At 38.1% G+C, this 72,089-nt stretch overlaps 3 protein-coding genes across 4 annotated transcripts in view; all 3 read right to left on the bottom strand.

Moving 5' to 3' along the window:
- DCTN4 (dynactin subunit 4) overlaps positions 1-12,705 on the bottom strand; it is a 13,881-nt gene extending 1,176 nt beyond the window's left edge. Inside the window, exons 1-10 of one of the 2 annotated variants that reach the window (XM_072400525.1) lie at positions 12,527-12,705; positions 9,302-9,372; positions 7,634-7,812; positions 7,322-7,365; positions 5,960-6,067; positions 4,349-4,369; positions 4,062-4,135; positions 1,175-1,287; positions 548-657; positions 387-460 (exon numbers count right to left, since the gene is read on the bottom strand). In XM_072400525.1, coding sequence (XP_072256626.1) covers positions 387-460; positions 548-657; positions 1,175-1,287; positions 4,062-4,135; positions 4,349-4,369; positions 5,960-6,067; positions 7,322-7,365; positions 7,634-7,812; positions 9,302-9,372; positions 12,527-12,661 — 929 coding nt within the window. In that variant the 5' untranslated portion in view covers positions 12,662-12,705. The remainder of the gene's footprint in view (positions 1-386; positions 461-547; positions 658-1,174; positions 1,288-4,061; positions 4,136-4,348; positions 4,370-5,959; positions 6,068-7,321; positions 7,366-7,633; positions 7,813-9,301; positions 9,373-12,526) is intronic. The other variant, XM_072400526.1, reaches the window with a different exon arrangement.
- Positions 12,706-33,089: 20,384 nt separating this feature from the next.
- Positions 33,090-48,802, bottom strand: SMIM3 (small integral membrane protein 3). The gene is made up of 2 exons (XM_072400524.1): positions 48,647-48,802; positions 33,090-33,835 (listed from the first exon to the last, which is right to left on the bottom strand). The coding sequence occupies exon 2, from the start codon at positions 33,806-33,808 to the stop codon at positions 33,632-33,634; it is 177 nt and encodes a 58-aa protein (XP_072256625.1). The 5' UTR covers positions 33,809-33,835; positions 48,647-48,802; the 3' UTR covers positions 33,090-33,631.
- Positions 48,803-60,745: 11,943 nt separating this feature from the next.
- Positions 60,746-72,089, bottom strand: part of LOC140323461 (protein NDNF-like) — an 18,731-nt gene continuing 7,387 nt past the window's right edge. The window contains exons 2-4 of the mRNA XM_072400523.1: positions 69,561-69,760; positions 65,434-65,534; positions 60,746-64,555 (exon numbers count right to left, since the gene is read on the bottom strand). Coding sequence (XP_072256624.1) covers positions 63,183-64,555; positions 65,434-65,534; positions 69,561-69,730 — 1,644 coding nt within the window. The 5' untranslated portion in view covers positions 69,731-69,760 and the 3' untranslated portion in view covers positions 60,746-63,182. The remainder of the gene's footprint in view (positions 64,556-65,433; positions 65,535-69,560; positions 69,761-72,089) is intronic.

Below are 72,089 nucleotides of genomic sequence, written 5' to 3'. Positions count from 1 at the left end.
CAACAGTTCAGGCTTTTCTCTAATAATAACTCGATAACAGAAGTGCTTTCATTGTCAACAACATGAAAAAAATGGCAATTTTTATAGGTCTCAAATACAAATATAATTGAAAATCAATATTAATTTACTTGTATATGTTACTAACAATATTGCAAAAACAAAAAAAAACCAAAACAAAAAAAAAAAAAAAAAAAACTTTCTTGCACAATAAGGCTAAACACAGACTAAAATGTCCTAATATATTTTAGCATTATTGCTAGCCTTTCATTAGTAACACTAAATATTCGTATTAATTCTTTATTATAACAAATTCTTCATCCTTTCTGCAAATATTTTTTACAAGTTACATTATAGACAGCCATGACACTTCAACATAAAATACTTACACTGCGACAAGCTGAATCTTAAATTTAATAGATGTGGGATTAAACTCTGGTTTGCTCAGATTATGTTCACATTTCTGGAATACACAAAAAGAACATTTATATTACTCCCTTCATATAAACAATTTACTATTTTCCATGTTAGACGTCAGGGCCTGACATACCCTGCATCGTAGAGATCGCTTGATGAGAAGATGTTTGTGACGAGGGTGAAGCTGAGAAGCACAGATGGGCTGGAAGTCAGGCTGCAGAAGACGCTGGTCCAGGGTAGTAACTGCCACAAGAAGAAGAGTATGAAGTGATCGAAACAGGTACATTATTTTAATAAATGAAGTTAGGACAGATGTTTGTCTCAACATATTATTAGGCAGCGTGGTGTATCTAATGAATAAAATTCGCACTGTGAGAATCACAAACGAAGTCTAGATATTTATTCACTTCTAGAGCAAGATGTGATTTGATATGCAAAAAGAAACAAATGCAGAGTTTGTCTTGATCATTAAAGAGCTACAACCAAAAGACTTCTGCAAGTAACGTGGATTGACCCCCTTACCCCAATTAAGCCCCTATCCTGCACACCAGCGAGCACTGAAGTCCCATTCATATGTAGGGGTTGTCTGTACGTCGGATGTCCTTAACTCCAAACTCTCTGTATAATAGTTAGCATACAGGGAGATTTTTTGCAGCTATCCCTGCAGACAGCACTCTTACTTTCCCAAAGTATCCACCATCTATGTTCAGTACAATAAACTAATATATCAAACTTGCCACTATCTAGCAGAAGTCTTTACCTTCAGTTAGATTGATAGGTCTGGTGTAATAGTCTTCAGGGAGAGGCTCCACTTCATCCACTGCTTGTGCTGGCTCAATCTTTATCTCCTTCTGATCTTCCCCTTCTTTCAGGCTGGAGGAGGAAGAAATGTCATCAACAATCACCCAATAATTTCCACTTGCAATGCAAGGTGAAAACCTGAGCCCCAACTAAAACCAAAAGTGCACAAGATGATTTGGAACAACGATCAGGTTGGTAAGTTAATACAAAGAGTATAGAAGCAAAATGGTAGAAAAAAAAAAGAGTGGTTAGAGGTTAGTGGTTATTAGACAAATGTGCTTGCATACTGCATTACAGCTCATTTTCTCTTATACCTGAATTCAGCTGGTGGGAGGGTCAATCATGTGTGACCATAAGAAAACCATAGTAGGACAAAAAGTAAAGCCAGATAACATTTTCTATCATCCTTACATTACAGTGGTAAAATACAGGTAGGCGTGGTAAGCAATTGACTGGTCACAAACCAGACACTAAGGTTTATGCCTGTCTGAGACATAGACATAGTTTATGCCTGCCTGAATAGGGCAATGAGGTCAGAGAGCTGCACAGATACAGCTGAACGATTTGTCAAGTTCCAATTCCAAAGTTAACATTTATATTTACTCTAATCAACACTGAGAATTTACTTGTTCAATTTTGTGTTGACTTGGACTTTCATCCCGGTGTTCACTACACCATGCGGCCACATCAAATTACTACAAGCGTCACAAATATGTTACACGTGTTTTAAACACTGCACTTGTATGGTAAAAATTTTAAATTAGCCTATTGGAAGAAAATTTTGAATCCGTTTGCAAAAAAATGTTTTTTTTTTCTTTATCATTTAAATTTTTCGTATTTTTCGGACCATAAGACGCACTGGACCATAAGACGCACCAGTTTTTAGAGAAGGGAAATGAAGAAAAAAAAGATTCTGAAACAAATAGTGTCCTAAAATATTTTATGTGCATTAAAAACCAACATCAGAGTCATAAACACATGTAATAAACCCTGTAAAGTAAACAGCAGCATTTAGAACCATTATTAACAAATAAAGTCAGCAAAAGACAAAATTACTGTAAAACACAATAACGAGAGACTTCAGTAATAAAATAGAATAAAGTTGAAGATTTACGGTAAAGATTCTGCTCGTTTTATGAGAACCCCAAGAACTCCTCATCGCTAGAGTCAGAATCTAGAAAGCTCAGTTCCTCACAGTGCAGTGACGTCATCACGTGTCCCACGCCGCTCACTGATTGGATGACGAGGGACAGCTTTGGGTCCCAGAAAATCTTTGAAGCTTCTTCTGTGAACTCCGTAGGACGCCATCAAGGTGGACCAAACAGCAAGCCTCGTCCATGTCGGGGCATCCGGCACTGGACCAGGACCCCTTTGGATCATGGAATCTGTAAGTATTAGGGCGCTTTCATTGCCCAAACCCCCTCTCTGCTTACCTACCTATAAACGACAGGTAAACAAACAGGGGTTAATGCCCCTTTAATTCTGCTTTTATAACAAAAGACATTAACCTCCTGGGCGTTACACTGAGGTCTAGATTTCTGTACCAAAAGCATTACACTGTTTTTCATGAATTTTTTTTTTTTTACATTTTAGACCTGTAAGTTACAGAAATATGTCCGAACAAGGGTCTAGTAGATATCATGAATATAAAAAATGTTTGAAACACACAATCATGTAAAAAAAAAAAAAATGTACTTTTAATAAAATCCTATCCTATTTTTTTTTGCATAGAAATTTTTGTTTGTATTGTTGGCTTGTAATTCTTAGGATTAACTCCCGGGTATGATAATTATATTTATTTATTAAAATCATAAATTATAATATAATACATAAATATAAAACAATAGTGAAATAATAGACAACAATGTAATCTAAAAAATAAAATTAAAAATGTACGGTACTTTTATTTTTATGTTGTGTGGTGTTTTTGTACTGTAAAAACCATTTAGAAGCAGATTACATTGTAATCTGCTTTTAAATTTCCCTCCCTAACACCCCCCAATACATCACCAATCACATCACTGGAAGATGACTCATTCTCCGGGTGATGTGAGGGGGGGGATTTCCCTGCTCACACAGACAAGAGACACAGGCACACGCTGGAAGCTGCTGCTGCTCGTATCTCCGGAGAGATGCACAGCACAATGTAGGATTTCTGCATTGTGCTATACATCTCACTACAGATGCCAGCAAGCGGAGCTGCGGACACTGGGTGAGTATTTCCTTTCAGTTGTAATCGGATTGTCATACAATGTATGACAATCGGATTGCAATATAACATTTGTTTACATTGTGTTTGTGTTGTGTATGCTTTCACTGTGTTTGTGTTGTGTACCGTATATGTGATTTTACTATGTGTGCTGTACCTCACTGAAGATCCTGGTGAAGAGTGATCTTCAGTGAGGTTCAGCACGCTATTCAGGGAACACTCCCAGCATGATTGGCTGACAAAGTCATGTTGGGAGAATGCTCCCAGCATGACTTTGTCAGCCAATCATGCTGAGAGTGGGAGGACGCCGGGAGCAAGATACAGGAGACACAGTCACTCGCTGCCGCGCTGAACAGGCCGCGCTGAACAGGGGACAGGAGAAAAGGCGGAGGGGGGGCTATACAGGGGGGACGGGACAGCAGCTGGGGAGGATACATTTGGACCATAAGACGCAGGGACTTTTCCCCCCCCACTTCTGGGGGGAAAAAAGTGCGTCTTATGGTCCGAAAAATAGGGTAACTGCCTAGAGATGCCAATCAGCTTTGAGGAATGGATGCAGCTTTACCAGTGATTAGGTAGAGCACATTACCTTTAGAAGCTATGCATGGTATAGCTATAACATCTGTTCTGTACTTACGTCAGCCCAGACAGGGGTGTGATGGGAACTCCTGGTCTTTGACGTTGGAGCCTGGTACCACGGCCATACTTGTCCTATAAGTAGAAGATACTATTAGTGGCACAGCATATGCACACGTGTCATGAATGTAGGTTAACCATACAAGGCAAGCAATGGCAGGATTAACAGTTCATTCTCTGAGGAGGCAGAATTTATCACTGTTAGGTAAAAGTTGTATAAAGTTTTATGTTGGTCATTGCTTTGGTGCAGATAGTGAGTTCTGTGACATGAAAAGGCCTGGAACTTACCGCTACATGAATAGTGTGTTGCTGTATAGTAGTCCCAACATTAACCCGAATGCAATTAGGGCAAAAACAAAAGAGCGATAGTCAGAGAGAAGAAATATAACACATTGCTGAAGACATTTTGGTTCATCAAGATATTGAGCACTTTTAAAGGAAAACCATCTATGCTGATTAGGTGCATGGTTCTCATTACACCTATTAGAATTGACTGCAACATATTATCAACTTTTATAAAGCACCAACGTATAACGCAGAACTGTACAATAAATCAAGGCTGTAAATAACAAAAGTGCACAGACAAAGCAAAGTTCAACTGGGCTTACAATCTAAGAGGTAAAGGAGCGGGTGGGCTAAATCAATGATGGGAAACGGAGCAAGTTAAATCGCTAAGAGAACAACTTGAAAGAAGTCAATATGTCTGCTGCAAACCTCAGAAATTGTTCTACAGCATCCGCAGCTACAGCGGTCAGAGGGTTTGTTGCAAAGCTCATTACTGCTTGTAAATATTGTGTAATATCCTACTTTTCCCTGGCCACAGCTTTATTTCAAGAACAGGTAGCCAGCAGAAGCCCAACTGTTTATTTCCACACTTTTTGTATTGATATGACTAATACAAAAACTACAGGAAAGAATCATCATCATCATATATGTCTATTGCAGACAATTTGTTTTTTAATATTAAACTTTTTTCATGCTGAGGTAGAGGAATAAGAAGACAATCTTTAAATTTATGAACAAGTCAGAAGAAATGTGCACTGTCTGCCAGATTCTTCTTGAACTAGTCAAGACAACAAACCAGAAGACAGATACCAATCTGCACATCTTTGTCCCAATAGTTTAGTGTAGCTATATAATGCTTTATACTAGAAAAGATTACAAAAAGCATACAGGGTAACAACTGATAATGAGACCAACAGTAATCAGACCTGCTTGTTACAGATAAAATGCAAAATATCTAACCTTACGCTGGTCATAAAGAGTTTAAGGGCTCTTGTACGTATTTCAAAATGATTTTGTTACAGACTTAACGCTCCCTCATAAAGCAAATTACAAAAACATGTATAAAAAAAAAAAAAAAAAAAAAAAACACATTAAATTGCTTAACAAGTTTTAAAGCAGAACTCCAGACACAGTGTAAACAAAAGTTACTTTTAACTTTGTACTAATGTTTAGATCACTTCCCAGTTCTTTTGGTATGAAAAGCTTTAGTTTTTAATTTGGATAGCAGAGCTCCTGCTATATTTCTGACCCAATCCACACTGGTGCACAAAATATCACTTTCATGCCCCCCAGTATATTCTTTAGAAATGCCAAGGGGAAATTAAACATGGAAAAGACACTGCAGCAGCAGATCCTCACATCTCATTTCAAAAGTGTGCTGGAAGTAAAGTAAAAGATATACCATTAGGCTAAAATACAACTACGCATATTGAAAAACGGGAAAGTAAATCCAGTCATCAAATGCACATTACGATAGACAACCTATGCTTACCCAGCATTACCTGCGCATGGAGTTCTGGTTTAGAAAAAAAATAAATAAATGCGTCAAAGAAAAAAAAATAGCTCTGAACATGGTTGCACATTAAAAGCAAACCAAATCTAAAAAGAACTTACAGAAAATGCCAGAGGCATGTAATTTCTACGTCGCACCAGCTTCTTGCGGTCACGTTCAATCTTCTCTTTTTGCGCCAGTTGCTGGTAATACTCCAAAAGTTTATTGATCTTTAAAGACAACCAGAAAGTAAAAATACAATTAGAGACTTAGAGCATAGGAAAATTTATTTTAAACATGGAGCCCGTTAATTAGAATGTATAGGAGCCAGCAGTGAAGACTTGTTTTTATCATGTTTCAGAGTAATCAGCTTTGTTTTACGCAATGTCATGATTAAACAGATCTGAAAAAAACATCTGTATTTCAGATGTAACAAACAAGCATGAGGGAGACATCACTGAAGCTTGTCAGTACTGATGGGAGCATTGGCAGTTTCCCATAAAGTGAACTTGTGTTGTGCCTATGCAGTACAAAAGTAGCATGTCCATATGTTGGGAATCATGTAGCTCCTTTCCCTTGCCAGTGACTGTGCCTATCATTGGTTACTCCCAGCATGGGCACAGAATAGGTTACCTTTTAAAGGTCAGTCTCAACCAGTTGCAAAACCTAATAGCAACAGATTTATTATTTTGTTTTAAACATAGTGGCAGAAAAGGTTAATTCTGTCTGCTACTTAAGAGGAGTATGCATGCAAGAGTTCACTTAACCCCTGGGCTTCTGGTACACCCGAAACACACCAATCTGCACATGCTTTAAAAAAAGGTGCAGGTGCAGCAGGTTTACCAAAATAAACCTCTTTCTCATGGTCAAATTCATCTATCCTTTCCATGCCATTCCTTGCAGCCACCAAAATCAGCATGTTCAGGCATGGGGGAGCAAGTGACTACATTCCTTTTATGTTACAGCAACAGGCACATACACTACCAGTTACTGCCAGCATCAGGAGAGCAATGGACAGGTTAGTAAAAAACAACAGTGTGTTAAGGAAGGCTGTTTAATGCAGCCTGACCCTGCTGAGGAGGGGGGGGGGGGGGAGGCGAATCAGCCAGAGCCGCGGACCATGTCTCCCGTACCAATGGCAGCCTTTGGGGCGGTAAAGACTGCGATTCGTACACACTCTCCTATCACAGGCTCAGAACTGCGATAGAAGAGTGGTGGGTTCTGGCATCATGTGATGACATCACCCTTGGGGAGGGGAGTTTCTTCACCTCTGAGTTACACACCGATCCCCGCGCATGTTTAGTGATCTGTAGGGCCTAGGTTGGCTACCACTGCTCTAATGAACCAGCAGCTTTAGCCTACATAGGATTTACTTTAACAATGAGCTCAAAATAACCCAAAAATAAGCAGAGTGGAAATGGCACAAGTTAAAAAATTTTTCATACAAAAAGTGAAATTTGCCAATTGAGGCAAATTTTACTTACCCTTTGGGTGTATGGGTTCTCAGGTTCCTGCCATCCACCACTAGCTGCAAAACAGAAATAAAGCACTTGCATCATCTATGTTTCCGAGTGGGATTTAAAACAAAAATACAGTTTTATTATTAAAAATATTTATTCAACTGTAAATCACAGTACTCAATCTTGTGGATTGGAGACTGCATTAAAATAAACTATTCCCAAGCATGTAATTCACCTGGTAACATTACAATCTATATTAGATAACGTAATATGTGTATCAGGACAATAGTGATGCCATATTAGAGGGAAAAAAGCAGTACATATTCTAACACTTACCCACAGATTTATCTGCCATGCCAACATCTCTAGAGGTCCACCGACAAAATCCACAAGCCAGGTAATAGGCCTTTTTCATGGTGGTTTTGGCTGGGTCATCAGGAAGGGGAGCTGGAATGCTAGTGGCCCGGGTGGAAAGAGTGTGCATGCAGCAGGGGCAGTCAAAACAGTTTGCACACCTGCAGAACGACAAACCAGAGCAATTACAAAGTAGTCAGACTTATTATCTGAATTTCAGACTTATTATCAGAATAATATTATTATTAGAAACCTTTTGTTCACCTTTCCAAAAAGTTTATACTGTAAAAAACATGTTAGAGAACAGAACACAATAACTGTACAAAGTACAAAATAGTACATTGAGCTACATACTTTGCACATTATAGTGTTGAGACACTGGAGTTACATCATCCTGATATGGCCCATCAATTTAGCAGAAGACTCTACACATAGAACAATATCTTTTTGCCAGGTAAGTCTGTCATATTGTGCAAATATGCTGAACACAGCTTTATACTGGGTATCGATACCCACAGCTAAGGCTAGGTATACATGTGCAATTTTGCTGGGCTGATATCGGACGAAAAACTTGTGTGTGTACAACGCTCACCGTTCACTGTCTGAACGACCGCCCTGGAGGATCCACAAACGATGGACAACGAACAATCGTAATGGAAGTGAAGGGGGAGAGAGCACAGCGGGGTGCCGCTCCATCGTTCTTCCCCTCCTCACTCCATTGAGCAGAACGGTGCTGTATGTACAGTGCTCGTTCATGCATTGTGCAGTGTTAATCATTGGAAAGGATTGTGAAAGATCCTTTCCTACGACAACGATTGCATATGCGTAGATAGCCTAAGGAACAGACAATATTAGTGTGCTTCTTTAATGGAATATAATCAGATTACACAATGATCAGAAACAGTCATTCTATAGTTCTTGTGCAGATGCCCCTAACTCACACACAAACTAAGTCAGCCTTCTCTTTTATAGAGTTTATTATATTCACCCATGAAATACAACCCACTTGATCCTAAGTGCTCAAGAACAGGAGAACCCCTTTACCTGGCAATGAGATGCTTTCAGTGCACACAGTGTAATGTCTATAACAGGGGATTTACTTTGTAATGCATCTCTTTTTTCTGGGGCAGAAGAATGCTACAACACAGAAGATACAGCTGCACTAACAGGTTTACCGGGACGCAAAAACTAGAAGAACCATTGTGGCTCATTTTTCCCCAGTGTTTGGTTCATATATCTATGCTTCGTACCTAGGTTCACTGGAGGAACTTGGAAGTCTTATCCATGCTACTCCTATGTTATTTTGTAATCACAAATATTCTAAGCTAGCTAAAAACAGTTCTGTTTTTTTGGGGGCTTGCTAAAAATTGTGTTGCTAATTTGGGGGCAATGTGAGCAGCTAATTCCTGCATAATTTTCATGCTGCTGCCAAAACAAAAAAAAACAACACACACACACAAATTGACAGTGGATCTATGTCCAAAAAGTCAATAAATAAAACAGCATTGTGTTCTATAAGCTTGGTGAGTAATATGCAGCAGCCTAGGTGTGGCCAATACACCCAAAGCTGGGCTTTACATTTTTTTTTTTTTGTTTAATTGGTGGACATATAAGCAAGCACCCACAGCATAGCAAAAGTAGATCACAAACCTGTTCTTCTTAAGCTTGGCTTCAGCTGACGGCATATTCTCCAAACAGCTGGGACAGTAGTGCGAGTCTACCTGTAGAATATGAAAAAAAATCAAATGTATAAATAGTTCACCTTATTAGATAAAATACCTATATGGAACAACCTGTAACGTTAATGCTTAAAACAAAAAAATCTTTGGTATTCATCAAAAAAAAGCATTATATGTATGTTTAAATGCAATTTGTATTATTATCAATTGCATTTTTGAATGTATAGCTGCACTGGGAGTGAGCAGGACTTTAATTCTCAGAAATGGATGACCACTCCAGTAAAAGTATTAGAACTGTATATTTGGTTGTTTGCTTGCAGATTAGCTTTGTGTTGTAAACAAAAAGATATTTTTGATACTGGATGTGCTGCTGTCCTCGGTCACATGCTAGACGGAATGTGCACACAAAGTACGCCATAGTCTGCAGAATACGTCTGTATGGTCTCCTTAGGCTGCAAGAAAAACACATGCTGACCATTTCTGAGATCTGAGCAGCCTCATCTCACATATACAGCACCTTATGTTTATCACTTTGTTAGAGGGAAACAAAAAATCCACCCCACACTACAGGGTGTGAAAGCCTAATTAGTTGTGTGCTTGTCTTTAGTGTGAACATTTGGATTTTCCTGTAGAGGCAGAAGTGATGTAAACTGTTCACAGGCGCTTTGAGAAAAAAAAGTTCCATAACGCAAGCATATAGGAAATACACTCTGAGGATAACTATATACACCACATATACTTATCATTAGTGCCTTCATACTAATGTACAGTTAGGTCCAGAAATATTTGGACAGTGACAACGTTTTAATTTTGGTTCTGTACATTACCACAATTAAGTTTAAATAAAAAAAAAACAACTCAGATGCAGTTGAACTGCAGACTTTCAGCTTTATTTCAGTGGGTTGAACAAAAAGATTGCATAAAAATGTAAGGAACTAAAGCCTTTTTTTTTCACAATCACCTAATTTGAGGGGTTTAAAAGTAATTGGACAATTGACTCAAAGCGTATTTCATAGGCTGGTGTGGGCAATTCCTTCGTTACGTTGTGCTTGTATGTTGAAGATTTTGCTGTGAACAGACAACATGCGGTCATAGGAGTTTTCCCATTCAGGTGAAACAAGCCATCCTTATGCTGCAAAAACAGAAAAAACCCATCCGAGAACTTGCTACAATATTAGGAGTGCCAAAATCTACAGTTTGGTCCTTCATGAGAAAGAAACGAAGCACTGGTGAACTCAGCAATGCCAAAAGAACTGGACATCCACGGAAGACAACAGTGGTGGATGATCGCAGAATCATTTCCATGGAGATTAGAAACCCCTTCACAACAGCCAACCAAGTGAGGCAGTGTGATGGCTTGGGCGTGCATGGCTGCCATGGCACTGGGACACTAGTGTTTATCCATGATGTGACACAGGACAGAAGCAGCCGAATGAATTTTGAGCTGTTCAGAGACATACTGTGTGCTCACATCCAGCTAAATGCAGTCACATTGATTGGGAGGCGTTTCATAATACAGATAGACAATGACCCAAAACATACAGCCAAAGCAACCCAGGAGTTTATTAAAGCAAACAATTAAAATATTCACTTGATCTGAACCCAATTGAGCAAAGCATTTCACTTGTTGAAGACTAACCTTCGGACAGAAAGGCCCACAAACAGCAACTGAAAGCGGCTGCAGTAAAGGCCTGGCAGAGCATAATAAGGTGGAAACCCGGCATCTGGTGATGTCCATGAGTTCAAGACTACAGGCTGTCATTGCCAGAAAAGGGTTTTCCACCAAGTATTAGAAATGAACATTTTATTTTCAGCTTTTTAATTTGTCCAATTACTTTTGAGCCCCTGAAATGAAGCGATTGTGTTAAAAAAGGCTTTAGTTCCTCACATTTTTTGCAATTCAGTGTTCAGCCCACTGAATTAAAGCTGAAAGTCTGCAGTTCAACTGCATCTGAGTTGTTTCATTTAAAAATAATTGCAGTAATGTATCTGCAAATACTTTGAGAAGCAATTTCACCCCCCAACTGTTCACAAACTCGCTCTGTCACCATTTTCCCCTTCAATGTTGTTTGTTTTTCTCAGCTTATGCTGGTGAGAGGTATAAAATCAATGTGTTCAGGAGGAAAGGTTTATAATGCAAAGCAGCGCAGAGGTGGTCAGGTGATCATGGCAGTGACCTGAGCTGCAAGTGAAAAGCACTAGAAAGCTGCAAAGCCCATGAATATGGCACCAGAGTTCTGCAGACATAGGAAACCTCTAGAAATCTGTTTTCAATCTTCAGGGCCTGTTTAATGATCTCGCACAGAGAGGAGTCACCTGACCCCAATGTTTTCATACTGATCATATTTTGGTTCCATCCCTACCAGCCCTTTGATATCACAAAGCCTCCATCAATGTATAACTTTTAGTTCCATCTGCTAGATCAACAATATTTACCAACAGCAATGTAGTGGAAGTGCAAGGAAAACAAGTAAATATATTGGCAGATACAAGATGGGGTTTACCAAGTTATATGAATAGGCAGATTATGTTAAGAACAATGCGTCTGATTTATTAAAGCTCTCTGAGGCTGGAGAGGAAGCTGGGTGATCCAGCAAACTTGGAATGGATCTGGTCCAGGATTGAAACCACTTCCTAGCAAATGACTTTGAAGAAATCCATTCCAGGATTGCTGGATCACGCAGGTTTACTGATGAATGTGTATCCCCTCCAGTCTTGGGGAGCTTTCATAAATCAGGCCTATTGTATAAAACACCAGGCTGCTGCACCAAAAGGAGGAACCTGGAAATGAGACATTGATATCCCTCAGAAATGGACTGAAGCTTTCATATGAAGTGTATCAGTATGCATCCACCATGACAACTAGGCCTCAGACCTCGGCCTCTGGTACAGACACACCCACACAACCCATGCCAAATTATTCCCAAGGCCGATGACAGTGACTGACAGGGAGCCTTCCAACCAACGCACAGAACGCTACTGTAATTAGCCAATCAGAGCCGAAGTAAAGAAAGACCATCCCCTTTCACGCTAAACGTCAACTTCACACGTAGCCTGTGTACGTAACTCACTGGCGAAAAATAACCAATTAGGCTGCAACTATGGGCGTTTCCTGCGCCGCTATTGGCTAGCTCCAGGAACCCCTGCTCACAGATGCCGGATCACAATGAAGGAAAAGGGCGGTTGTGTTATTTACCTCGTGAGAGACGCATTCCAAGGAGCGCAGCTCACTACAGTACCGACAGAAGTAGAGCTGAGACAGCGGCGCTCGAATTTCCTTCTCACCGTGCACCAAGTACAGCACTCTCTCCAGCTGTAGCAGCGACGCCATTTTGCCTAGGACCCCTCCCTCAAAGTCACATGACCAGGGTGGAGAGACGCTTGTGTTTAGTTACGTAATGAATAGGCGTCACGTGACTTGCTGTGTCTTTCGCCCTGCCCACCAGTTTTTAGAAGCTAACTTGTTCAAGTGAAAGTTTCAAATTTTTATTATTATCTCTGTCTCATATTTATCATGTTTTTATTCTCCCTCATTGTGACTCTAACTACAGGAGCAACGGGGCCAGTACATTGCATTCTCACATAGGGCACAACATAGTGTCATGTAGCAAAAAAAACAACATGAAGTGTATCGGCCACCAAAACTTTTTATGGAGGGGAGAATTCCCTTCACTTCCTGTTCTAAAGACTCAGCATGAGATGAGAGTAAATCTCTCCAAAATTAACGTAATTTTCAAATCTGGAAGAAAAGAATATTTTCTCACTTATTGCTCTGATGACAACCCAATAGGCTCTATTTATAAAACGGAATCAGACATTCCCTCAAACATTCCCTGGTGGGAATCTTCCAGGACCATATGTTTGCTTGGAAGTAATTGGTTCCCAATAGCGAATGTCATACAGCCAGGGGTTGTGGTCCCATCCTTCTCCTGGCCATATCATCCCAGGCTTCCAATAATGAATGACCAGTAGGAAAGGGAGGCAGGGACAGGATCACAACTAGCTAACTAACTAGCTATCTGTATGAGTTCTACCATAAGGCCTGCAAGTTCAGCTGCCTCTTCTTTAAGAGGAGGCCTTCATTTTTATCATCTGAGGACATTGGGGGTTAGAGATACATCCTAAAAAAGTTACAGTTTTGTAAAAGTTACAGTTAACGTTACTCCTCTCCATCTGCTGCCACTCCACCACAAATACCGCAATTCCCCAGCGCCAGAATAAAATGACATGTTCATATAGTCTGCTAGTTTCACTGAGAGAATTTACTGGAACATTTGTTACACTATATTTGCAATTGTATTCACTATATTTCAATTTTATTCATTTTCATTCACTATATTTCAATTTAATTTGATATGACATTAGTTGAAGGACCATTCTGGAGTCTAATTACAAAAAAAACTCCTTTGTGGGAATCAATTATTGCCATTAAGACACATGGACCTGGAACATTCCCACAAGGGAATGTTTGAGAGAATGTCTGATTCCCTGTTTTTTAAATAGAGTCCTGTGAGTTAACAGGTTGACATTTTTAATGTATCATATTTAATTATTTTGAACCCATAGTTAGCTATAATCAGCCAAAAATACCTTCTCTTCTTAGCAATACTTCTTTTAATTTTGTTTTTAATGCAAATTTGATTTATTTTATATTACTATTTCATTTTATGAAAGGCATTCTAAGTTCACAAACATATTAACAGCAGCACAACATATTTTTAATCTAAAACTAAAGTACATACATAATAGGTCAGGTTGAAAAAACACATAGGTCCATAAAGTCCAACCACTAGGGAAATAAACATATCCCAGATATAAAACCTTGGTACAATTTACTTTACCAGAGTAAAAAAATTCCTTCCTGATTCCATGAGGCAATCGGATGTTCCCTGGATCAACAGTCACAGTCTCTGTTATTTTTACTCTAAAGCCTTAATACCCAGTTATATTCTGTGCTTCTAGAAAAACATCCGGCTATTTCTTAAAGCAATCTATAATATTTGCTGAAACTACTTCCTGAGAGAGCCGATTCCATATTTTCACAGACCTTACAGTGAAGAATCCCTTCCTTATCCGGAGCTTAAACTTCTTTTCCTCCAGACGCAGGAGTGGCCTCTTGTTCTTTGTAATGATCTCAAAGTGAATAACGGGGAAGAGAGTTCTCTATATGGACCATTTATATATTTATACAGGGTGATCATATCCCCCCTTAATGGTCTCTTCTCAAGGGAGAATAGATTCAGTTCAGCTAATCTCTCCTCATAGCTGAGCTCCTCCATTCCTTTTATTAATTTAGTTTCCCTTCTCTGCTCTCTCTCCAATTCCACAATGTCCTTTTTGTGAACTTATGCCCGAAACTGGACTGTATATTCCAGATGTGGTCTGACCAATGTTTTGTACAGGGACAGGATTATGTCTCCATCTTCTTAATACAAGAAAGTACTTTGCTAGCTTTAGATAAAATAGAACATATATTTTTATTCTACATTTTTTGTCTATAGATTGCATGGAAAATAAAATCATTTTACAAGGCAATATTGGTGACAGACTCCCCCAATAAAAATGTATTACTTCATTACATATAGTAAGTTATCACCAATAAACCAGCCACATAATGGATATGTAAATCTGCCCTGGTCTAAAAAGGGTATGCAGGTTCAGGAGCTGAAATGGATAAAATACAATCCTTTTACAGGAAAACCATGTTGCCATCCTATTATTAATATGTTTATAGCTTTCACATGGAAGTATAACCATTTCTCTTCCATAGCCATTATGGTGGTTTAAAAAATCTCATAGCAAAAGCCTGAGAATTCCAGTTACATGCATCTGTGTTATATTAGGGTATATATATATATATATATATATATATATATATATATATATGTATATACTGCATTCTTCAGACATAGACTACTGAGCCCCAGATCGCTACACACTTACACCCTGTTTATAAATATCTCAGCCTCCTAATAAACAGGATGTGAGAGTACAGGATATTTCTGTCCATGGGGAAACAGGATACATATGGCAAAGATCTGTCATGGTGAACATTGAGGTTTTTGAAGACTTTTGGGGTTTGCACAATTCTTCCTTTTAGAAATATTAGCCATATGGCTCTGAATTTGTGTTTAATTAGACTATAGAAGCCAGTGTCATATACTATACTTACGTACATTTTGTGATGTAAATGAGCTACATCTTATATGCCAAATATATTGGAGGCTATTAATGGGCAAAAAACAAACCCATTTATTCCCCTCTAACCCATTCCACATGAGATGTTCATTACCTTGAGAAGCAAAAAGGGATTTCTTTTAGGCTGGAGATCAGCTGTCCCAGTTTTGCCCAAGCAGTTAAACGCTTTAAATTTGTGTCCTCCTCCCTTACTAATAAAATATTTACTGCTAGCTTTGTCAGAGGATGATTTTGCACTCCTGGTCCTGTTTCCCCAATGTAAGCTCTACATAATATCAACCAAAACAGCTAGAGTCAGCAAAAAGAATGAAGACAAGACTGGTTAGAAATGGCCAAGATATGCAGCTTCAATGGACCAGTTATTACAAATGGTACTGTTGGGGAGAAAACTTGCAGGACCACAAATCATCTTTTAATCTTTGTTAGATTATGCTTTTGATAAAACATTTCATTCTCCTCATTAGCTGGAGGCACCATATTTATTATTTTTTTAACTCCCTGGAGTTGGGCTTTATAGTAACTGTACTAAGGTATAAAATGCAGTGTGGTAGCAGGCTGCATAAGACATGTACATTTACCTTGCATGTGCCCTCCACCTCTTAATACACCAGAACTCATTAAAAGACCCAGTACTTCTGAATATGGGGGGGCTCATTGCATTGTACAATTGGCTGGCTAAAGTGCTGCAAAATATTATATGGGGTTGAATGGTTAGCTTTGTTTAGTAGCACAGAAAAGACAAGCATGGACGTCTTATGGTGCCATTGTAAACACTGCGCTGTACAACTCAACTCATCCCAGGGTCACTTCAAGGCAAACAACATCCAGTAGAAAAAAGCTCCATAAAATGAGCCATGCCTTTTTTTTTTGCTTAGTGTTACTGCAACATTTAGCAGCATGCAAGCCATGGTGCCATTTATTTTAAAAAGCAACTCAACTCACATTACCATGGTACAACAGGGAACATACAAAGCACAGATGGAAATAATATGGTCATTGTGGTGAGCTACAAAAGAAGGAGAAGAAAAAATGTTTCCGACATATGTAAAATAATTCATTTTTAAAGATTAGAATATCTTTGCTCTAAAGCTAAACATTTATAAAAGACTTCTGTTATTGTAGCTTTGTATAAATTATTTATTCACGCAATAGGTGTTCTGAATTTGACTTTGTATTTGTCCCTTGCAGTCCTTTCCATGCACAGTCCAAGTTGGTGAAGGAGAATCTGTACGAGGAGTCAGTCAGGTGTGATGCATTGTATAACCCATACTGATAGGAGGAGAGAGCAGAAATACAGAGAGGTGAGCTTATCAGTGCACTTCTACTCCTTTTAGTCACAGGGTAAGGGTGGAAAGGAAACCTGTAAGTGATACTTAACTGCAGTGGAGAAAAAACTTGGGTTTACTGCTTTGCTGTGTAATAGAGCTTTGCAACTGTGAAATTTAAATCCTTTGGCAGGTAAAAAAAATGCATGCATATACATATAATATATATATATATATATATATATATATATAGCTGTTAAGTTCAGTTTTAGGGAATATCCGGAATACATTCCGCATATTGTTGCATGTCGACCCTAAATTTCCCTTGTGTCCAGTAGGTGGCCACATTATACCTGATTATCGCACATTCAGTGTTCACCTATCCCAGGATATTGGTTTCGCATGCTGCATTCCTGTGTATATTCAGGTTCCTGAATACATTCTTATATTGTATCTGCTCTGTTATTCTTTATCAGTCAAACTAATGCATTTTGTTTTATAAACAGGATTCCAAAAAATGATGGACAGACTAAACTGTTTATGAATGCGCGGTGATATTTGTAGAATGCTCTTAAAGATTGTATACAGTGGTGTAACTTCAAATGATGGGGCCCCAATGAAACTTTGATGGGGCCTCCCCCATACCACCCCCTTAGACTGTGACTAAGGGGTCACATAAGAGTGTGACCAGAATAAGTCCCCTTCTTCCCTTATACAAACTCGTCAAGTCTTCAATGCAGTCACCTGCAGGTACTCACCTGTGTTCCATTCTCCAGACTTCTTGTATGTTATACAACCTCTTTCGACATGTCAGGAAGCCCAGGGAGAAGAATAAAGGTAAGTAACTGCTGGAGGCTGCATGGAGGTAAGTGTCAAGAGGAAGAGGAAATACTGTACAATATTGGGACTTGCAGAAGACAAACCTGCATAATAGACAACTACAAATAGGAGGGAGGAAAGGAGCATGTTCCAAAGAATTTACAATCTAAATTAGGGCAATATACTTTATGCCCCCACTGTACTACTCTGCACTGGAAAGGACCCAGAGGGCCAACAACTAGCAGGGGAGCACTAGAGGAGGATCCTGTTAAGGGAGAGTAAGAATTGTGACCCCCCCCCCCCCCCCGGCTGCAGGGGTTGCTCCTCTGGTAGTTATGCCAGTAATTATATTTATCCAGTTTGTATTAACAATTTTGTATTAGTAATATTTTACTTATGATGTTATTTATTAACTTGCATAGCAGATGAAATTCCCTTCCAGGTTACCATAACACCACTGAATACTGATAAATATACAAAAGTATGTTGTTGGAAGGACAGTTAGGATATAGGTCAGCCTTTTCCAATATTTTTACCCCTGAAAAATCCTTGAAATACTTTTCAAGTTTTGGGGAACCCCTGCTAAACTCATAGGATGATAATGGAAAAAATACAGCTTACATTAGTGGTCAGTGGAAAGAATGCCCTTCTTGACTGTGTCAAGTGGCATTGGCCACAATGAGGTCACCACTTAATGGAAAGCTAAAGTAGAACTAACTGAAAAATAAAAAAAAATCACACTTACCTTTAATTCTGCAAATCCCCCGATCGCGCTGGAGGTTTCTTCGATTGGGACTCGCGCCATCCTGGAATTCTCCTTTGTCCCGGAGCGGAGGAAGCGCTGGGCACCACCATCTTCAGCCTTCTTCTTCCTTCTTCTGGCTATCTCACCTGTTCTTGCACTGCACAGGTGCAACATCGGGAGACGTAGCCCTCTGCCTGCCTCCCATCATCCAATCCTGCATGGGTGCAGCGATAAAGACAGAATGGGGGGGCTTCACTTTAAAACAAAAAAGATTATTATTCTTACTTTATATGAAAGTGTTGTCTACTTTATATAAAGTAAAAAAAATTAGTTTAGGTCTGCTTTAATCAGTCAAAGCCTTCAAGCTTTGGAAGAAATGATTTATATAAATAGTGAGGTTGACTTATACTTACAATAAAAAAAGCATTGCACTTTACACCCTTACTTTTTAATGAACTTTACAAAAGCCTCAGTCAATCTGTTTTTCTAACAGGCTGTTAATAAATTCCTGTATGGTTGGCAGCCCTGGCCTTGGTGTGTGTGTTGGGGAGGGGGGGGTATATTTAACAGCATTGGTTTGTGATACATTTTTTGAATTACAATATCATATGTCATAATTTTTTCTAAGGCTGCTAGGTTTCTAAGCTGGCTTTTACAATGCAGTGAAGCAAAACAAACCATATAAATAAATATAACAATTATAATGATACTATACAAATTTTTATAATATATACCTATTTTGTATTTGAAGTTGAAAATTAAGTAGCATTATTAGATTACAAAAATTCATATTTAAACATATTGTATTCAGATAACACATCTTTGTGTACCACTTTTAAAAATGCCACATTTATAAAACAGCAATCCAATTTTTTTACAAAGATGATCAAGGCTGAGATCCCCATAGCATATTTACACTAAAGTGGCAAACAAAATCACAGTGATTTTCTTTCTGCAGAAATCATGCTAAACACCATCCTTTAAAATGGGCTCCACAGTAATAAATTTTGTTGTATCGGAAGCTTCCTGTCTGGTACTTTAGGCCAAATAGCAGGCAGATAGAGTGTGTGTTAATCTTGGGATGACCAATATTCATGTTACTTAAAAGGAGTGTTGTAGTATTAGCTAAGCTTAACCCTTACCCTTGGCTATTAATGAATCAAATGGAATGTATGATAAAGCTTGTGTGTGCTCACCCAGTGTTCTAATCAAAAAATAAAAATGCGCCTTTAGCAATCTACTGCACAAGAGCACCCAAAACTATAGATAGGAATCATAAATCTAATATATGTATGAAATGCTATTTATCTTCCTTAAAGAGTTTCCTGTGTGGCCTGCCACATTCCTTCCCAGTGAAGACAAAACAAGGAGAGTGTTGGAAACCGATAAACCTATGGGGGTGTCCCGTCCATGGCAAGCTTTCGAGGCACTAGTGGTAGGGTAATGTGGTTTACTGAGATGAAAGGAAGCACACCAAGAATAGAGAAATGGTATGTAAGGTGGCTGCCAAGAGGCATTGGGGAAGAAATACATCTCTGCCATAAAGAAGGCTTTGCCTTAGTTGTGTTGCCACCTTACTATAAACTAAAGTTCTATATGATAAAATTTGTTTAGGCAACTAGCAAAGAAGGAAGGAAACTGGTAGAATGAAACAAGAGGAGAGAAAATAGAGAATACATTGGGAAAACAGAAAGTTTCATGTTCACTGTGCCATTCTGCAACTTTTACTGTTTTGTGATGTGCCCAAGCAGCTCTGGGTCTTATATGACCCTAACAAAGCCCATAGACAACACATTTACTTTCCTGTCATTTGTCTAAATCACCCACAAGGAATAAATCAGTTCTGCTCCCTGTACTGCTGACAAGTTTGTTCCGAATTTATAATTAATCTTTATCACTTTATCTAATGACTTAGAAACATACAGCAACAATTGCACATAACAAATAACAGAAAACAGCTATTTGCATCCTCCCTGCTGTACAACATCAATTATATTTATCAGAGGCTCATGACTGAGTCATTTGGGGTTACAGCAGTCTGTGTGTGCACTGTGTAATAATGTTGTGACGCAGGACTCTAAAAGGCCAACTCCCTGTAATTATCCCCATTTCTCCAGGCCACATTTTTTATTGCGTTATGCCAAAAGGCGATCATGAAAGCTATTTCTCCTGCGTTTGATGATGTGATTATTTAGATTGTAAATTCAGTTAAACTATTTTGTTATCACTGACAGCAGCTACGTAATTTCTGGCACTGGTCTGTTGTACGATAAAAGGTCTATGCACTTTTAATTTATTGTTCACTTACTTTTTCAGTTTTTATATGACCAGTCAAAAGTGAGGAAGCCTCAGATTAGGGTAAGAACAGCAGCAGGAGAAAAAATAAATCACAGATATATAGGTAAGCTTCCCAGTCAATAAGACACCTTTATTCTAAAGACCCCGACCCCTGGAAGAGGCCCTAACCCTAACAAATGGACATAGCCTAAGTTATTTATCCTGTATGTTAAGATAACTATTAAAAAAAAACTTATAGGGCTCTATTTATAAAGTAGGAAATCAGAAATCCACTATTAACTACTAACTAATTACTGGCATTGAAACACATGGATCTGAAAGATTCTCCACCAAGGAATGTTTCAGGGAAAGATTCCCCTGCTTTATAACAATAAACAATAAATAAACTGATAAACCCTTAGTAACCAGTGGCATTTTCAGTTTACTGTAGTTTTACAGTAGTCAGATCTGAAATTAGTAAAACTGAGAATTTAAATGTATGTTTTGGGCATAATGATGCCCAAATATTTTATGTTTTATTAAAAAAGGGAGTGATAATCTAGTAAAATAACCATGAATATTGAGGAAAGGAAAAGAGAGAGCAGGCTTTTTCAGGCACAAATATGTAAGTCTTATATAAAAACAATGGTAACTTTATTAGAATACACAGAATAATGTTTAAAATAGTACATTTAGGTAATACAATATAAAGACAAATGTGAAACATTCAATATATATTGTATTACCTAAAAATACTATTTTAAAAATTATTCTGTGTTTTCTGTATCAATGAATGAAATCAAGAGTCTCCACTTTGGCAAATTTGCCAATTTCATAGGTAATAATATTGAAAGAGGAGTTTTGTGCCACATCATCAGGGTGCCAGGTGCAAGAACTTGGAAATACAGCTGATTCCCAATTATGTAGAAGAGAAAGATGGAGAAGAAGAATTGGGCATGCAGTATCATAAAAGGTGAATTAAAAAAGGACAATGTGGGATTTGCTAGGCTGGTATGTATGTTTATTCAGTATGAGGAAGGGGAAGGGGTAAATAGCATATTAGGAAAGGTTTACGATGGATAGGTAGGAGTTCCTTTTTAAGGATATTGATAAAACAGGGCCAACCATGGCAGGTGTCAGTGTCGTTTTCTCAGTCCTCCTACAATGAGTTTTGCTTTGCCCTGCCAGTCTGCAGGTTTTTTATTGTTTTGTATGCAGTTCCCAGCAGCCACATGGTAATTGATAAATCACATTACACTATCACATAATGCAGAATCACTTAGTAAATTGTCACACTGAAGGGAATTCCAACGGTGGTGAAGAATGGAAAGGGGACTAGGGCAGCATGCTGGTAGGTACACAGGTGGGTGTATTACAGGGCAAGAAGAATTGCTGAGACAGTAGCTTGTAGGGAGAGAATGAGATGACTGGGAAGTGGCGAGTGGAGAGAAGATAGCTGGGGAGATATGAAGAGCAGATGGAAGAGGGCACTGGAAGCTGAGAAGATAAAGAGAGCAGATAAAGAGAGTACTGGGAGGAGAGAAGAGGGAAGTAAATTAGAGGGAGTGTTGAGTTTATAAAAGAGAAAAGTGGAAGAGAGAGTTAGAGTACTATGAGGAGAGGGGAGGCAAGTGATTTCCTTGAAGTGAGTAGTGGAAGGAGAGTAGTTTACACGGAGTACTGTGAGAGGAGGAGAGTGTGTTGGAGAGAGAACTGGGAGGTGTCAGGAGGAAAGAGAAAATTAAAGAGAGTGCTAAGGTGAAAGAAGCGAAGTGTGGATTAGAGAGGGAACTTGAAGGAGAGAAGAGGAGAGTAGATTGGAGAAAGTACTGAGAGAAGAGAGGAGCGTGGACTAGAGAGAGTATTGGGTGGAGAGTGGATTAGAGAACGTACTCAGAGGAGAGTAGATTATAAAGAGGGCCAAAAGCAGAGAAAAGGAGAAAAATAGGGAAGGTAATGGGAAGAAGGAGAGTGGATTAACGTGGTATTGAGTGCTGGGGAAAGGAAAGGTTAATAAAAAGAGTACTGGGAAGGGAGAGGAGACGAGCAGAAGAGAGGACTGGGAGGTTACAGGAAAAGAGAATTAAGAGAGAAATTTGGCAGGGCAGAGAAAGAGAGTGGGCTAGAGAAAGGTGGACAAGAAAGTTGACCTGGGTGATGGATTATAATGAGAAGAGTGGAGACTAAACTGTAGCATGTGGGACCAGGACAAGGACACGAGGGGGCAGATTGAAGGCAGTGGGAGAAAATCAAAAGCTGACCAGGGGAAAAATGTTCAGCAGACACATAGAAGATGTATGTAATAAAGTGGGTGAATAATATTATCACTAGGCACAGAGTTTTAATAAATCTGACAATAAAATTAAAAAAAAAACAGCTTTAGTACTGCCTATATGTGTTTCTTTTTTCCCTTTATTTAGTCACAGTGGCCAAATATTTTAAGCAGCCATTTCTCTCCACAGTTCTGCAGTGCAAACATAACAAAATGTTGTCTTTATGTTTTGTTTCAGTAAGTAAAGAAGGTAATTTGAAAAGCCAAGACTGGGTTATGGGGCAGAGTTTAGGGTGCCTGCTAATTTTGTGCCAATAGATCAGCAAAAGCACATAAGCAGGGGCCAAGCATACAACACACCTGAAAGTGTCATACACAGAAGAATCCCCTGGAGGGTGTAGCTCTTTAACTGTGTGAATTGAAAACTCATCAACCACTGGAAAGATAATGAGTCCTCTATTGTTTGGTGCCTTTAGGAAACAGTAACCTTAATGTGTGCTGCATTTATTTTACATGTATTTTTTGGCAAAATTGAAACAGTCAAAGCCATGTACTTGCATATCTAATTAGGCACCTTATGATCTTAAATAAATTGACCTCCAACAATGACCAAAGCTGGCTACATGGCCACTAAACTCTTTATTAAAGTAATGCCTGCTGGTAGGTGGCAGCTTCAGCTCTACATATGCTGCTCACGTCTTAAATATATCATACAGTTGTGTTTGGCTGGCCATTCAGTATTGACATTCACACATTCTTTCCTGAATATGATGCACTGATGCTTTTGTGCGGGAAGATCACACTGCAACTGTGTGAAGAATGGGTGTAATGGGTATAATGGCAAGGGGTCAACTCTGTTAGTGGAAACTGCGGTCATGTGTAATAAAATATTTACACTAATCCTGAAAACAACCATTGCTCTGGAAATTTGTTTAAACCTGGGGGTTTTCAAGTGTCAGAAAGAAAATGGAAAGCCACTTTTTTGTAGTGGCCAGCAAGCTGTATCTTCTCTCATTCCTTATTGTTATTAGTGGTATTTTGCCCATTAAAACTTTAATTGTTTTTATCAATTTTAGTTTCATATTGTTTCTAAAGTTTATATGTTTTATATTGGATTTATTAGGCCGTTTAATTTGCAATGTGTGTTTTACATACAAGCATGTAATACATAAAAAGGAATACCCAAAGAACTATAGGTTAGCTAAATGACAAATGTCTAACTTAAGGAAAGGTTGTATTTTTGCTAACATTAGACTTTTTGTATTCTGATCTTGAAAGTTGATTTTTCTCATTTAAATTGACATGGTCACAATTCGCTGCTGATCCTTAAATGCCAAAACAGACAATGCAGTTGGGGTGGCTAATCTGTGCTTTTTGCAATTCTTATCAATGTCAGCCAAAGGGATTGGGATGCCAAAGTGCTACCTTGCCAGGAGCCCCATTATGCCTTAATCCATCACTGACTTGGGGACATAAAAGTGTTTTGCAAACACTCAGGAACTTTAATAAGAAAAGTGTCTGTAACCTTTTATTTATTGCAGTTTTTCTAACTAGTAAAAAATATTGCGCTGTCATATTTTTCCTAACTGGACGACACCTTTGAAAAATTTTCCCTTAATGGTTCCTCATGGTCACTTGTCATCTGTGTTGATCATTTTTAAATGTTGCAGCCCCTTTCTATACACAGGAAAGGACACGTCTGTATACAATTTAGAATTCCTCGGAGTTCAGCATGGAAGACCTCAATGTCTGTCTCATCCTAAACTCATTAGTAGCTCTCAAAGGATTTCAAACTGACATCCTGCAAGTAGTACTGAGGAACAATTTTTTTTTCTATTTAAAGTAATTTATATGCAAACTAACATACAGCTTGTGCTTCTTTATTCTAAACCATTCATAAGCTCAAATGAATGTGAAAGATCGGGAAGACTGTACATGTATGGAATAATAAGGTGATTACGCTTGATTTGTTGGACTATTTAGCAGCTGTTGGTGCAGATATAAATCAGTATTTGAATAAGTATCTTAGACTAGCACAGTAAAAACACTTTTTATATTTTTATTGTTTTGTTTTATTGTATTATTGTATAACTAAAATGTTTTTTTATTATTATTATTATTGTTGTTATTAATAATAATTTGATATTTATTAAGGATCAGTCCAACCAGAACTAATGTTCAGTACTGGTTAGATGTCAGTAGGTCAAAGTATACTTTTGTATAGTTAAATACTGTGCTATTTGACAAAAGTGTGTGTGTGTGTGTAGGGGGGGGGGGGGGGCTCAATTAAGCTGGTATCTTAATGCTTACCAGTGCTTTGCCAAACCATACACACCATCACAACATACTTTTTTTCCACTCAGCTCCATTAAACAGTACATCTGGTTATGGAGAAGCAAGTGTTCTCCATACTTTTTGGATTTTAAAGGTAGGGAAGAAGACACTTTTGAACCCAAAGTATGGAAAATGACACACCCTTGATGTTATCGTTATGCGGTTATTGAATAAAAATGAATATGCAAAAAAAAAATTGTCAAATGCTCCTTTTACAACTAGTTTTCTTCATAATAAAGCAGACCTTTAATGTAATGACAATATCATGACATTTTTTCTATCATTTAAAAGGGTGGCTAACTCACTATTTTTGAATACTTTTTTTTCGGAGATCACCCCTGCACTTGTCTTTACTAACATGGGGGCATAGACTTAATGGGAAACCCAGAACTTCCTGGCATACATACATATCCTGGGAGGCTTTGATAAGCTTTTTCTGCGCATGCCTGATTTTGAACATACGGAAGGGAGTCTTTACCACAATGTAAAACAGCACATGCTTATCTCACTTCGTATATATTTTCAGTGGGAAATGTCACCAGATCTTGCGCTTGTGGAGTGAACAACTGGGAAAAAGATGTAAAAAGATAGAGGCATCCGCTGGTTCCCCCACCCCAGAATGAATAAGGAATCTGGGATGACAGGTGACCGACTGGAATCAGATTGCAGAAGGTTATTTTAAGCAGATTTGTTTTAACTGTTTAAAATAACAAATGTAATAATTTAAAGGCTAAATGAAAGGTCTGGTGCATAATAACTCTTTTTAATGGGTAAATGACACATTATAGAGGTGTATTTATACATCCAAAATGAGGGGAAACTGACGAGGAATAAGGGACAGAGGGACTTGGAATTGGAAAAGGGACAGTCCCTTCAAATCACGAAGAGTTGGGAGATATGTACTCTTATTCTTTAAATATTCTTCCTCCTATGTGACAGCAATGGTGCTAGGCGATCTTCCTAGTGTTGTCACATGAGGGTATAGGAGTTTTTAGTCTTGTGTAAGATTTAACTACAAGAAAAAAGGGCTTACACAGAACTTTTGTTACTTGTGACTTGCAGCCAAACATCACACAAGGAAGTAAAGGAAAGGTAAAAATGTGATGCTGGAGGGAAAGAAATTAAAGCAACTCAGAAGGCTGAAAAGTCAAAAGCACTGACCTGTAAATAAAGCGGGACTCTCCTTACCTAACCATCAACTCATTAGCTGAAACTTCTTACTGTAGCATAGCTCTCGGCAACAAACCTGTTCAATTCTTTAGGGCTGGTTGTACAGTGGGGTCTCCCGATGGCCATTGTAGTTCATTCTGCTGACCCCTATCGCTGTAGGACACAATAGTGACATAGGGGTGGTGGGAGGAACCACAGTGGTCATAAGGGGCCATGCTATTCCACACATTGAAAGTGTATAATAGAACTTTCCTACACCAGTTTCAGCAATGGGGTGACAAACAGGTTGGTCTCAAAGCAAATTTGCTTTGGAAAGTAAATGTTTGCATTATTGAAACTATACTGTATAACCACTTTTCTTTTGCATTGACTTACTGGGCCTGATTTAATAAACCTCTTCAAGACTGGAGAGGATACACTTTTATCAGTGAATCTGGAATGGATCTGGTCCAGGATTGAAAACATTTGGTAACAAATGGCAAATGACTTTAAGAAATCTTTTTAAGGTTTGCTGGATCACCCAGGTTCACTGATGAATATGTATCCTCCCCTTGGAGTGCTTTAACAATTGAGGGCCACTGTGTGTGTGTGATTGCACAGTTGCAGTATTTTCAGAAGATATTAGCAGTCCAAAGATTGCTTTCATGAGTTGCCTGCAGCTCTTTGTGTTCTATTTTTTAATAAGTCAAGACGTGTATTGTGAGTGGATTCAGTATTCAGCTGAAATATGCACTTAGTCTATCACTGGAAAAGAAAAATAAAGGTATCTCATTGTATTTTGGCTGCAGGCTTTATTACAGTGTAAATGATCTTTCTTTTGTAGATTATTTTACAAGTGGGCTACACTAATGGAAAAGTCTTTTAGCTTGTCACAAGGCACACAGCGTGCCTGTTTCTGGAGTAATAACTAGAGGATACTGTGTTCTCCAAAGAATGCTCGCAACAGGAAATGAAGGAACTTGAGCAACCAAGATGGAAAAGAAAAAAATCAGATTCATGTTCTAATTTCATGAGTATCAGTTTGTCTGTGGTTTAGCAGTAAGGATGTAATTCTGCCACAGCCAACACAACTGTTAGATGTGGTATCTTTTCCCAAAAGCCACACAGCACAAAGTGAAGATGACATTATTGTAGATTAGTCACTAGCAGGAATAACACATTGTATATAATGACTCACAAGGGGGCTTTGAATACCATTCCCTGACAATCACTTTAGCTATTTCAGACTTTTTACTAAAGATGATCAGGGGGTTGTGTTTGTTACTTTGTCCACTCAATGCACAGTGACAGTGTTTGTAAGAAGGCATAATGCTACCCAATGATACCCACCTCTCCAGAGCTTCCCTGACATTCCTTCATCAGCAAAATAATTAGTGCATTAGAATATGGAGGTGAATGTAACCATTTTCCATGTCACAATGAATGAGTTCAGTGGTAAATCACAAGCACAGCTGGAGCAATAGTAAGGGATTTGTCCTTTGCTGCCCATAGATTCTGACACCAGCTGCGGAGGAAGGTGGCAGGGGATTGTCACTGAAACAAATCCAGGTTAGTTTGATGACATGTCTTTAAGAAGAACTTTAATTCTTATCCATTGCTGGTCCTATTCATTTCTATGGCTGGTCTGGATTTCTTTCTGCAAAGGTTGTATGGTGGCTGGCAAGGCAGAACAGTGAAGAACTCAAAGACAGAAAGGGACTTGGGAACTTTTGTAGGGGGCATTTAGAAAGCTTTCAGACTTACAGATGAAAACAGCTTGTTAGCTACTCCCAGCTTCAATACTGTGCTGTTTAACCCTACAGTTGTTGTGTCAACCAGAGTTTATCTGCAACCACATTGAACCTCTGTGTCATGCAGTGCACTTGTGGTTTGTTGTTGTTCAATGTTTTTAGGAAGCTGGTGGGTAAAGAAAAAGTCTGGGCCATCTTAGTCCTCTAGCAGCAACCACAACTGCTTTCAACCGCTGTAAATATTGGGGTGTCCAAACATCCAATGCAATGCAGAATATTACACACAATATTAACAATCTCCATCATCCCCGTCAGCCAGCCAAAACTTGCACACAGAACAGTTATAAAATTGACATTATGCAGTCTTATATATTTATAAAGCTGTATGTTTGAGATTCTCTGAAACATTCCCTGGTGAAAAATCTTCCAGGTCCATGTTTATCAATAGCAGTAATTTATTCTCTTCCATGGAATGCTCTATGAGTAGACCCCTATGTCTGCAGAGACTAAATATAAAATAAAGAATTAAACTGACTATGTGGTGTTCAACAAAGAATGATGTGCTTTTTTGTAACACTAGAATTGTTTTTCTATTGTTAAGAAGCAGATGATGTGCAAAAAGAGTTAATTGTATAAAGATGTGAAAACTGTTCTTATATATATATAATTTGCCTTTTGAAATAGTTAAAATGTTAAGGAGGTCCTATCACCAGAATAGACTGGTAAACAAATAGATTGTTAAATACCTCACTCAAATATCTCACGTTTGTTTTGTATCGATTTTAGTATTACCCATTTAGCGAGCCTATGTTTCCATAAATATCGACTGTTCTGATTTCCAGGCTACCTGATCCTGAATCCTGGTTTCTATGCTATCTTTCTGTTTTTTTTGCAATTTCTCCAATTTTGTTATTTCTTCTCTATTTACAGCTGTTCTGGTAAATGGGTTTTGGAAATGCATGGATGCTGGTGTCAGACAAGTCAGAGAAAGTTAGGTTGGGTGTTTAATCTTGTTTATGGGATTTTTAATTCTATTTTCTGCTGTTACATCCTTAGCTGCATTACCATTATGGAAAAATAGAAATACCATCTCTCAAGGAAAATAATACTGATTGCACCGAGAAAGGAACAGAAATGAGAGTCATTAATATTGCATGTATTAGAAGTGCTTTAATGAGGAGTTGCTGCAAGTATTTGGATACCCAAATGTATATTTTGCAGTGTAATTGGCCAGTTGTTGTTTTTTTATATGGCTGTAAATGTTGAGCTTCCCCGGCTATCTCACTAATCCCATCCCTTCAAAGGCAAAAATCCCAGAACATTACGTTTTCTGTGCAGCAGTCCCTTTAGTCCAATATCAGAACATCTGTACGGAAATCAAAGCAGAAAGTAAAAAATCTGAAGAAAAAGGCGTCACTAGGGACACTTTAGTTGAGAACATCCTCTGGCTTTTTAGTTTTGTACAATCCTGACATGCTCTATTTAACCTTGTGGCATTTAGAAGATAATATACAGGAACAGAGTGTATCTATACCCAAAACTATTTTGTTCTGGATAGAATAGGGAAAGGTTAGAACTCCTGTCAAGTTTTACTTTGTTCTGGTGTGGTGCTGTAAGCAGTCCATCTGGGCATAAAATGGAGAATAATGCTGTGTGTGTGGGGGGTATTACTCCGATCTCCACTTTAGGAAAAGATGGTGGTGACACTGTTTGGGTCATACAGCATCGACTAAGAGTCTTCAGTGTTGGAGCACACAATGCAGTTCTGTTATTTAAAGAAAGGCATTTTAATATTAATACCAGTCATTGTCTTGGTTGTGTTTGTCATAGGGGCCTGCAAATCATCTTTCATATAAACATTATGACATATGATGACGGCAAAGTTATAACTGAATTGTTCTGCCAAACACATGCATACTAACTTAAATTGGATGACATTTTTTTCTTGAAAATAATTGTCTATTAGATAATGAATGTGAACTGACGTCAGTGGAAACAGACGAGTGATTAATGTATGCAAAGATGAAATATATTTTCCTAAACACTCCATCAATAGTAAAGTCTGCCAGAAGCTAACTCACTAGCTTTTACTATAGACAAAATTATATTGCTACCTAATGATATGAACAAATTTTATTTTGAATCCATCAATCCATCAATACGCTGGATTATTTCACAGCAACAGTTTAGCTCCATTCTTGCTGATCTATAGCTAAAAATCTATAGATAAAAGGAACTATAACAACCCCCACAAGACCAGACTGGATCTATTATCAGGCTGCATCTATTATTTGGTCTGTGCCATAACAAGAAGCGGTATCTGTCTGAAGAAGAGGTATTGATTGGATGCCCTGAGTAGCCAATCAGCTGTTCTGCCCTTCACAGAGAATTCCCTGCCTTGGTAATGACAACAGATGGTGGAAAAGACTAAGTGGTCCATCATGTCTGCCATATAAATATATATAATTTTTTAATGGTATTTAACTTTGTCTCTGTAAAACCATGTTTATCCCAAGCAAGCTTAAATTCACTTCACTGGTGAAGTTTGTTTCGTCCATGAACTACTTTTTCTGTAAAGAAATACTTTATAAAGTTGTTTTAAACTTTTCTCCTCCTAGGTTAAGATCCTGTTTCTGTGTTGTGGAACAAGGGTAACCTGAAAGCATCAAGAAGCAGAGGGTGAAACTGAGAGGGTGTCAGATCCTGATAAAAAGTACATTTCTGATGGGACAGACTTTTTTTATATGGTGTTTAGATGTGTTAAAACCTGTTTGTGTACTATCTGTGAATCTAAGATCGCGTGCTGTCCCAGTGACAGGTGTCGGAGGGAAAGAAAATGAAGGGAACTCTTACATTTTACATTTGTCAGCAGAACAGAAGGCATGCAGGAATTTTCCACTTGGCATACTGATTCTGGTAGCAATTCTCAAAGGTTGCCTTTCTTTATGGAGAATTTCTATAATTTACTTTTGTGTCCCCAATATAATAAAAGATCCTTGAGATTAAGTATACCTTTATTGTGGACAGAACGGAATATAAACTTTTCTTACAGTTTCTTACTGAGGCTCTTTCAAATATTGTGTATGTTTTGTATTAACCTAATTTATATGCTTTCTATGTTTTAATGCATCTAACAATCTATATCCCCTTAGCTGTGATTTTCTTAAATTCAATCTGTGTTATTAAATTCTAGCAAGAAGTGTTAAAGTCTGAGAATTCTTTGCAAGTAAAACCCCCTGTGAGCTTCATGTACAAGAAAAGGTCGCTAATTGAAAGCAGAAGCCTCTCTGTTCCAAGCATTAGTTCATGTGGAAATGGAACAAAGAAATTCTCCAAGGGGTAGGGAAATCAGACTTTGTTGTAATTTCCTGCATAGAATAAAGTCTGTCATTAAAAATAATATTTCAAAAAATATGAATGTGAAGTGTGTGAACACAAAGGGAAGGTTGTGAAAGACTGAATCGAGTGATTTATGTGTAACTCTTGGCAGCTAAAGATCCATAATAACCAGCATCTGCACATTTGACATCTGGTAGTAGTGAGTGGTACTGGTACCGCTCACTGCCAATCCATATTTTCTCTATGGAACACTCGCTGGGAGAAGTGACATGTAGCATCTCCCCAAAGACAGCGGTCCCAGGGATGAGGAAGTAATAAACGCACTGCAGCCTCATGGCCAACAACATGAACATAGCCTAAAAAGGTTGTGTTTTGTTTTACAATGTCTGTATTTTAAGTACATTTAAAATAAAACTTTTATTGCTGTCTTTGTTTCCACTGGGGGACGACTTTTTTTTTATTTCCTGGCCTAGAGATATGACAATAAGTTGAGGGAAATCCCTAATTGTCACTGGAATAAGTGACCCTACTGGAAGACTTCTGCTGGTAATAGCAAAACCATTTTTGGTTTCCTTTTACTTTCTGACCCAGTGAATGGTCACCAATACAAATAATCAATGTAGCAGAGAGACGGAAGGCAACAACTTGCCAAAACCTCTTACAGACACTAGAAGTTTGTTGCTTGAGAAGAACTTTAGTGATCATCCCATTAAATGGTAATACCACAGTTTTACAATTTACTTTGGATGGGTTGCAGTGGGCACCCCCTCTCCAAAAAAAAGGATATATTATAAGAAGATGTGTTAACGTACATATGACGTAATAAATGTCCTGAAATGGTTGCCACGTTAATATCAGTTCTTTAAGGCCAAATCTCTAGCTTTTAAACCGGATAAAAAATTTTCCTATGAGTTTTAAACGTCAGTAATAATAATGATACTATTGCAGCAGTAAGCATTGACATAAAGGATCCCCCCCCCCCCCCCCCCCCCCCCCTTTCACCGGTTCTTACAGCCAGACTGGGAGAAACAATACATTACATTTTTTTGATGTCATTAGCACTTTGTCAAGAGTACTTTGAATCACTATCTTTTATTACAGATGAAGCCTTTTGAAGTTTTATATGCCTTCTTATCTTTTTCTGGAAGTAGATTCTGACAGCAAAGGAGGCAAATTCCATTTATAATCTAGCTTTAGAGGACTGCAGAATAACTGCAGATTGATAAAAAAAACAAATGTATAAAACTAAACTTTTGACCCAAAAGCCATTTTTAAACCTAGTTTCAATACTTGTCAAGAAGTTGCCCCCAAAAAATTCTACTTAAAGTTCTCTGCAATACAAGGGAAAGTACACTGACCTATGTTTTGGCCTGTGTGTCCTACCTGCCCTCTATACCAGTGCGGCAGCCACCTTTAGACTTTTTAGCATTTGACATTTAGATGCCCGTGTCCCTCACTGTGCCCTGTGGAATCATCATTGAAGTCTGTGTCATAAATGTGTCCTGTAGTGAGAACAGAATAAACAATATCGTGGAGGAGAACCTAGGCACCCAACACTTCATAAAGTGTTGGATGCTAAAGAGCTTGAAAAAAGACAAAGGAGACATGAGTTGTCAAACTTTCCTTTTTTGGTCCACCTTACCATAATCTGTCTGAATAAGGAATGAAATGCTCACTTTTCACTATAAGTACAATGTTATATTGAGGATATTGGGAAACAAAACTAGTTCTCTGTTCTTTTCAACCATCAATCTCTTCAGAAGGAAAATTGGCTGTATTTCATGTTCACCAAGAGAGTCCGAAAAGTAACCAATTTGATAAATAGTAAAAAGCAAATTTAAAATTCCATCACTACACATTTAAATATTTTTGTCTTCATTTAGTATTGCACATATATATTGTTACATGATATGAAAACAAGTGAAATATATTAGTTTGTGGTTGTTTTATGGTGTTTATGGTTTCTTTGCAGTGTTTCTTCATGAAGTATACCTACAATGTACATACTCCAACCTTCATGTCCATGTGTAAAATATAGCAAGAGGCACAAAGTGCACTCATTGTATGTGTCAGATCAATTGTCTTTTAGCATCCTTTTCTAACTGATGTTTCCTATCCATTGTGGTGTTTATTACAGTCCTCCTCCATGTTGCTATCGGTTGTGTTGGATGGGATGAGTTCGCACTCTGTAGATAATTACAGCTGCAGCCGGAAAGAGAAGCAATGAGGTCATCACCAAAATAGTAGCCAGAATAATTAGAACGATGACCCAGATGTCCAATATGTGTTTAGGGATATCTGCTGGGGTTGGGGTCACGAGATCCGTCATGTTGGCTTATGAAGTGGAATCCACTGCCTGTAATGAGAAATAATCAGATATGACAACGAAAAACAAATAATCAGTAAGTTCCACATGCCTATTATTCAGCTTCCAACCAAACTGCTACACTTGGCCTGCAAAGCATCTAATGACCAAAAATGACTAGAGATGCAGAAAAAGGAGATGGGTGTTTGGAACAATGTAACTGCTATTGTGTGTGAAGCAGATAGAACACCAGAGGCTGCCCAATGGCAGAAGGGGTCTTGGAAGTAACTAAGCATTCCAGAATGTACAGGTATTATGCGCATACATACACCACAGACTTTACTTCCAATTAAAACCCGCTATAAAGTACAGCCAATTACAATGACCAAATACAACAGGAGAAAAAAAGAAAAAAAAAACAATCAGAAAAGAAAGAGCAACAACAAAAAAAACATAAGTAAAACATGATAGATAGATAGATAGATAGATAGGCTGACAAAAAGCAGAAAAATGAAATATTGTCTAGCCAGGTACAGTTTTGTAGCTATCAAATAAGCAACTGAGACTTATAAAAAGTAAACACTTTCAAAAAAGAAAATGTTGGTCCAATTTCTGATAATAAATCAAGCAGTAGAACTGTATCCAAACTCATAAAAGGAAATCAACAATTCAGCCAAGCTGTGTTAATATGCCAGTATAAGATGTGATACAGGATTCCTGCAACCATCCATCAACAGCTGGGAGCATTCACATTTGTGAATATAAACACAGCTATCAAAGTAGCTGGATAGAGACCAATTAAAGAGTTTTGTTCCTAACCTGAACTTAAATGGCACTAGAAGAATTCTTTGAAAAGAGACAGGAAACATGATTCCATATTAATCCTTCACCCATCATCAACCATCCTTATCCTAAATCATTTGCTATCCCTGGGGCTGGAATAATCCAATAAAAGAGGAATGGGTTGAGATTTTTCTGCACAATTCTAATCTATGATAAAAGAAAAACCTAAAGAAGTTATACAACTTTGTAATATCCCTGTATGTAACCATAACACTAACACAATACGTAAATCTATCAATATTCGCCTAACCAATCCCCCAAATATGCATACAAGATAACTTATCAAGTTCAGGGTTGCAGAGATCATTTTAGGTACATATATCTCCTTTTCCCACATACTTATACATACGTAGATTGGAATATTTTTGGTATATTAGTTACAAGTTTCTCATAAGTGTTAAAAAATGCCGTTAGTACATCTCAAAAATATATTACTCAATGACCTCAAATATAAAAATACATATATACAGTATAGATCACGCAGCAGGAGCTGTACATCCAGGCATGGAGCTTATCATCACATGATTATACCAAGGTTGTGAAGTTGGAAGCAATTTTTGGATGCCTGGAGTCATATATATATAAAATATACCAACAACTTTCTGACATGCATGCACTTCCTTGATAAAGTGGACTTTGTTCTATGAAACGTGTTAGTTGCCCATGCACTATGCATTGTGTACTGCAGGAAAGCAAAAAGCATTAATACAGAAAGGAGGTCTATTAATACACCATAGAAATGACTGTGAAAAACTTTAACATAATGTACTTTACAGTCAATGTTGGGGATGTTGCAAGCACACAATGAAATCATCGACAGGCTAGCAAAATGAACAGTCAGAATGTTACTACTGAAAGGGAAGTAAAATACAATAATAAAAGTAAAAACAATTGTTTGGTAATATTTTCTTCCCTTTTTCTCAGAAGGTAAATTACATTTTTTACATTTTGTTAATTAAAGCTTAACTACGGGAAAGTGATCACTATCTGTATCTGACACGATGCCCATGAAAATGAACCCTTATCATTCTTGCCTTCATCACTTTCAGCCTGAATGAGCAGCTCTGCCCCAGAACTATGGCGAGAAACCAATAAATGCTGTGACCCTTTTTTTTTTTTTTTATTTATTTATTTTTATTTTGGGTCTTCACCGTTGTCAGCTGTATTTCCCATTACGCAATGGGCACCGTTGTGGGTGGGATTGTTGGCAGATTTGTAGAATCGGTGTAGGCCATGGTAGTCAGGACACACCAGGTATCTGATATATCTGTTATCCCACAAAAGGTGAGCAGCAACATTACATAAAGATGAACTACACAAGGATTATATGGCATATATATGTAAACAGGAAAATGTAGCAGGAAAAATGGCCACTTGTCTTGCATACAAATAACATGGGACACTAAGCTAATGAAAAGTTGAAATTTAAGGAAACATTCGCACGTATAAATAGAAGAGAATCCTAACAAAAAGATAGGACAGGACAATGTAAAAAGATTTTTTTTGCCATCCAAGTTCATTCTTAAGCCCCCATACTAATAGTTTGTTCATGGATCTCAGCAATGTGTATATTGGATCCCTAAGGCTATGTACACACGTCAGATGATTCTCGTCTAATTATCGCTTCAGGGCTAGTATTGGACGAGAATCTGACGAATGTACAATGACCGAACGACATCAATCACATCAATTAAACGACCACAAAGCACGTAAATGGGAGAGAGCACAGCAGGGTGCTGCTCAATTTTCCCCCCCTCCCCTCTCCATGGAGCAGAACTATGCTGTATGTACAGTGCTCATGTATGCATCTTTCAGTCTTTTGGCGTTAGAAAACATTGTGAAAGATCCTTTCCAACGACAAAATTCCAACGTGTGTACACAGTCTCAGACACAAATGTCATAGTTCAGCACCTGCTGCAGCCTCTTGTTTTGCGCTTGCTACAAAGTAAAAGTATTTTAGCTTGATTCTTGTGGGTTGGGAGACTGTGTGAATGCTTTTGAATGCCTGTAGAAGACTGATGGCGAGGAATGTAAAGTCATAAGTACTTTATTATGTTTGGAGGGATGTCTTATTCCTAAGGGTTGATTGGAGTTTGTAAACATAGAGCAACAGAAGCTAACAAAATGGCATGTTGGCAGACATCATGCAGCAACCTCCGCTCAGAAACACAGTTGATTGTAAGGATAAAAATAACAAATCCAGAATAACTAACGCTGCCTTGAACAAATGTTAATTTGGGGCAGTATAATGTGTACGCTGTTACAGCGTACTGTCTACATAAACCTTCAATAAATCTGTGCTCCAACCAGCCAACCCTTCCCCACCACCACCTTCCTCCAACAATACCTTTACCCTCCATAACTGCTGTAGTATTAATATTATTAAAAAAATCAAAAGCCCTTTTTTTCTTGCCTACTCCATGGTCATGTGATGCAGTAAGTTCTGAACCTTCCACCGTCTAGAACAGTGGTCGCCAACCAATTATTTTTTGGCTTTCTGTAAGGGTGATATTCTTCCCTAAGACCTGAAAGTTATTTCAAAGGTTCCCCTATGTAAAAATGGTTGAGTAAGGCTGCTGTATACTGCAGAGTGGAAGGATCCTCTTTTAGGTGCTCATGGTTTACCTGGAGAGGACACTTCCAATTGGCTGTTCAGTGGCAGGGTCCTCTCAGGCTCTAGAAGACTGCAGCAGAGCAATGATGTTATTATGGCGTGACCAGTCAGTGGAGGGCCCAGACTGCAACAATGGTCTTCACTTAATAGATCAAATGATGGCCAACTCAGTTATATGCCCATTAAAGTCCAGTTTCATGACCTCTCCATCACATTCTAAAAGGGAATTGGTTTGTCCAGCTGGGGAGAATTCAGGCAGAGCTGACAGTACTGCTTGAAATTTCAGTTCAGCAAAGGCAATATTGTCAACTCACTTACAAGAGAACTTACCAGCTTATCGTATGTACCCAAGTATAGGTTGACTTTTTCAGCACCCAAAATGTGATGAAAGTCACCCTCGGCTTATACTCCAGTCAGGTGCATGGGTCCCTCCAGAAAAGCACTTGATCTGGCAGCTGCGGTGGAAATTTGATGGCCTCAAAAGCCGGAGTTACAGCGGAGATACGACGGAGTTACGGCGGCTACACACTGGCGTAACTTCGGCGCCAAATTTAAAAGTACACAAAACATAACAAAAATCCACTTACCTTGTTCCGTTGTCATCCTCCGGCGTCCTGCTGGTTCTCACAGCTCCTCCGGACATGTTTTCTTTCTTCTGTCCTCAGCCTGTCCTCAGAGTTTCCTTGTGATGTCGGTACATGTGTCAGTGCGAGCGGGAGGAGCGGCGGAAAATTTAAATAATTTTGTTTTGGAGTCAATACAAAATAGCTGTACTGAGTCCAATACAAAGAAAGCTTTGTATATATATATTTTATACATGCTACTGTACAGTTATATTACATGTTTAGTGATTTTTTTTTAAAGTTTATTAATAAATTAATTAAATATTGGACATATTTGGTGAGTTATGCCTAAGAATTATAGGCCTACAATGTAAAATACATTTATGTGCAAAAAAATGTAACGTGAGAATTAGAACGCTAGGGGGGCTATAGTGGCTGAATGCAGTACCGCTCTCAGACAATTTTTCCAGACAGAATCATACCACCAGGGAGGTTAAAGAGAATTTAGTGGTTAGGTACGGCAAGTAGTATACCTACCTAACCATTAAATTCTCTTTATGGTATTTGTTTACCGTAATATGGCTGTAATGGCCGTGTTATGCAATTGTATTGGTATTTATTTTGAATATTGAAACTTGCCAGTAGCTGCAGCATTTTCCACCCTCGGCTTATACTCAAGTCAATAAATTTTTCCTGTTTTCCAAGGTAAAAATAGGTTCCTCGGCTTATAATCGGATCCACTTTTACTCCGGTATATAAGGTAGTAAAATTCTGCAAGGTCAATGGACATTGAATAAAAGGAAAAATGTGCATATTAGGGAGGTGTACTTCACATAAATGAAACTGATGGACAATGTTGGCCAATTTAGTTCTTCACCAAATGTTTTAGAATTTTTAGTTTGTGTATGGCAAGTCTAATAAAATAATTAAGTCAAAGGTAAACCAGCCTTATCTGTAAGACCCTCCTCAGTTACAAACATAGAAAATTAATGAACAAACAAGGACTTGCTGTTTGATTTGGGTTTATGTATTTTCCAGTACTCCCCTCTGCAGATAAAGGCTGGATGGATGGGGTCCTGGGGTTATGTTGGTCTGTGTTTGTTTAACAATTACAAAATGATGGATGGGAATGAAGATAAACACAGGCTATACGCCTGACTGCAGCAAAGGATGGAAGCCATTATCCCAAGCATGATTTAATCTATGTCAGGAAGATCATTACACCAGAGAAAAATATATTTGTATGGCACAGGCTCCCCCCCCCCCCCCCTTTTAATCTTGATCAAAATGTTTCCACTACAGGACAGATTCCATTTTAAACTTTGAAGAACTCTAGATATTCTAGAACTTCAAAAAACTAGTTATAAGGAAAACCATAAGTAATCATATAAATATACCACTAAATTGTTTTGTATATTTCTGTGCAAAATTGCCAACATTTAGGCCACAGTCACACCTACCACCATTATAGAAGAGTATTAAAAATGAACTTATTGATAACTGGGATAAAGTGTGTGTTTATTATATTTTCTTAGATTTCATTTGGGCTAGATAGAAGTATAAAAAATAAAGTAAAAAATATTAAATATCAATACTATATTCAATATTACACCATTACCTACAGTATATTCCTGAATATAAACCAGAATACTTTTATCTAAAAAACAGAAAAATACTTTAAAATGAGTATAAACCTAGGGTACAAAATGCAGCTGTCACGAATAACATTTAAACAATGAAATGAATGTGAATAAAACCACCCATGGTATGTTTTTTTTCAAAACATTTTTTTAAAGGGGAAAAAAATAAAATCACATGGGCTCATCCTCCTTATCGTATTCTTTTAATAGTATTTTGTACTTGAGTTGGTTATGATGGGTCATTTGCTGCTAAATTTTTTTGTGCATAATTGTTCATGACCAGTAGATGGAGATATGTCCTCATGTAACATGTAAAACTCATGTCTCCAACAGCAAGAGTTTGTTACACACTGTACATGAGCACATAGCACCATCTATTGGTATGACCCAAGTATAAAAAAATAAAATAAAGTATTTTAATGGCAGTTGATATATAGTGAATAGGGTAAAATAGGGTGTGCTCCAGCCAGGCAACCCTTCCCCATCACCATCTTCCTCCAACAATACTTTTACCCTCCATGCCTGCTGTAGTATTAATAATATTAAAAAAATCAAAAGCCCTTTTTTTTCTTGCCTACTCCATGGTCATGTGATACAGTGAACCTTCCACCCTCTAGAACAGTGGTCGCCAACCAATTATTTTTTGGCTTTCTGTAAGGGTTTGTTACACACTGTACACGAACACACAGCGCCATCTATTGGTATGACCCACGTATAAAATACTTTTTTAAAATAAAGTATTTTAAAAGCAACAAATATCAGTTGATATATAGTAAATAGGGTAAATGTTCCTTTAGGCAAATGGTGTAAACTACCTAAATTTGACTAGACATCAGCCTTTTGCAATCCTAGTATGGAAGAGCTCATACTGGGAAAGAAGAAAGCAACACAAAGAGCCAGTCAGTATTGGTGCAGTGTTCAAGTGCTTACAAAATAAATGATCATAGGAGGAGAGAGAGAAGAGTGAAAGAAATGAGCTCAGTTGTTGTTTTTCTGAATTTCTGAAAAAGTTTTGTTACCTGTTGATCCTGCCAGACATTTTTGTAGAAAGGCTAAGGATAGACAGCTACCAAAACAGTTACAGGATAACTAAGAGGAATCAAAACTGGTATACCAAAGCTGTGGTAATGCAGAAGTACGATCTCCTGGGCTGCATTGTGTGCTATAGCAATGACAATTTTAGAACTGGATAGACAGAAATAGAAATCCTTCTGCAGGTAAACCAGCTCTATATTTCACCTGTGCGTTTAGGGGTTTGCCTTTAGTTTTGCTTTGCAATGGCTGTGTTGCATGGCTAGAAATGGAAATTCTAGTGAAAATATCCTCCAAATTATCCTTCAAATTACATTCCTGACAACTCCAAGTCCACTGCCAGCAACCACAAATAAAAAAAAAACAAAATGTGATTTTTGGGTGGAACTGACATTTAATTCTTGGCACATTATTTGTTTTGAGCTGCTGAGCTGATATATTGGAAACATTGAGGCCAAACGAAATCTGAATATTAAATGAATTATTATTTTGTGGGTGCATGGCAGCAGTCAGGTTACATCAATCCACTCCGAGTCTCTTTCATTTTTCATGTCGATGGAGGCAGCACTGTTTTATTTGGAGGTCTCAGTGCTGGAATCATTTTGAGTCTCCTGACAAGCTTCTGGCAGCTTCACAGTCTCTAAGCTTTTTGTAATGGGACAGGAATGCTAAATGGACAGAGACACAAAGGAGGGATGGAAAATGGAAGCAGCAACGACGCAAAGATAAACTAGGCAGCAAAGTATCTGCATGAAAAGCCTCAGATATTGACCGCTTTTTGTGTCCCTGCACAAAAATGAAGGGCCAGAAGAATACTGAAGAAGAGAGTTCTGCTTCACTGCTCCAGGACCCATATGCCGCCTAAATATGAGAAATTGGCAGGTTCTACTTAAAGCTTCTCACACAGGGAAAGTATAGTGAATTTTAAGCAAGGTAAAATCTTCAGCTGTTATTGCAGTGTTTACCATGAAGTCATTTTTGGTGTTTAGGACTAAGAAAAAAATAGCAAATATTCCACATGACTATTATTATTAGGCAATCTTTTATCCAGTAAATAAAATGTAAAATAATTCGATGGCACAGCACAATGATTTACAGAAATAAATGTGACTGGAAGGCAGTAGCTTACTCTTGGTGCTCTGATAATCCTTTGTCATTTTACAAAGCCGACAGGTCATTATTACAGAAAGGGACAGGCAACGTACCTTCTGCAATAACGCATCTTGCCTGTCTGATCACTTCCGCTTTCTGGTGACAAAGCTTAGCTGTGCATGCGCAGCATCAGGTTTGATAGCCAGGGCAACCTGGAAATCCTGGCTTCCCTTTAAATGATCCCGACACAGCCAATCAAGAAGAAAAGGAAGATGGCGGTGCTTGTATTAAAACATAGATTGGTGAATCATGAAGCTTTAGTTTCTCTTTAGTTTAAAAAAAAAGGAAATAATGGTGCACTTTTATTTGGCAAGGCAAACAAAAGCAGTTCATTGCAGGAAGGCTTTGCACAACAAGCCTATCCAAACACCTAACTAAACCTTTGCAGATTCCTGGTAACAAGGTACCCTGTGATCCAGTCTTTCAATTTATTACATTTGGGGGAACCCTTGAAAGAATTTTTAGGTCCTAGGGAACCCCTGCCAATATTCATGATATGGCCAGTTCATGGTACATTGGCCTGGTGGTCTATGAGAAGATTGGCTCGTACATTCTTGGCAAAGATTGTTAACAATGTAATAACAAATAGCTGAATAGAGGTGGTAACTAAGCGGAGAGGCATAACTTGCTCATGAACCCCTAGTAACCTTCATTGAACCCTGGTTAAGAAACACTGCTCTAATGGGTTCCCCATAACAGCACATTTACCTTTTTATTGCTTGGTATATTGTCAGCTTTTCACCCAGTGCATAAAAAAGCCACCGCACACATCCAGGCCTATGATAACGGGGAGATCCGGCTTATAACTAAACCATGGATCTAGGACTGGAGGCTTCATCTTATCTAAACCTCCAGGATCAAGACCAGGACTTATTAGGTTCTAGAAATATAAAAAATATTTTCTCCATACCAGCTACATATTCTGGAGCCACCATGTGTAGGTGTGAAACCAAAGTGATAAACATCTACAAACCAGCCAGACAGTCCCTCTTGCTCCATATATACGAGTTGCTGCAAGTTGTCATCAGCTTGCCATTTTTTTCACAGCCAGGCTGGGTTTACAGAATCCATCATCCATCAAAAAGTAAAAATATTACTCTTCTGGCAATGCCAACCCTTAATATTTCAATCAGGAAGATCTGGGCCAGTGACTTATTATTGAAATATGAAGCCAGAAGGTTGCTATTGCCAGAAAAGTAATATTTTTAAGAGGCCAACAATGGCAACCTGCACCTTTTTCTCATGACATATTTACTTTACCTTGATAAATGTACTAGTATATCTTAACAATGTCCCTTGTGCTTCTAAAAAATAAATTGCTTCCTGGTAGCTGTTTGATTTGTGAGTTGTGTACATTTTGTGCTGTAATGCAAAATGTACTTTTAGTAGCAGACGCACCTCTAAATAGTCACATATAGCCTCTGGGGTGCACAAAGCACTTGCTTCTGGAGTTCCTGGGTTATAAACATCTCTCTAAAGCCTTTTTCTCCTCTGCCGGTTTGGTCATTATCTTCCCCAGACTCAGCAATATGAAAGTCTAGTGGTGTAAACCGAGCAAAACTGGGCTTCGAGAAGTGAAACACAGAGTTTGTTAATTTTTGGGTTTGTAAGCAAATGTTACCTTCTCGCAGTTGTAACGCGACGTGTGATCACTTCCTGGTACTTGTAAACTAACATGTGTCTATGAAAACCACAGTGCTCAAATCTAGAGCGTGCCAGAAGTACTGCGGGAGCTGTGTATTAGGCAGACAGATGGGTATTGATTTAGAATTACTGCAAAGCAATCATACAGTGTATTATACAACAACTGAGGAGGGGTAACATCAACATACACAACACAAATTAACAAAACCTCTGCACTCGCAGTTAGGCTTTCTCAGCAAATTATATATACATTTTGCCTTTATAATGTGCCTGATCAAATAAAATTTAGATTCTTTTTTATTTATATATATATATCTATATATATATATATCTTTCCTGAAAGGCCCCTATTCCCTTATTTTGTCTCTGTGAAGTCTCATTCCCGACATACTGTACACCCATTTCTTTTTTGTAGGCTTCATGCCAATCTACAGGCAAGTAGTAGCAATATTTTAGGAATAGACTACTCATAGACAAAGTGAAGGTAAATGTATGTCATCCTCCTCCAAAGTATAATTAGCTGCCATTTATTGGCAGTCTATAGGAAGAAAGTGGGAACTTCTCAGGAATGGACTTCAAAGGACATGGACTGAAAAGACATCTGGAGTCTAAGGGTTTTTCGAACTGTGGCTGATTGATTTCCCATTGATGATGCCTGAATAGTTCTGGGGTCACACCACTTAGTAGAGCCAGCTGCGTGACTAATATTCTAGATCTATATAAAAGCATTTTTCTAGCCTCCACTGCAGGGGGGAATCCATTGTAAGAACTTTTTTCCACATTGACCCCCCCAAAATTAGATTTAGTTGTGGATCCCTGAGAACTGAATATTATTGCAAGGGTTCCTCAGAGGGAAAAGGGTTCTAAAATGCTGCTTTAAAGTGAAAACAGGTTAAGTACAATTTAACGCAAAGTTCAGATGGACAGTAGAAGAAAGTTCTTGGTGAGCATTTTAGGAAACTACCTAACCAACAAGTTTGAAAGAACTTACTAAACAAAGAATATTCTTCTATTTACTAGATCTTAGACCTGCACTGTTTCTTTCAACATCACATTAAGTCGAAGCATATTTTTATTTTTAAAGGGCCATAAAAATTGTTCATATGCAGTACTACTGCAAGACTTAATGCCTGGTTACATGAGTGGCCTATTTCTAATACAGCAAACAACAAAAAAAAAGGGCAATATCTCAATCAGTAATCCTACCAACCAAATCAGCCTTTAATATCTATAACCTAACATATAAGATTTCTAGCCTCCCACTATTCTGGAATGTTGCCAGTGTCACCTTCCCATAAAATAAATATCCTATCTAAAAAAAAAAAAAGGATCTTGTAGGGCGAGCCTCCTAATTTCTTGATTTTACTCTAGGGTTGTAGTCGGGCTGTAAACAACAAGCTAATGTAAAATATATATAAATATACTAAATATAAACTATAATAATTCTAGTAAAATTATTTACAAACTTTCCAAGGAAATAGGAAAAAACAAGTTGAACATGCTGTTTGAAAATAAACAAACTCATCCATCATTACTTTTTAACGATATATTCTCTTTCATATGCAGATGATTGTAATTCTAGAAAAAGACATACATAGTGAATGATGGACCACGCTGATATGATATGCCCAGATGCAGTTTAAGCCAGTCAAAAGAACAAACATTTCTGGATGTAGTCAGTGTATTCCATGGGGCAAATGGATTCTTTATTTATAAGTAAAATGTGCTATAGACAACCACAAACAGTGTCCCTTAAAGCATATTTACCTGTCTGTTCACAATATTCTGTACTAGAGTACAATGACCTGCACCACGGCGGATTGATGAACCTCTTCTACATAAATCAGACTTTCAACGGATTTCTGGCTTGCGTACATAACCAAGCCCTCTTATCAGTCAAAAATAGAGAACTACAGAATGGACACTTCTCCCATTTAAGGAGTCATACAAAGAATATCAGCATATTGATTGTCTCCCAAATTGTTCTTCAATGAGTAACATCTGGCTATTATCATTCAGTAAAAGACAAGTAAAATGGCTCATTTATTTTTAGTTGTGTTTTCCTCTAACGTAAAAACTAGAATATGAATAAAAGTATATGTATATAGAATGCATAAAGAGTTATGTCTCAATGTTTTCAATACCACATAGCATACCCAGGGGTTTTGTTGCAGACTTGAAAATCTTGTAGGATAGAAATCAGCTAACATGCCTTTTCTAGAAATAAATAAAAGTTTTCCCTAAAAATACACATAAAATGTAACAAAAATTCTAATGAGAATGGCTGAAATAGGAGTGATTGTTATGAGAACACAGTCCAAGAAGGATCCTTCTTGTTTGCTCACTGTCATATGTTAACAATAATAAATCTATATATAGAATACAAAGCAAACTCTGATGTGTAGAAAACACAATGTATACATTTTTGAAGCATGTAAGAATAGAAGTGCCCTAAATTATATTGAAAATTTATAAGTGGGAATAAATGTCTTTCTAAACTTCAGGATCTGCCAAAAAAAATTCCCTTGTGTTGAAGTAACTGTCACACTGCAAGGGTTAAATGCCCATTTATGTCTAAGGAAAATGTAAAAAAAAAACTTTAGAAATAGCTCTAAATATAAAGATAACTTAAGTTAGTTCCTCACGTCTGCAGGCTCTTCTACAATATCACTGCTCTCTGGTAGGCTCTTCCCTAAGCTGCTTCAGGTGGTGATCCCAGGCACTGTTGTCTTCTCCTATAATACAGGACAAGACATCCCGCAGTTTAAGTGTGGGCCTGGCCACAACCCAGAGATGAAATGGAAGAAAGCCAGCCACAGGGTTGAAATGTGATTTAGGTAATCTCGCTCTTTACTTCCCACCAGTACAGCACATTATACATTAGTGTAGTGGTCAGTGGGAAGATACCTCTTACATTACTGGCCATTTGGAAGGATGTCAACCCCACAGATAGCCAAAAAGATCCTTGGTGTCAGTTAAATTGACCAGAGTGGCACAAACTGATCATTGCTCAATGAATCCCTATCAATTTATGGAGGAACTTGGGCTGAGAAACATGGTCAAAAGTTTGTGGACCTAAGGTCCTATTCCAGTGGGCATTAGTTTGGAGTTACCCCTCACCCCTTTCCAGCTATAACAGGCTCTATTATTCTGCAAAATCCTGCCTTTAGATTTACTTAAAGGTAAAGTTTGTTTTACCCTTAATATAACCTTGTGTGTAACTAAGAGGAAAAGATTTCTTTGACACCACTATGTGATTAACAGTGAACAGATTAAAAGATTAAAAAGTAAATGACAAATACACAGTTAGTTGTACATCCCATTTATGTCAGGTGTCATTATTCTCAGTTTAGGTAACACATTTACCTGCACTTAAAGGGAACCTGTCAGAATATGGACACTGCTTTTATTGATGCTTGTGTCCTGTATATTAGACACAATAGGAAGTACAAGAAAATCTCTCCCTTTTCATTTTGCTGCATAGTTACAATGTACATTCTGATGACTGGAAGAAAACAGACTGGGGAAAGAAATGCTTGCACCTGCCAATAGAATTATGATATCATCTCACCCTAGGCAAATTCATTTGACTGAAACTCAGGGGTGGCTTTTGAAAATGTAAAGGTTCAACTTCTTTGGAAATTTGCAGTATTAGGTTAGAAATGTCAATTTTTTGGCATGTGCTGTATTATTATCCTTGCTATGTACACATGGGTGCTGTGTGATATCCAATGTACAGGCTGCAGCTTTCATGGATTCCGTAGCTCACCTTGAGAAAGTGCTGATGAGTGCAATGCAGCTTCTTAGCCACAGGCACTGCAGGCAAGGTTTATGTTAAAGCAGCGCATTGCAAAGTAAATGTTTTGCAGACTGCTCTGCTGTATATAGGGATCACTCTCAATACAAAGATTTTCCAAAAAAAAGCCTTTGGGGTTTGCTTAGAATGTGATCTAAGTAACATTTTTACTTATACACAATAACACAATACAATTCTCTTAAAAAGCTAAAAATACTAAAACTGCAGAAGAAAGCATTACTAACTGAATGTGGTATAGACCATGTAGCCATAGATTGGGAGCTGGCACTTTTCGCAGGATAAGATATGCCAGGGACATGGTAGTCAGTCACTTACCACTGCCAATCAATACTTACTTAGTGAAATATTTATCATTAAATCACTGCATACAGGTGGTTCTTGTATGAGTTATTAGATCAGACCACCCACAGATAAGGCTACACATGTACACACGTGCAATAATTGTGTTGGAAAGGATCTTTCACAATCCTTTCCAACAACAAAAGACTGCACGATGCATGAACGAGCCCTGTACATACAGCACTGTTCTGTTCTATAGAGAGGGCAGGGGGAAGAAGCGCGGCACCCCGGTGTGCTCTCTCCTCTTCACGTTGTCCATCATCTGTGGATTCACCAGGACAGTCATTTGGATGACAAGCACTGTACACACACCAGATTCTTGTCCGATATCAGCCCTGAGTCGATTATCAAACGAGAACCATTGCATGTGTGTACGTAGCCTAAGAATGAAAAGTCTCAAATAACCTAGTAAGACTTTAGGGAAAAAAGGTTTATAGAGTTCCTGCATGTCCTGAGAGCTGATCCAAAAACAGATCAATTGTTTTATGTTAATGAATTCAGGTTAAATGATATTAGTAGTAACAAAATATAAATTACAAATATCTAGTTGAAAAGTTTAAAGAAATCATAAAACAGGGTAAAACAACATTACATATTGAAATAGTATTTGGATATTGTGATTTCCATAGAACAATATAAAAAGACTGAATTATAAGACACAAGCTTCCTAATATCTCTACACAATAAATATTGTCTGTTGTAGATTTATGAACATATCAGTGCAATAATAAATAGAACAAATGTGAGCTGTTACATTCTAGGTATTATATACAGCTTTTGTTTTTTATATTATTATGAATACACTGTTTTTATATAGCACCAACATATTACACAGTGCTGTGTGCAGATGACACACAGATACACACAATAACACAGGGGGAGGAGAGGACCCTGTCCCAAAGAGCTTACAATCTAAGAGGTGTATCAATATTAATTCCTAGCAATAAATTGCATCCAGAAAGTTAACACATTTGTTACAGCTGCTACTACTTAAATAGAGGACATCAGCTTTCAAAAAGTAGATTGACCACAAATATTTTTGTCTCTTGAAAAATTCTGCTAAGAATGAAATGCCCAAGGGGGGAGCTTACTGGAAGAACAGAGACATCAGGCTGTCAGACTGCTTTCATTATAGGAAGTAATATATTAACTGAACTAAAAAAAGCTGTTAGTTATCTAAAACAATGTTTAAAAATGTATAAACATAAATTCATTTACCTTAAGTTTAGAACTTCTCCATGGAGGTGCACAATAAAAGGTCCCAGATCAGGAATGGCAGTCCACCTACCCCAGGTGGTCCCAGTGAACAGACCTCCAAGGAACACACTCACTCTCTGCTCCTCATGGCAGCTTGGGCTCTGTGCCTGAAATGATTTCTCTATGCTATAACTAAGGGGATGTGTCTGGCCTGGAGGGGTGGAGATGCTCCATTGCCTCCTCCCTCTTCAAACAAAGACTCTTTAAGACTGAATAAAAAAGCCACCTAGTGATGGATAGCCAAGCTGCATACTGACATGAGACATTCACTGCTGGTGCTAGAAAAGAGCCATGCAGAATGTTCTTCCATGGAACTGATTGAACCAAGAGGGCTTCATTAGGTGACACTTCATTCTGCGGATAAAAAGTCTTGTTAACCCCATCGCACACATATATGATTCATAACTAATGCCTTAAAGTTCACAGCCAAACCTGTTTTTAGGTATGGGTAGAGTATAAAATGGTTAAAACACCTGCCATAATATTTTTTACTCTCTGCGTACTATTAGGTAGATTATTCTTCACATCCTGTCCCAGAAACAAATTAGGAAGTTTCTCAAAGTCAGAAGATTTACTCTCTAAGACAATTCTCCCTTAACTCTTGTTCTGGGGGTAACTGCAAAAAACAGGATTTACCCTATATTTGTTGTCTGTGAAATTAGTAAATATTTGGGGGGTTAGGAGCTTCCAAAAGTATAGGTGCTCATTCTTAACACCTAAAACCCCAAAACACCATCCTATAAGACAAATATGCTGATCATATACCTAACAACCTAGTTGTACATCCTTCTTGAGATCTACCAAGAAGTCTGTGGTAAGGGGGCATCTCTGAATTGAAAAAAATAAATGGTAGGCCCTCCAATGACATTGCTTTGGTAAAATTAGGAACTTTTGATCTGACTTATAGGGGGCTTCTCTCGCCTTGGCAAGGAGACCACTGTTTCTACACAAGGATCGATGGTTTCACTCTGCAGCTGGAAGAAAACAGGCTTTCTGTCCCAAGAAAGAAAGAAAACTGTAAGGCACTAAACACCTTTTTCTGATGCACCCAGAATGTATTTAGCTGATTTAAACTGAGGGTTCAATTTGGGCTTTAAGAGGGAGGAGAGTTTATGTAAAGTGACATAGGTGTGCAAATTTTCCCACTTCAAGTTAGACCTATCACCACATTTTTTACTTAAAGCGTACCTAAACTCAGAATTTTCACTTTACATAAAAGGGTAAACATCCCTTTTGTGTTAAGTAAAAATGATGTGTGTTTGTTTTTTTTTTAAGTGCAACAAAAAAAAAGGGTGCGGCACCGCCCCCTAATTTTCGATTCTCTAGGCATCATCGAGAATGAATGGGAGTGCAAAGCCTCCCGGGATACCTACATCACGCATCCCAGGAGGCTTTTGGGTGCTCCTTTCGCCCAAAGAGGAAAAAAAAGCATGCACAGAGAGATCGGCAAGTTTTTTTCACCAACTACATCACCTGATCCCGCACCTGGGTTGGGTGACATAGTAAGAAGAACCCGGAAGAAGAGAAGATGGCGGCACCTGGAGCACTGGCCCAAAGGCAGATACCCGAACGACGCGGGACCCGATGGAAGAAACACTGCGGGACTGAAGGTAAGTATATGTTTTTTTTTGGTTTTGGTCATTTTTGAGTTTAGTTCGTCTTTAATATTTGAGGGTAGATAACTCTTTTTACAAAGTAAAAACCTTCTTTTTACAAAAAGAAGGTGAGGCCCCTGACTGAATGAGAATCTCATAGTGATATAGGTATCCCAGGAGGTTTCGGCTGCTTCTTCTGCATATGCCTGATGTCGGGCATGCACAGACTTCTGAGATTGGCAATTTTGTTTATACATTTACAAAAGATGGCGGTGCTTACTAGTTCCTCTGTGAAGGGGCGAACAATCAATCCAGAATAGGTCGGGACTGATTGGAAGCCAGTTGTGGTGGTACCGAGGGCTCTGCCAAAGTATTGGTAAGTACCTTCACCTCACCACTCTCCCCTTAAACCTTTCCCTTCTCTCTACTTCTCTCTTCTCTTCTCCAAAGTCCTCTCACTTTGCTCTCTCCTCTCTTTATGTCTTTTCTCTCCACCCTCTCAGTCTTTCCACTCCCTCTCTCCTTTTCACTCCTCTGGATATCTTCTCTCCACAGACTCAATTCTCTCTATGTCTCTTTTCTTCCTTTTCTCTCTCAATTTTTCTCACCTTCTCTCTCCTCTCTCTCTTCCACCTCCTTAGTCCCAATTATCTATGTCTCTCTACCCTTTTCTCTCCTCCTCTCTCTGTCTTCCCCTTTTCCTTCCTAATTATCCCTCCTATTCCCTGTCTTCTCTTTGTATCTCAACCTCCCTTTGACTCCTTCTTCCTCACTCCCCCCCCCCCCCCCTTCTCTTTCTCTCTCTCATTCTCTCTCTCTTATTCTCTCTCTCTCTTATTCTCTCTCTCTCTCTCTCTCTCTCTCATATTCTCTCTTCTCTCTTATCTCCCCCTTCCTCTCTCCCCTTAGCCCTCTCATTCTCTCTCTTGCTCTTTTCTTGCTTTCTTTTGTTCATAAGCTTTAAGCTATGTTGGAGGTGATGTAGGTCTGATTTTTGATCTCTTGAAAGGCAGTAGTTCCCTAGCATTAGGAAGCAGTAAATGGACTCCAACGTTACCCGCAGTTTTAATACCCTAAGCTAAAGATTTTAGTCTCTATGTAAGCCTGGCTCAACAAATATTAAACTCTTTGATACAAAGTGAATAAAATGTTTGTTGACAGAAACACATTATGATTAACCTATCAGTATGTTTTTGGGAGAAAAAACCCATGCCAATAAAGGGAGAACATAAAGACTTCATGCAGAAAGTGCAGATAGTGTCCCGGTTGAGATTAAAACCTAGGATTCTATTGTAGCACTCTCACCTTTGAGCGCTAGAGTCTCAGACTTAACTAGGACACTAAGTGCATGGAGTTTGTATGCTCTCTCTATGTCTGCATGGGTTTTCTCCAAGCCCTCTAGTCCTCTCCCACATCCCAAAAATACTAAAAGTTTAAATAGCTTCCCCCAAGAAAGAATTAGACTGGGACTTTCCAACTCCAGTCTTTGGGGCACAGATCTGCACACATTTTTAGTATTTCTGTAACAGAATGCAGTTTAGTGAAGTATAGTTTACAGTTTGGTAAACTATGGTTTATAATTGCAGTGTGATGCAAACAAGAAGATGAGCAACAAGTGGTGAAATCTAACAGTAGCAACAGGAGTTATTCACCCATGTAACTTCAGTCCTAAATCTTAACTATAGCCCATGGGGGGGGGCAAACTTTTTCACTCAGGTGCCATATATGGCCCGTGGATTGTAGTTTGCTCACGTCTGCTCTAGCCACTGTTCAGCTGATAAAGTTAACAGATCTCAAATTTCGTGCCAGGGCACAAATGAAACATTGCCAAAATCCCAACATCTTCTCTGTTCCACTAAAATGTGTTTTTGTCCCCATGTTGACAGAAAGTTAAGACAGACTTAGACAGTAATAAAAACCTGCCATACTCCCTACCCTTCAACACAATGTTGTCAGTCCTGCAGGATATTTTGTACAGCATGCATATGAAGTGCATATAGACGCATGTGCAACATAGCATGTAGAGTGCATGGATCAGGAGTATGTGCAACATACCATATAGAGTGCAGGGGTCAGAAGTATGTGCAACACAGCATATAGAGGGCAGGGATCAGGAGTATGTGCAACACAGCATATAGAGGGCAGGGATCAGGAGTATGTGCAACATAGCATGTAGAGGGCAGGGATCAGAAGTATGTGCAACATAGCGTATAAAGTGCAGGGGTCAGGAGTATGTGCAATATACCATAAAGAGTGCAGGGGTCAGGAGTATGTGCAACACAGAGTAAAGAGTGCAAGGATCAGAAGTATGTGCATCATGGAGTGCTGGGGACAGGAGTAGGTGCAACAAAGCATATAGAGTGCAGGGATCAGGAGAATGTACAACATGGCATATAGATTTCAGGAGCCAGGAGTATGTGTACCACAGTACCACAGAGTTTAGAATGCAGGGGGCAGGAGTATGTGCAACATAGAGTATAGAATGCACGAGTCAGGAGTATGTACACTATGGCATATAAAGTAAAGAAATCAAAAGTATGTACAATATAGCAAACAGTGTAGATGTCAGGAGTATGCACATATAGGGTATAAAGGACAGATGTCAGAAGTACATGTACACCATGTTATATAAATTGCAAGCTTCAGAAATATGTACAGCATGATGTGTATCCCAGAGGGATTGTGAGTATGTACAACATGACATATAGAGCACAGGAATTGGCATATGTAATAAATACCATCATACATTATGTATGTCAGACTAACTAAACAGGGCCCATGGTGTGCTGTATAAAAATATAATTAAATAAGTTATCAATCCCTCTTTGCTAATATATATTGATAAAAAAATTACAAATCAGGACCGCAAGAGAAATTTCAGGGGATATGCAAAATGAACTTTTCCATTTATCCAAAAATATTTTTTCAGACAGACATATTATTCATCTCTATCAGACAGATAGAAATCTGATAGAAATAAGATAGATAAAGTCTCTATCTATCGTATTTCTATCAGGCAGAAAGATTATTAAAAAAAACATGCTTAGAACACTAAAATATTTACATTCATTACATTCCAAAACATAAATAGTGTTCTATGTATGTTTTAAAGATCTGTATTCTGATTTTAATATAATTCTTTAATAAAAAATAAAACTATTTTAATAACTTTTTTTTGGGTGATTTTTACTGTGTATGTATCAGGACTAAGTGATACACAGCGTACACAGCTTTCAGATGGATGTAACACAGTCCCCCTTACATTGCTAGTCAGTGGGAGGAATTAGGTTGGCTGGCATCAGTAGTCTGTGTAAAAACAAAAACCCTTCATTTCAACTGGGCCCGCTTTCATTTTTTTTCCCTTTCCCCCAGGACAAGAGTCTGTATTCAATGATGTGGTAACAGGGATTACAAAGGTTTCAATCAAGAACAAGCCTCAACTTTAGAGGGTCCTTAGGGCCACTAATGACCACCTTCTGGCCGGTCACTACTGTACAGACCCAGATGTTATACAATTCCTCTATTAACATTAGATTATGTCATCTGCCAGAGCTCAGCAAAAAAAGACAATAGTAAGAAATCTTCTATGCACCTCACCGTTTGGAATGAGCTACTGAGGGTCCATGCTAACTGAGGTCTTGGGGGGTTGTTGTAAAAGGGGGCAACTGTGAAAAAAGGAGACTCCTGATCTATTTTCTGTGAAGGCGCAAATATACTGTACAAAAGGTTTGCAAACTCATCATTTGTGGACTAGGGTATAAATCTGTCAATATACTCTTTGCTCCTGTCTCATTGCTCAAGTATGACTGTAGAGCAGGACAGGAGGTGAACCCCTTTATGTGATATGAGGTTACCACCTTACCCTGTAAACTAGGCAATATGTGAGCACCTTTCAACCTTTAAATAGGGATAAGCAGTTAAAATTTGGCATAACTGAATTTCACCTAGAAAATAGCAACTAAACTTTTTGTTGAAGTTACAGCAGAGTTAAAATGTTTAAATCTTTTTGCATTATTGTCTATCAGGGGGACCTGAAGGTGCGTTAAAATATTTAAAAATGTTGAGCATCTTAAAGCTTTGATCTATAAAGTGCATTTTATTAAGCTAATCCGTACTATCAGTGTAAACTTTCATTCACAACTTTAGATTTACACACTTGATTTGGAAAGTATGTGGCCTTTTCTTTCTATTCCCATGGAACTTGGGTGGTTAGAAAAAGAGGCCAATTGCAAGTCCCCTTTTATAAAGTGATCCTAGGTAGCCATTCTCAGAAAGGTTTAAAGTAACTTAGAGGGTAAGTTGCAAGTACATAAACCCTAAAAAAGTATTTTACTGAAAACAAAAAATGGCATATTCTTTTGGAAATATGTTCCTTACCTTTTACCTCTTGCTTTGTATACATTCGTAAAGTTTGACATTGCCAGTTTTCACAGTCCTTTTTCCTGGCAACATAGGTAAGTCATTCCAATGTAAAGTGAGAACACCTCAATGGCTAGCTGAGCCATTCTTATTGAAGATGGGGTGTCAGTTCACTGATCTCAACCATGAGACTCAGCCTGGGACAAGTGTGAAGTTCAGCTGTAGGGATGAGTGAGAAGGCCTCTGACAGTTTCGTGAAAATGTCTTCGAAGTTCCGGGGGGTTCGTGAAATTTCGGTGAATCGATTTCGTGAATTCCATTAAAGTCAATGGGCCGAATTTAAACATTATTAGCAAAGCCCCTATACATGTTAGAACCACCGAATTTGCCAGGTAAGTGTAGAAGAACAGTGGCAACAAGGAAAAAATACAAAAGTTCCAAAAGACCTTGTGGTTTTTCAGAAAATGGCAGGCAAGTACCGTATTTTTCGGACCATAAGACGCACTTTTTTCCCCCCAGAAGTGGGGGGAAAAAGTCCCTGCGTCTTATGGTCCAAATGTAGCCTCTGTGCCCAGGCCGTCTCTCCGGTATCCTCCCCAGCCGCTGTCCATTCCCCCATGTGTAGACCCCCCTCCGGCTTTTCTCCTGTCCAGCGCGGCCAGAGTGACTGTGACTCCTGTCACTCTGGTATCTTGCGTCCTCCCACTCTCAGCATGATTGGCTGACAAAGTCATGCTGGGAGCAGGAAAGCACACACATACACAACACACGTACACAACACAAAGTAAACAAATGTTATATTGCAATCCGATTGTCATACATAGTATGACAATCGGATTACAACTGAAAGGAAATACTCACCCAGGTGTCCGCAGCTCTGCTTGCTGCTGGCATCTTGCAGAGAGATGTATAGCACAATGCAGAAATCCTGCATTATGCTATGTATCTCTCCACACATGCCAGCAGCTTCCAGCCTCCGTATCTGTCTCTGTCTGTGTGAGCACGCAGGGAAATCCCCCCCCTCACATCACTCCGGAGGATGAGTCATCTTCCAGTGATGTGATTGGTGAAGTATGGGGGGGTGTCAGGGAGGGAAATTTAAAGGCAGAGTACAATGTAATCTGCTTTTAAATGGTTTTTACAGTACAAAAACACCACACAACATAAAAATAAAAGTACCGTACATTTTGATTTTATTTTTAGATTACATTGTTGTCTATTATTTCATTATTGTTTTAAATTATTATTTATATTTATGTATTATATTATAATTTATGATTTTAATATAATAAATAAATATAAATAATGTTAATAATGGTTCTAAATACTGCTGTTTACTTTACAGGGTTGATTACATGTGTTTATGACTGTGCTGTTGGTTTTTAATGCACATAAAATATTTTAGGACACTATTTGTTTCAGAATATTTTTTTCTTCATTTCCCTTCTCTAAAAACTGGTGCGTCTTATGGTCCAGTGCGTCTTATGGTCCGAAAAATACGGTAGGTTTTTTGCATGATGGACAGCATTTGGAATGCAGCATAAACATTAGGACAATGAGAAAGGGTGAACTCAACCAACTAGCAACAGTCTCTGCCATTAAAACAACAGGAAAATACATTGCTATTTAATGTACGCACCCCTATTGAATTTACATATAAATCCTGTTTATTAATATTGATAATTGCTAGCTGGCATCATGACCTGGATGACATGTGTTAGCAATGCCACCAATAAAGTTGTGGACAAGTGGTGCAGTGATATTCGGCAAAAGGATAGAGGACCAGAGACGGAGCGTGGGTCAGCGAGAGCAGTAGCAGTGTGTGGCGTCTGGTCAGCTCTCGCCAGGCAGACTGCATTGGTAAGAGTCATGGAGAGCTGGGTGTAGTGCATCGTCATTGCCACTCAGTGTACAATTTTAGTGAATGGAGCACTGACAGGCGGCAGCAGCAACAGCAGGAGGAGGAGGCGGTGGGCCCCGAGAAGGAGCAGGGACCGCATTGGTAACTGGCATCTAGAGCTGGGTGTAGTGCATTATCAATGTCACCCAGAAGTGTGTAATACAATTGAAGTGAATGGAGTACTGACAGGTGGCAGTAACAGCAGGAGGAGGAGGCGGTGGGCTCTAAGATGAAGTGGGGACCGCATTGGTAACTGGGATCTAGAGCTGGGTGTAGTCCATCATCAGAAATTTAACTGTACCAAACGGTCTTCAGTAAATAGGAACAGGTATGAAACACTGAAATATCTGTATTGGGGCTCCCCGATGTTTGCAATCCCGCCTAACTCACACAGCAGAAGCTGCAGAAGGCCGACATTTATTTGCATTAATTTCATTACCATTTCTTTATGGAGTCCACTTCTGTGAACATTTTCTGAGCTGTAATATTGGGAAGACTATCAAAACTACAACCATTAATGGAAGATTTCAAGGAGTTTTACTTGGTGTTTATGCAGATCACATTGTTCTCCTGAATAAAGTCAAGGATTTGAAGACTGGTGAAGCTGTGTAAGGAGCAAGGCTGTTTTTGGGCAAAATGTTCTAAATGTGGAACCAGTAGAAAACTCAAGAGGCCAAGAGGTTGAAGGAGAGACAATAAAAGAAAAATTCTGCATCTCCAGCACCAAAAGGTTTTGACCTTGGGAGCTTCTGGCCTGAACATTTGACGCTATGGGAAACTGTATTGGCTGGAGGTGGGCACAAGAAATCATGTTTACCTCTTTGACATCCTCGCCATGGGATCAGGGGTCTTTAAAAATGGTCTCCAAGTGGTGCTTGAAGACAAAGGCATCCTAAAGGTCATCCACGACTGTCGTTGGCTAGGAGATATTTTGTCCCACCAATATGGTGTGTTTTTGAATACACAGGTGGGTGATGTGTACTTGTTTTCCATGGAGACTGGTGGTTTTCTTCCTCATCGAACATCTACTGTGAAGGAATGTTTGACTCGGTATCTAAATATGCCATCTGCACAAGTAAATTTCTTCAATATCAAACAAACATTGATGGAACAAAATCCTAATATGTGTTCCAACCATCCAGTGTCTGCTACTTTGCTGAAATTGTTGGCTCTGGAAGTATTGCACCTCCTAGATTTGCGTCAAGCTATGTTGGATGGCATGCTTGCTGACTTTACATTGTTAGTTGACAGCTATCTTAATGCTCCTCGCCTAGCAAGGGCAGATGCTTTAGCTGTGACTGAGAACTTATCCTCCGAGCTTCCCAAAGAACTTCAGCAGTTTTGTGTCCTACAGCAAAAGAGAAGAGAAAAGGCTTTAAAAGAATATGACGTTACCAGCCTTGAATTCCTTGACATAAGAGAAAACAAAGCCAAGATCTCTAAACGGGTCATTCCTAAAATAAGATAGGTGCTAGGAGACTCCTTAGCACATACACACTTTCTCCTCTTTGTTTTGAGAACCACAAAACAATAGTATAATTAGTTCTCTGATGTATCAGCTTACTGGTAGGATTCATAACAAATAATTAACATTTAAAAGGAAGAGAACTACTCTAATAATGATACAGTTGTAAGTATGCAATTAAATACTTCAGAAAGTATTGGCTAGAGTTTATTTGTTGTTTGTTTTATTAGTACATTTTTATGTGGGGAAAATTAAGCACAGAACAACTCAATGTGCCTCTACTCTATGTTTGGGTTTCAGCATAGTCTGGTAAAATGTATCATTGTAAAGCTTTATAGCTGTATAGCATTATAGCTACTTTAGTTTGTTTAATACAACTGTTTCAAATATTGAGCATTTTGTACAATACTGTACATTTGTCCATTTCCAAATAAATTGCTAACATGTTTTAAAAAAATCTGTATTTATTTTTAATGTAGGTCTTCTTTGGTAAATAGGAACAGGTATCAAACACTGAAATATCTGTTTTTTTTATAGTAGGACAGAAATTTTCAGTACCAAATGTTCTTCTTTGGTAAATAGCAAGAGGTATCAAAGACTAAATGATCTGTATTTTTTACATAGTAGAACACAAATATATGAAAATATATGAAATATGTGTGTTTTTTGTATAGTAGGACAAAAATGTTTCTGCCTTTTTTGAAAAATAGCAAGAGGTAGCAACTGCACAATCTGTATATTTCAAGATATACAGAAGGCTCCTAACCTGCCCTGTCACAATGCACAATGGCTTGTGTGATAGACTGCAAGAGGTATCAGACTGAAATATCTCTTTTTGTAGAGTAGCACAGAAATGTTTCTGCCATTTTGAATGAATAGCAAGAGGTAGCAAGAAAAACTGCACAATCTGTATATTTCTAGATATACAGAAGGCTCCTAACCTGTCCCTGTCACAATGCACTTCTCTCCCTGCTTCGTTCTCTGACACAGAACACAAGATGAAGTGACTAACCCCTCCCACCTTCCCTTCCTGTATATATACCTATTCAGAGATCTCTGCTGATTGGTGCTGCTGGGCCTTGCTGTGCATCCTGGAAGCAAATGATTCGCTCCCAGCTGCGCCATTCCCGCCGGAAATAGTGAGCATTCCCGCCCCCTGCATTTCCCCTCGTTTGTTCGGCGAGAACACAACCTCATTGCGAATCACAAGTCCGTTCTTGCTTAAATGTTCGGTGAGCGAGAACGGTATGATTCACCGCGAGATCGAATTTAATAATCTCGCTTGCTCATTCCTATTCAGCTGTTCTGTCTTTATTCTGATTTTGTAATCTGAATGCTTCCAGGGTAGTGAGGTATAATATTGAAGTCAGACAGCAATCATTGGCCGCTCTCAATTTTAGCAACGGTAGCTCCATATATCTGTCAGTCAGGGGTTAATTAGCAATCACAGGGCCCTGGATTATCAGTAATAATGGGGTCCCTCTCCAGCAGGAAATTTGGGAAACAGGGGAGTGAAACAGTCAAATTATGCTGATGGATAACGGACTGAAAGGTGCACAATGCTGTTATTGGTAAGTATGGATCTGTGGAGCGGAAGTTTCATGCAGCTAGGGGCCTATGGGGCAGTAACCTTTGTGTACAAGAACCCTTTAGCTTTAAAGGGACAGTTTTTAAAATCAGCCACTAAAGAAACATCTTGAAAAGAAGAAAACAGATCAACACAAATAAAGTGTTGGATACTGGTGACAGGAGCAATACAGCAAAGTTTTTATTTCACAAAGTGTTCCTAATGTCAAAACAAGAAATCTGCCCGTCCAAAATGATATTTGGCTTTTAGCATCATGTGAATTTCACTGATATGCTGATAATGCTGAAATACTGAAGACAGCATGGCCAGCTGCCTATTTTGCCAAAGGCTTTGGTGACCTTTTGCATATAGTAACGCAGTTCTAGGGGAATTCTTGCTGGTGGTCAAGCACCACTGTGCAACCCTTGCTGCCACTTTGCCGACAAATAAAGACCCTAACTTATGGATATGCTTCTAATACAATAGTTCTGCCAGTTGTCTAAGAATAAGTTTCCTTTATTTAGTTTATTAGTTAAATTTGATGTCTACTTATGAACTTCCTCCACAGTATTATTTAACTACCTTAGTATTAAATAGTTTACCATATTATTACTCATTCTGTGCTTACAGTGATGTATTTGTTTCCTACACCAGGCCTTGTTTATTCTGCATCTAAAGTAGTATACCTGCTGATTCACAGGGTAGTCCCTGTTTTTTTAAAATCCCAAATTGATCTTTTCTTATATTGGCTAAATATATTCTTATATTACCACAAGGAAACAACCATAACACAAAAGGTAAAGCCTGTTCCCTGCCAGTAGGGTACAGAGTAGAACTCATGCTTTCTACAATCAGCAGGGAATGTGAACTTTTATGACAGCAGAGCTTTGCAGAGGGACCGCTGCTTCTACCCGGAGAGAAAGAGTCCTTTTCTGCAAGATACTGGAAGGGGACAGGTGTTTCTTTTGTACTGCTTTTTAAATAAAGAACAATGTATGACTTTAACCCCTTTTGTTTTGATGCACCTGGAATATAATGAGCTAATTTGAAATTAAAGTTGAATTGAGTTCAATTTCAGTTTTATCAATCAAAACTAAAAATGTTCACTGAAAATTTGTCTAGATAGATGTGTTGCTTGATTTAAGTGAATATGTAGATTGCCTGAAATAATAAAAATATTTAAATTAGGAACAAAAACTTTTTTCATATAGGTTTATTCAATACTTAATAAACACAGAAAACAGATACATACATATGTATATAAAAATATATATTACAGCCCTTTTGTACTGCAGACTGTCTTTTGTTGTGTGACCACTAGAGGGAGACCACAGTATATGAATGGAAAGGTAAAACTTGGTAATTAGCATCCAAAATGTTTCATTTCTTTCCCACACTAATAATATGAATTTTAATTAGTAGGTATAGCTTGTACTTTGAAAAGTCAGAAACTTGGCTTTGGCTTCTTATATTAAATTTTGGGTGTGTCATATAAAAAAAAAGAAAAGTATGAAGTCTGCACACTATGCAAATGAAATGTGAACATATGCTGCTTAAAGACTGGATTATTTTTGAGCCAAGTGTTATAGGAGCTTTATATGACTGTACCTACATGTGGCTGTATATTGCCTCTACCTACAGTATTTTTATATTAGGTGTTCTTTTGTAGGGCAGTAACCCTACAATGCAAGATAATGGAGCTAATAAAACTGATTTCCATTTTTAGCCGTACAGCAGAAATCCTTCCCACTCATGGCCTGGATGAGGAATGGTGGGATTGTCACACTTGAAAACAGCATTGTGGCCTCTGGACGTACTAATCATATGTAACACCTCTGCTCGAGTGGCTAGATTTTTCCCAAGTTTACTGTGGCCTACAGCACAGTAAATACCCTACAGCAGGGGAGAGGGTTAGGACCCTGGTCTGGTGGTTGCAGTCCAGATTTAGAGAACAATATATCAAAGTCATCACTGCCATCTAACGTTTAGTATTCTAGTAACCAAGCATCCAAGACAGATGGAGGACAAAGCATATCTTTGTTGGAGTGAGTCTACAGAATGCAGTGTCAGTCCCAATCTAAGAACAAATGAGTCTCTGCCATAGACAGCTTCTTGTGGGTCCCTTCACCTAAGGCTTTTCCTAATCAGTTTATCCTCTGACAACTTGGAACCAGGCTTTTTCTTCTTCAGTGGTCTGAGGTTTCAATCCCAAGTCTAACCAGGCCCCAGTACTAATGCTCCTTGGTGAGGGACCCCTACCCATTGCTCCTATTTTCACTTCAACTAATATGTAGTTCAATATGCCTTCCCTAAACAGAACTATAGGTAAAACAGACAACTGCACCAAAGTAGTGATTATCTTTTATCTTGCTAAAGCTGGATTCTACTCCTGCAACAGACAGTGACCCACCATTACTCGAGAGGCAGAATCAGAGGCATGGATTCTCTAGTAAGTTCTAGAACCTCTTCCACCATAAAGGGACTTCTATATTGAAGGGGAATAACACATAGGTTTGTCCACCACCTTCCTATGCCCACTCTAGAGCAAGTCACAATCCTTCCTACTTTGCAGTGCCCCTATATGAAAAGTACATGCAAGGATTAAAGTTTAATGCTAAAGAAACAATAACATAATGTAATCTCCCAAGCATCATTGTACACGTGATTGTCTTTAAACAGATTGGGGGCAACTGTTGTTTACTGCGATAGGTGTGGATTTAAGTAAAAATATATCACCATTTGGTCTCCACATAAAAGTATAAAATATTCTTTGGGTTTTATCGGTTTCATTTGTATCACAAAGCAAATTAGCTGTATTCTTTGGAAGTAGGTTTATTATATACAGTACAATCCTTTAAAGAGAAAGGAAAAAGTAACTTTTCAGTATGTTATATTTTCTTCTTTAAAAAAATAATTCACTGAAAAGAAGAGGGAAGTCAGCATATACAGTAGGATTTTAAGTTCTATAATCTTAGTATTTCTATATGTGAGCAACTATGATCCTTATAAGATGGTGCAAAATCAGTTACCAGCACATATTTTTCAAGGTGTTACATTTAGGTGTGCCAAATGTTGGTGGAAATGTCACCAGACCGTATGCTCACTGCACAATGTATATGAAGATATGAGAGCATAAACAAATAACACGTTACACACGTTACACGTTCACATAATAAGGTGCTATAAACATATGTATATAGTAAAAACTGAAACACAAAAGGCTTCACTCAAAAGCATAAAATGTATTATGTATTACAGCTTTATAAAACCTTATAGGCTGGCATTATCATTTGCCAAAACCAAGCATTAGGAGTGACAATAAATAGCTTGAAAAAACTTAAATTCCTCTTTTTGATTCATATTAGCAGAACCCACCACAAAGCCATTTTCGTGATAGCAGGAATATTTATATTGTATGTGACTATTGTAGAAATGAACCATTGGCCTTCTTTTAAAATACCCTATTGCAGAAAAGATCTGTAATAATCCATTATTTTTTTTTCTGGATGCCAGGAAGTTGGCATTATGCCAGCAAAATATTTGTAGTATTCTTCGAAGCTAAGCTTAGAAGGTACCAAAAGCCCAGATGTTCTTGGACTTAACGCATATGTTCAGGTACACCATTCCTGAGTCTTTAAAGCTCGACTTGGGAACTTGATTGTGGTGTTATATTGACCTATGAGGTACAAATCAAAAAGGTAGGCTTTTCCAGGTTTTAGATCTGTTATGTGTTCTTCTAAAAGAGTCTTACTTCCTCCTTTTCTACAAAGTACCTTCTCAGCTGGAGATCTGTAGCTAGTGCTTAGGCAACTGTTCTGGTGTTTCTGGATAAGTTTTAGGTCCAAATTCTGCTCAATGTGTCTGGCATAAATGCAGTATTTGTTTCCATATCCATTGCTGGTCCAGGTCAATGTGGCAGAGGAACATGATTTTTTTGAAACAGACAAATTAATAGCAGAGGGTAGACTGGGAAATGGAAGGTTGTTGTGCATGTTGGTAGCAAAGAGCTTTACCAAGCCTAGACCTCCTTTACCTGATTTTAAGCTAATTACAAAGCTGCCCTTTGAATTCCCACCTAGTTTAAAATTTTGAGCTCCATTAATATTTTGAGACAGTTGTACTTGTCCATTTAAGATGATCTGAATATGTACTTTATGAAGACAGGAATGGACGAAAAGCCATTTGAATCCATAGGAAGGTGGGTCAACAGCAACTACTTTTACGCCTTTGCTTTTCAGAAATATGTTAACCTCTTCATCATTGGGGAGTTTAGGTACTTGGGATTTGTATTTTGCTTTAGTTTCAGCAAAGGTTCCCGTATAAGCCACACTAGTACCATGCTTTCGACTTATTGCAAACACATCAAAGTAGAAAAGACTTTTGGGTTTCAAATTAGGGATGGTAGCATTGGTCCATGGTCCAACACATACTCTGTGACTTCCTACAAGGCTTTGAGAAGACCAAAATTCATTAGTTTCATACTTAACCACCCCAGGAATCCTTAAACTTTTGGAGGGTTTGGGGTAAGCATTAACCTTCTTTTTGAACCCCTCTGCAATTACATTTAGGGTCATGTCATCTTCATCATCTTGGTGGCCATCAAGACTTTTCTTTGCACTTAATGGAATAGCACAAAGTGTCTTGAAATTATGTTTTTTATTTATGAAAACGCAATATTCAAAGTCAGCTTCAGCAGGTCCTAAGCTGGGTTTCCATGACAGCTTGACCTTATCATCTTGTACAGACAAAACATCTACACGTGGATCAGATGGAAGCTGAGGCCATGGAGGAATGCCATCTTGATTTTTCCAAACAAAGACTTCGAAGCTGGTGTCAGATTCAAGTGAAATGATATCGAGAAAGAAAAAACCATCCGAAGTCACCGCTGAAGAAAATGTCTCCTCCCCATTTCCTTCAAATGAATATAATGCCTGAGGAGCTCTGTGATGATGTTTCTGCCGGAAAGCCCATTGCTCAAAAGAATCTAAAAATAATTTTAAAAAAAAGTTGAATGAAAATTGGATGAATATTTGGTAGAGGTATTATATACATAAAAATGTTGGTGTTCCTATTTTAGTTCATAAGTTAGTTTGGTAGAAATTGGTTTAAATATATAACAACCAAGGGAACCAATACTATATTAGGAAAACCAGCCTGCTGGAGTAGAATTCAAATTCATGGTAGCTCAGAGGTAAGTGCTCTAGCCTTTACAGTGCTAGGTCCTAGGTTTGATACTCAGCCAGGACATTATTTGCATGGAGTTTGCAGGTTCTCCCCATGTTGCGTGTTTCCTCCAGGTACTCTGCTTTCCTCCCACATCCCAAAAACATGCAGTTAGATTAATTGGCTTCCCCCAAAAATTGGATTTAAACTGTATTAAAGACATATGAAGAAGGTAGGGACATTAGATTGTGAGCCCCTTTGAGGGACAGCTAGTGACATGACTCTGGACTTTGTACAGCACTGTGTGATATGATGGCGCTATATAAATATGTGTAATGATAATTCCATGGTGTCCCAATAATGAAGAAATGTTTTAGTGCAAATGCTTCTTTTGCCATGAGGAATTATGTGAACTTTTAAAAGAAAAATTAATTAAAATGCTTCACTGGCATCAAAATATTAAGAATTATGTAATGGTGGTGCTTCTTTCTTTAAAGAAGTTGAATACCCCTCCAGATAATGAATTAAGTTTTGCGTAAATATTGGCATATATTTGGATATGTGCTATTTGTAGGCACCTTATTCCTCATCTACTTTTTAGCCTAAATCCAGCTTTTCCTCAGCCATAACAACATGTCCTTTCTTTTCTACAGTTGGTTACATTATCTGTATGACAATCTGGTATTGTTATCACCATACCATGAGCCGCTAGAAAAGACAGTGTCCACAGGATCGGCGATTCACAAGGTGTCACTCTTACCGTCACTGCACTCTGACTTCTGTTCACATTAAAGTAATATCTGCAGAAAATCAATAGTACCAAACAATACAGTTTACATTTAGGATACACATTAGAAAAACAAAAAGACAAAGTATAATATAGTATAGTATAAAGACATAGATATGTTTATGCCAACAATAAAAGGATTTCAGGGGTCATAAGAGAGGAGACAGAAAGCAGAAAAACACCGGGCAGAAGAAGCAAACTGGTTGTGCAAAGGTATAAACCTGAGGTTATCTGCAGCAATAGTGTAAAATCTCATTCACTGGCAAACATACCACAACCACAGAGTGAAATATTATTTTCAGATGTCTCCTAAAAAGCGCCCAATTTAGCAGCACAAACAATGGGTCTCTCAACTACTGAACCACACCCCCATCTAAGTTTGCCCATCTTTATTTCCTCCATGTGACTGGCATCCCAGGATACAAATGGGTACCACCCTAAGGACATCTTATCTCGTTTTTCTGTGCTAATGGGCCTTCTCTCCTCATTGACCTCTCCCTCTGTAGGGGATCCTAAACACTCCTGCCCTCTCTACCTTTCTGTAGCCATTGCAAACCCCTTCCTCTTCTAGATTTGTAATTGAATAAAATAAATCAATTTAATTTCTTCAAATCAGATATTGCATAGAACTCCTCCATGTCCACACAACAGCTGCATAACATTATCCAAAGTTCAGCAACGCTTAAAAATAACATTTAACTATATGATTGGGGCAAAATTTTTATGAGGCCCCCAAGTGACCTCCCTACTGTCACAATAGAATGAGTGCAAGAAATCCTCAATACTTCCAACATAAAGTGCGCTTGTGCTTTTATATTACTTAAGATATGATGTGTGGAGTGTGGAGTTAAGAAATGAATCATTTTTAGAAACAGTGGATATTCTGCAGATCTAAGTATACCCATGTTACTGTTTATTTACTTGAACAGATTACAAGTTATTACTGTATGGTGTAAGAAGCCATAAGTATCTGCACATAGCTTTAGTAATTGTCTAGAGATATATACCAGGGATTGAATTTTGCTTTTGGCTATCCTCCACCTATGCCACACCATCAGTATCACATGTATCAGTCAGCATGAAAAAAATGGAAAGATGCAGTCAAATGCTGACTTTATATTCCTAAATCAAGTCACAGTTGTTTTTATACAGAACTGGGGTTTTGTGACTTCATTTCTCTCTGTACGCTCTGTACAGGCATTTCTGAGTGCTTACTTTAACATCCTGGAGCAAGGTCTGGTATTTAAAGGTCAGTACAGAATCATTTTTTTCGATAAAAAAAAATCCAACTTTCAGAGCAATGTCTTCATTATCTTCCAGGATTTATGATAATACTCTAAATGAAGTTGGAAAGTTATCTGATAAAAAAAATCCTGACCATAATAAAATAAGGAAATGTGTACGTACTGATCCCCTTTAATTTCTGTGCAGCGCCTTGTAGCTTTCAGTTACACCACTGGGCGTGTTGGCCAATAAACATTGACTTGGCTATTTTTCACCTACTTGTTTGAAGTAGGTTACTAGGAACACGTAAGTAAACTTTGTCCTGTAAGTGAACTTATTACAAACAGACTTCATTCCATGTGTAGCAGTGCTCAGCCCCAGAGTTGTATGTTCTTCATGATACACTGTATTTTGTAGGTTAAAAATAATGTCCACCAAAAGCTGAATACTGAAATCTTGCATTAACATCAGTGAGACTGATAATAGTAAAATTTAGTGATACGACAGTGATACTCTTGGCAAGGCTTTATGTAAATCTACAGCTACTTTGGCCATTATGGCATCATCTTTACATCTTATTAATGTTCAGTGGAATGGGTTTTACTGGTGTCACCACTGGCACACATAGATCCAAGCAAGAAAAGCCAAAGCTCCATTGTTATAAGTGTGTATTGAATAAATATGGAGGCAACAACTGCTAATGTCCTTAAAATGCTAGCTTTCAGGTTGCTTTCAGATTGAATACACTAACCTAGGACAAGCATGCAGCATGTGATGCCAGCACATGATATGTTTAAAAAAGGTTGTAGTGTGGAAGTATTAAAGCAATGTTTTGTACAGGGGAGTAATAGCAGCAATCCCACCAAATACTGTAGCATGTCTCGCAGTCTCTAGCCACCTCCTGTGGAGTGTTTGTAGTCCTAGAGCAATCTCCTGTTGCAGTTTTCTGTGGCATAACAATCACCAGCGCTTTGGAGATGTTAGGGATCGCACTTGAGGCCAGGTATATTAAGTCTCTTTGATTAAAATCTCATTTTGCAAAAATCCTCTTCTAAATCTGTTTACCCAATGAGCCTTAAACATCTCCAACATCCCATCCTATTGTTTGTAAATTCCCCCACCTACTAGATTGGAAGCTCTTCAGGGCAGGGTCCTCTCCTCCTGTATCACTGTCTGTATTAGTCTGTCATTTGCAACCTCTATTTATTGTACAGCGCTGCGTAATATGTTGGCGCTATATAAATCCTGTTTAATATTAATAATAATAATAATAATAATAATATTAATGCCACAATGTTCATATTCTGTCTCTGAAGTCTTTCCTGCTACATCTGTGCATCTGAACCCTATAGACACCTGTGGAACCATCTCCCTAGAATCTCCTGCCTGGGCATCTAGGGCAAAGTTATTTTAGAAGAGGGGCTACATCAATGGAAGATCACATTATGTCAAAACACACTTTTTTTTTATTATAATCTGTTTTGAATACCAATCAGGTTTTTATTGCTGCTAGTGTCACTGTTAAAGAGATTCATGTTCTCTTTTTCTCAAAAGTTAGAGAGAATCCAAAATTCTGCAAATTATGGGAAATCATTAAATAATGGCATTACCCTTAAAGCTGAAATTCAATCAGATATAAAATACCTTTTACTTTGCCCCCTTATAAGTATTTCTTCTGTGCATTTGGCTGTTTGCCCTCACTTATTTTGAATTTTGCAGGATTAATACTCTTTGTATCTTCTGCTTTTTGTACATTCCAAAGCATGGCAAAGAGCAATGAGTAATTCTGTGATTAGTCTACAGCTGTCTGCACTACATGTTAGGGACAGACACAGAATAGCCCTATTAGTCATTTCAATCACCTTTCCCAGTTTAAGGTGATGTAAGGACAAAAGAGAGGTATGAATCCAGAAGTTATTCATTTAAGTAAAACATCGATGACACAATAATCCTGATCCAGATGAGTTTATTTCAGGTAAACCTAGTTTTTTTTTAGTCTCCCTGCTTCCATCTAATGTAATGTAATGCCAGGGCACTGCACACAGCAAATCATATTGGGTACTTGTTAGTTGGCAAATGTAAAGTTTTGCCTTCTAGTGCTAATATGTCTGTGATCAGACATCAGACACAGGTCTGTGTGTTTTTCCAAGTTCAGGAGTCTTCTTCCTTAATAATTGGTAGAGCTGACATGATATAGTTCATTTGCACGAAAGTGCTTTTATTCTGTAACTTACCTGAGCAGTACATGTGTCGCTGTCCTTGTATAATACAGGAAAAAGGTTTTATGGTAGGAGAGCTATACAGAGTTTCTGCTACCTAAAATTTTACTGTTTATTTTTACTTTAGTTTAACTTTAAAGTAAACTTGTACTGGTAGAGTGGAAACTGCATTCTTGTTGCAGATTGGGAAATTTAAAAGCACCAACAGCCAGGCAACTAGCCTCTTCAAATGGTAAGTACATCAACAGCAGTGTATGTGATCTCCAGGGTCCCTTGCCAGATTTTCTTTAAATTGCCTGTAGGCACCTTTATGCAATCGTCTGGTGGTCAGGTCATGTTACATTTTCAGTGTTCTATGTCTGTAGATTTTTATATAGTCATTCATAGATACCTGCTTAGCCATGAAACCTCTTTTATCAGTTTACAAACACTGTCAGAAGTTATAGATTACTTGTTTGAACTTTTGCAATCACTGTGTAGTCATGCAATAAACTTCCTTATGTGTCTATTTTTTTGTGGTTGACACTATAAGCCTAGACTTGGTGTACTTCCTCTAAGTATTATATCAAAGATTGGTAAATGTATCCAGTTCTTACCTGATGGGCATTTCCACAGACAAAAATCCATCAACTTTCTGTCCAATAGGTAGATTCCTCCAGATATCGGTCATGTAATTAGAGTCTGGGGGTAAAAGGGCTGCCAGGGTGGTAAGACTAAAGGGTGACAGGTAAATGGGCAGAAGTAGCAGCAGAATCAACTTCTCCATGGTCTTCTCGTGTTATCTCTGCCAGTGTTCCTATAATGATAATTGACGTCTGTTAGCAAGAGGTTATTGTTGAACAACTCTTTATGTACTATCTGTAGGATGAAGGATAAATACCCTACAGGGATGGGCTAATTTATATATGTCAGCTACAAGAATAGACAGTGGTTTGTATAGGAGAAAAATATGAAAAGTGTGGTCATATATGCATACACTGAACTGAAAGAACTCTAAATGCAGAACTTCCCTGGATATGATCTATGGATGCTGTGAAAATGCACTTTTTGTGGTCCGTATTCCTCTGTCCAGCCACATAATACTATTTGAAAATATTAAAAAATTGGTAACATATTAGTCAGACTACACTGAGCCTGATTAGCTGAAGTAGGCCAATTTGGAGATTGGAGAATCTCATCCCAGGACAAATTTTCACCCACACCAAAACTTGATAAAAATATTTCCTGTTTCCTAGAAGATTTTCCACCAGGGAATGTTTGAGGGAATGTCTGATTCCCTCTTTTAGAAATAGTGCCCATAGTCTACTTATAGATAACATTTTAAAAAATATTAAAGATTGAAATGCTTAGGGGCTGCAGATAGGAAAAAAAGCCCTTTTTTTTCAAGTATCCAACAATATAATGGCTATACTCTTTAGTACATCAGTTGTTCAACTTGTAATTAAAACCTGTATCCAAATCTTGTATACAATGTAACCACAGACAGCAGACTATTTCAGAAAAGCATTTTACTGTTTACTAGGCAAATCATCCATTCTCAAGTCAAAACTGTACAAATGCTATTGGGTTGAATTTTTTTACCAGATGCCATAATGTTCATAATTACACTATGCTACACTTTTCACTACATGAATACATACCAGAATGTAAAATATACATCTATTAGAAATATATAGGAAAAAAAAAAACAAAAGCAATATTTTTTGTTTTCAACAACTTATAAAAAATGTATACAAATGTTATAAAAAATAACATTTTTGTATTTAAGATTGAATTTTGAGTGCTTAAAGTCCCACTGTTCTTTGTTTTCTTCTTCTTCTATATATTCATGTTAGGGGAAGTAGTCTAATAGCAATATTATATTTGGTAATTTAGAACTGAAATACCGCAGATCATTTTGTGTAATATTCTGTAGCAATGTTATGTCTGTTGAATCTGTTGTCAGGATCCTTGGATATGTCACAAAATAGGAATTGTGTTGTGTTTGAGTGGGAGGGTCAATGCTTTGATGAGAAAGCTGTGTTTCTTTACATGTATTTGCATATGTATGAAACAAAAACCTCAGATTGTGAAAACAGTGTAGACTCTTCTGTGTTGACTAGCTGGGAAACTTTTGTATTTTATTGTTCTGTGAACCTCCCTTCCAAGCTGCACCTTATTTATGCTAAGAATAAATAGATCTGAGCGGTTACTGTTTTTTTTGACTAAAGGATGTGTCAATACTCATCACCCTGGATTTTTTCCCAAATAACGACACAGACGGCGTGACATTGGATTTAAATTAGCCATAGAAGCCTTTTAATAAACAATCAATAAATAGCATTAACTAATAAAAAGTTTTAAATACATCCTCTGGGAGAATTGTTTACATTGCACCACGCCCTAATACTCACAAATACCAAAGGGTTTTCTTTCCCCAACACGGAAAATTTGCATGGGTTTTTAAGGTGCCAAATATCAACACTAACTACACAATATATGTTAAAAAAAACTATTTGTTGCAATTTATTATACAATATTATAAAAAACGTATCACAAAACGATAAGTGCTTGCAAAATGCAAATAATGACAATTCAGTAATCACATGATTTGTAATGATACACAATAACTTTTACAGTCCTTAACGCGTTTCACCAATAGGCTTTATCAGAAGGACAGAACGTTATTAGTTCCACATCTATGTATTTGTTCAGATAGTGGTTGATGATTAGGTTGGTATTATGTCATTCAAGCATTGATGTTGAAAAGCAAGGTTATTTGTTTAAAATCCATAACACAAACAGTTATGCACAGACATGTGCAGTTAAGAGTGAAATGACCCCATAGTGTCGTAGCTAGTCTCTTTTAGTGCACCACAGTGTATATAATCAAAAGGATAAAATATTACCTTTAGTAGTATTGTCTTCAGCACCTTTTTGTTCTTTAGTTGTTAATTCTACTAGGGTCACTCTTTTTGCTGCTTCCTGTCTGTATACTAATAATAAACTAAAACATAAACAAGCTAGGGTTGATGAGAGGGTCTATGGATGTTCTATGACCAGAACACATCACTCAGCACCACTCCCACCAACTTTCAATTGGGTATGTAACTATCCTGACTTCCTCCAAGGGACTAAGCCTTAGG

Source organism: Pyxicephalus adspersus, chromosome 2 (assembly GCF_032062135.1).
Source record: "Pyxicephalus adspersus chromosome 2, UCB_Pads_2.0, whole genome shotgun sequence".
Classification (NCBI taxonomy): Eukaryota; Metazoa; Chordata; class Amphibia; order Anura; family Pyxicephalidae; genus Pyxicephalus; species Pyxicephalus adspersus.
Note: the sequence above shows the minus strand (reverse complement) of the source record. Positions and strands in the feature narration are given on the sequence as shown.

Excerpts from the sequence above, each read along its gene's own strand:
- SMIM3 (XM_072400524.1), bottom strand. The coding sequence starts at position 33,808 with ATGACGGATCTCGTGACCCCAACCCCAGCAGATATCCCTAAACACATA.